The sequence below is a fragment of the Humulus lupulus genome, chromosome 4, assembly GCF_963169125.1.
Source record: "Humulus lupulus chromosome 4, drHumLupu1.1, whole genome shotgun sequence".
Classification (NCBI taxonomy): domain Eukaryota; kingdom Viridiplantae; phylum Streptophyta; class Magnoliopsida; order Rosales; family Cannabaceae; genus Humulus; species Humulus lupulus.
The window spans coordinates 23,778,590-23,850,678 of record NC_084796.1 but is presented as its reverse complement, the minus strand read 5'-3'; the positions used below and the strand labels follow the sequence as shown (position 1 = coordinate 23,850,678).

Genomic DNA, 72,089 nt, shown 5'->3' with positions numbered 1-72,089 from the left:
TATATTTTCTAAATAAAACTAAGCAAACCTGTTTTGCACGTTGATTTTACCTAGTATATATGTAACCAACAATTTAAATGAGGTAAAAGACTATAATTCGATCAAGATGCATGTAACGCCCTAGATTTCTCTTCCTTAGTAAAATAACTTACTTAAGAAAACTGATCTTGAAATTTTCTTTAAAATAGAAGTTCTAATATAAAGTTGGGCAGGATCACGATTTTCAAAACAAAATACAACTTTAGATAATAAAATAAACTAAAAGAAATAAATTACAAGTCTTTTATTAAATACAACTGAATACTGAAAACATTAAATCTATGGCGTTCCAGGATCTTTTATTTGATAGAATGACCCCTCATAGTAGTACACACTTTCATAATATAGTGGCCTCCACACATTGTGCTCCACATCAACAATCAAATGTTCTAATTATAAACCTGCAACGGGGAAAACAAGCGAGTGAGCTAAAAGCTCACAATGAAGGAAAAACATATTATAGAAGCATAATCGACCTATCTCATAGATTTGTAACATATTGTCCTTGTAGCAATCATTTATCAACATAAGTCATATGAAAAGCTAATCATAATAACATAAGTCATAATAATAAAAGTACGATTATAGGAAACATAAGCATAATCATACAACATAAGATCATGACACCCCTATTGTCTAAGTCACATATGATTCTTCTTTGATCACTTACATGACGCCCCTATTGTCCATGTTTTATCTGTCATCTCTATTGTCCACGCTTTAGGCACGTTTGCCTTTAATAATGTTCCAACACTAGGTTAGGCAAACAAAGACAAATCCATACATATTTTATAACTAGAGTCCATTAAGAAACAAAACAAAAGTCTAGCTAACTTCTTTACTTCAGATCCACGCAAATTCAAAAATCAATCTGCTTCACTAAGAGCCTATAATTGAAGAACAACAATGTGTCTCAATTTCACATAAATTCATACAAGCTCACATAGATTCGTGAAGTACTTTTGCATGAGCCATGCAAACATAGCAGCTATCCTATCACAAACTACAGACCAACTACAGACCAACGCTTAGCATGCTTCTACGATAAATAAATATTCACATTCTCATTAGAGTAACTAAAACATCATCATTTTCACATAGTGGCACCAAGGCCGAAACACATGGACTCACCAATAAACCTTCTAAGCATGCAGGAAGTATTTAGAACTTTGTGTAATTAAGTACTAAGCATGCGAGGCATGTGATTCATAACGTAAACATTTGTATTCTTGAAACCAATACCATGGCCAAACCCTAATGAACCACTTAGAAAATTTATTTCTCAACATGTAACACTATTTCTAGATCTCATAGTCACATATCAATAGGTGTAAGCAAACCATAAAAGAATAGAATTAGAAACCCTTTTCAACCCACATGGCCGAAACCATCTAGGAACCCAAAAGAATGTTATAACATTTTCCCATGCATCAAATCCAAAGTGAGAACTGAATCTAACATGATTCCTACTCAAATCATCCAAAAGAAAATAAAGAAAACATCCAAAACTTAAAAATTGGCCAAGGCCGACCCTAACATGCATACTATTAAATCATAATCCAAATTCACCACACAAGGCTAATAAACAGCTTATATCATAGATGCGAAATTCTCAGACCTTAATATACAAGTAGGTCAAACTATATTATCACATGTCAGCATTTATTTCTCAACCATTGAATTTACTAATCACGTGCTTATGATATCCTCAACCTTTCATACATACATCATCATCACATAAACAATTGTAGCATAATGATTTCTTTTCTTCTCATGATAGGTCTTAGTGGCCAAAAACTTAGTGTAGAAAAGAAAAGAAACACAAAAATCGTTTATATATAAATTCATAAAGAAAACATAACACATATCATGCTTCCTATTCGAGTCAACAAAAGAAGAAACAAACAAAATAATCCACATTCATTTACATCCTTGACCGAACCTAACGAAGCAAAATAAAAAAAAAACAATCATAGTATTTCATACAATAATAATTCCAACATGCTACTTATTCTCACATTATTTATAATCATGCTTCCAATAACTAAACAATTTAAATAGGCAAAACAAAACCCTACATGCTTTCTATTCGAGTCATAGTACCAAACACTACAAGAAACCAGTTCTTTGCCGGCGTAATTCGTAATTGCGCCGGCAAAAATCACTTTCACCGGCGCAATTCATGAATTGCGCCGGCAAAAATCAAACCCTATGCCGGCGCAATTTAACGCCGGAAAAGATGACTTTTGCCGGCGCAAGTCGCGGTTGCGCCGGCAAAAGTAATGCCATATTTTTCAAAATAAGCGTACAAACTTTTGCCGGCGCCTTTCACCTAACGCGCCGGCAAAAGTCAACGTGTTTTTAAATTTTTACACGTTTGAAATAAAAAGTAGGTGGGCTTACTTTTGCCGGCGCGTTTCGTTGCGCCGGCAAAAGTGAAAAAACGCGCCGGCAAAAGTCGAGATAATTAAAACGACATCGTTTTACTTTAGGGTTTACTTAAACACTTTTGCCGGCGCATTTTTAGACTTTTGCCGGCGCAACGAAACGCGCCGGCAAAAGTCTTAACGATATATCTCAGCCGCAGCTCCTTCTTCCCCATTTCTGTTCTGAGTTTGTAAGCAAAGCTCTCTCTCTCTCCTCTGTGATAGTCTCCGACCACCGGTGTCCCATAATCCCACGCCGTGGCTCAAGTTATATATTGAAGCATCTCTCAAGGTTAGTAAAATGAGAAATTTTTTAACATTTTTGGATTTTTTTCTCAATATTATGTTTTGTAATTGTATTTTTTTTTTGTTATTCTCTCCCTATGAACAGGTGTGTTGTAACTCTCTCGGTGAAACAAATGCAAAGGTTAGTTTATATATATATTTATATATGTTTATATATATTTCGGTTTATATATATATATTTATATATGATTATATATATGTATATATTTATATATATTAGTTATATCCGAATATATATATGTATATATTTATATATATGTATATATTTATATATATTAGTTATATCCGAATATATATATGTATATATTTATATATATTAGTTTATATATATGTATATATTTATATATATTAGTTATATCCGAATATATATATATATTAGTTATATCTGAATATATATATACTTAAATTTGGTTTTTTTTTTTTATATATCTGTATATATGTTTGTATATGGATATATGTTTATGTATTTCTGTAAATGGGTGTGTATATATGTTTATTTAATGTTAAATTTTTGTAGAAATTGATTAATATAAATGTATGTGTGTGATATTTGTTATTATAATTATATTTTTCTGTTTATAAAATAAATAAATGTGTAGTTTTAAAAAAATGATATTAATAATGAAAAAGAAAATATAATTTTAGTATTTATTAAAAAAAATTTGATTTGAGAATGTATATTTTTTTAATTTTAATGCTTAATATGTATATTAAAAAATAGATTAGATTATGTATATTAAAAAAAATATATATTATATTTTTTATATTAAATATTATTTGTTTATAAATATTTACTAAATAAATTGTTTTGATGTTACTGATATAGAAAGATTTGATATATGTTATTAATCTTGGTTTATGTTGTGCATGTTATGAGAATGTTCTGTATATTGCTCTGGGACTATTCTGGTTATATATGTGTTTAATTTGTAGGTTTTTAAATTTTTGGGATAGTTTGAAATATAGTCGTTATGCTGCCCAATTTTTGTTGGAGTTAGTAAAATTAATAAAAGTTTAATAATTAATTAAATAAATATTTAAGTATAATTAAAAATTCATCAAAAAAATAATTTTTAACTATAATTTAAATAAAATAAAATTACCAATCATAATAATTAATAATTAATAATTAATTTTAACATTAATATTAGATGTTTTGTAATTGAAAAAGTTAAAAATATAAATGATTTAATAAAATATAAATATAATAAAATTATTATTGATTAAGTAAATAATCCAATACAAATTAAAGAATTTAATAAAAAATTACAAAATGGAGATTAATGTATAATTAAATTAATTTTAAATTAAAAGTAATAAATAAGTAAATGTTAAAGTAGACTAGTCAACGGACACGTGGCAGTACATGATTGATAAAATTTGTTATTATTCTTAAAATATTTTTTAATTTAACAAAAAAATAAAATTTACATTTTTTAAAAAAAAATTCAAAATTTTTTTCAACTTAAGATTAAGTATGAAAAATACATTTTTTTTAAAATTTAATTTTATATTGTTAATATCCTCAAAATTTTTAATTTATTATTATTAAAATCTTCCTATTTATCATTTTGTCTACTTGTTTTCAATTAAAGATTAAGTAATTTTGTTTAAAATCTAAGCAATAATTTAAGATTAAATATTTTTTTTACTTAATCCTAAATAATTGATTAAAAGCAGCAAATTTGATTTTTTTTTTGTAAAAAATGAAAAAAAAAATTATTTTTTGTTACCTTTAAATTGGAAAACAATAAATTGGATTTTTTAAAAAAAATAAAAAATATAAAATGTTTTTTTTTATGAAAAATTATTTAAAATAATAATAATAATAATGTGTACCAATCATGTGGTGTCACGTGTCATTTAAGTGTTAGTAAGTTGTAAGTTTGAGTAATTTAGCCGGAAATATCTCTATAAATAATTATTTTTGCCAGAGATAGGATATTATTATCAGTTAGTGATAATTAGGGAGACAAACAGTCATGAAATACTTTGACTATCATTTCCCTTATTTTAAGACAATTATTAATATTTTCTTAATTATTTCGCTTAAAGATGGCAAGCGACAGAAGCTGGATGAGTGCGAGGAATCGTTGGTCTCTGGAGTATAGAAATGGTGTTAAGGAGTTCTTCGATATCGCCAAAAATCAGTTGAACGATCGGGGTTTGGTTCGCTGTCCGTGCAAGAAATGTGGGAATGTTAAGTTCCAGCCTATAAATGCAATTTCGATGCATTTATTCAACAATGGCATCGTACAGTCCTACAAAGTGTGGCATTACCATGGAGAGGCGCTGCCGTCGCCACCAGCTGTGGTACGAGATCATGATAGAGATGAGATAGCGGATATCCTGGAGGATGTTTACGCTGAAGATGACGTTCCCCATGGAAACTATAATGATCCTCCCCAAGATGATCCTCAACATCGCGACAAGTATGACAATTTATTTAAGGAGATGTCAAGTGAACTGTACCCGGGTTGCCGAAAGTATTCCGCGTTGAACTTCTTGGTGAAGCTGATGCATCTCAAAGTAATTAACAAGTGCAGCAATCATTACTTTGATGGTTTGCTGGAATTGTTAGTCGACGCTATGCCTGACGGAACAATTTTACCTAAGTCTAACTATGAGGCGAAGGCAAAGTTGCGGAGTATTGGATTGGGATATGAGTCCATCGATGCTTGCAAGCATGACTGTGCACTGTTTTGGAAGGAGAATGCGAATTTGGAATTCTGTCCGGTTTGTGGTGAGTGTCGCTGGCAAGATAATCGTGGGAACGGGAAGAAAGTGGCCCATAAGGTCATGCGGTACTTTCCGTTGACGCCGAGATTGAAAAGGCTGTACAGTTCCAGATATACTGCAGAGGATATGAGATGGCACTATTCTAAAAGGCCAAGGGAAGATGGTGTGATGAGGCACCCCGCTGACAGTAAGGCGTGGAAGCACCTTGATGAGTTGTACCCATCTTTCGCAGCCGAACCTCGAAATGTTAGGCTTGGGTTGGCTACAGATGGTTTCAATCCTTTTGGGAACATGAGCAACTCTTACAGCATGTGGCCTGTAATACTTGTCCCATACAACTTGCCGCCGTGGAAGTGCATGAAACCACAGTCATTAATGTTGTCTATTCTTATTCCAGGTCCTTCTTCACCTGGAAAAGATATCGATGTCTATATGAGACCTTTGGTTGACGAGTTGAAGGAGTTATGGATGAATGGTGTCGAGACAAGAGATGCATACAATAGTACATTGTTCAATATGCGTGCAGCAGTCTTGTGGACCATTAACGACTACCCAGCTTATGCTATGATGTCTGGGTGGAGCACAAAAGGGTACAAGGCGTGTCCCACATGCAATGAAGAAACTCCCTCTGTAGGGATTAGAAGTAAAATTGCATACATTGGCCATAGGAGATTTCTTGATATGGATCATGAATGGAGGAGCAAACGAGCACTATTCGACGGTAACAGGGAACTCAGGCCACCACCGAAACATTACTCCGGTGATGATGTTTTGAAGCAATTAGAGAATTTGCTGATTAGACATCCTGGGAAACACAAAGAATTTGGTGGTGTGAAACGCAAAAGGGCTCCGATTGAACTTAATTGGTCGAAGAAGAGCATATTTTTCGAGCTTGATTATTGGAAGGAGTTATTGTTGAGGCATAATTTGGACGTAATGCACATTGAGAAGAATGTTTGCGACAGTGTCTTGGGAACTTTGTTGAACTTAGAGGGAAAATCTAAAGACACTGACAAGGCAAGACTTGATCTAGCAGACATGAAAATTAGGGAAAAACTCCACCTCCGCAAAGAGGGAAACAAGTGGAAGAAACCGCACGCCAGTTACACCCTCAGTGTCCCGGAGCGTCGAGTTTTCTGTGAATTTGTGAAGTCAGTTGAATTCCCGGACGGTTTTGCTGCAAACCTTTCGAAGAATGTCAATGTCAATGATGGCAAGATAACTGGGTTGAAATCACATGATTGCCACGTGTTGTTTCAGCAGTTGTTGCCCGCCGCACTTAGGTCGTTTTTGGTTCCGGAAGTTCGGAAGCCAATTATTGAGTTGTGCGGTTTTTTCAAAAAACTTTGTGCACGGACTTTGAATGTGAAAGACCTTGAGAAGATGGAGACAGACATTATCACCATTTTATGCAAGTTGGAAATGATATTTCCTCCAGCATTTTTCGATATTATGGTGCATTTGGTTTTGCACCTTCCGAAAGAGGCAATTCTTGGCGGTCCCGTGCACTTTAGGTGGATGTATCCCATTGAACGTTCGATGGGAGTTTATAAACAATATGTAAGAAATCGTGCACGTCCTGAAGGTTCAATCGCAGAAGCTTACGTGGTGAACGAGGCTTTAACCTTTTGCTCAATGTACCTGCGGGGGGTTGAGACTCGATTCAATCGACCTGAGAGGAATGACGATCGCGTTGAATCCCAACCAAATCGGGAATATTCTATTTATAAGGCTGTTGGTCGTCCATTTGGTAAGAAATCAAATATGCTCCTCAATCCGCAGTTAAAGCAAAAGGCTGAGTGGTATATCTTGAACAATTGTGCCGAAATTAAGGAGTACCTTAGGTGTGTTTTCTAGTATTTTTTCAATAATGATGTTTGGTTTATATACCGAGTAAATGCCAAAATCATAGTTTTTTTGTTCATTTGTAGTGAGCATATGGATGAATTAAGAAGACGGGGGGGCTTGAATCTTGAAGTTCAACAAAAAACTGATTTTCCTCAGTGGTTCAAAGAAAGAGTATGTATATTAGTCAATTCTTTTCTGAAACCCCAATTGGTCAATCCAAAACTAACTTTCAATGTTAATGTTGATAGGTGAACGGTTTGCATGAGTCAACACCTACTGAAGTGAATAATGAATTGTATGCTCTCGCAAACAAATCAAGCGGCACCGTGTATTCATATCCAGGGATGATAGTGAATGGTGTGAAATTTGTGACTCGTGGTCGTGATATGAAGCTTAAAACACAAAATTGCGGTGTAATGGTGCCAAGTGAGGAAGGAGTGAACTACTATGGAGTTTTGGAAGAAGTAATTGAATTGTCCTACTTGATGGGTTACAGTGTTGTCCTATTCAAGTGTAGATGGTTCAATACAAGTAGAATTAAAGTGGAATCCAATTTTACGAGCGTATATGTGAAAGAAGAATGTTATAAAGATGATCCTTTCGTTCTCGCATCTCAAGCGAAGTTGGTGTATTATCTTCGAGATGTGAAAAATGGGGATGATTGGAGGCTCGTTAATGAATACATTCCAAGGAATGTATGGGATTTCACAAATTCCGATGTTGATGATACTGAGACCACAAATGATATACCAATATTGCAAGAAGTTAATTCTTCTTCATTTCAGTTGTGGGTAGAACTTCCAATTTTTGATAATCTTCAGTATGATCGGGTTGATGTCAATGCCACTGAAGTGCACAACGTTGATGATTTGGTTGGCGAAGGTTCAGATGAATTTGTTGTCGATGATGAAGTTGAATTTGAAGACGACACGTTGGTCGAGTATGAAGACGATGAGGATGACGATAATGTTCTAGTCGATAGTGATAGTGATAGTGATGTTCGTAATGATGTTGTAGTTAGTGATGACGAGGACAGTGATATGTAATTTAAACAAGTGTATGTAACTTTTTATTTAATTCAATGAAAAGTTTATTTATTATCATTAATTAATGATAGTATTAGATATAGGTACACATGCACCTATTGGATGCTTTGGGGATAGTCAATGTATTCATGTACTGGTACTCATTTTTTCAATATATTTGATGAAATATGTTGAAAAAATGGGTAGTCGCACATGTCTGCTTACTATCTCTAAGGGATCTATTAGGTCGGAATAGGGTAGGTTGGGAAAGACAATAAGTAATAAAATGTTAATTCAATAACAAAAAATAATAGCGATGCACCTAGTGGATGCCTTGGGGATAGTCAATGTATTCATGTACTGGTACTCATTTTTTCAATATATTTGATGAAATATGTTGAAAAAATGGGTAGTCGCACATGTCTGCTTACTATCTCCAAGGAATCTATTAGGTCGGAATAGGGTAGGTTGGGAAAGACAATAAGTAATAAAATGTTAATTCAATAACAAAAAATAATAGTGATGCACTTAGTGGATGCCTTGGGGATAGACAATGTATTCATGTACTGCTACTCATTTTTTCAAAATGTTTGATGAAATATTTTGAAAAAGTGTGTAGTCGCACATGTCTGCTTACTATCTCCAAGGGATCTACTAGGTCGGAATAGGGTAGGTTAGGAAAGACAATAAGTAATAAAATGTTAATTCAATAACAAAAAATAATAGTGATGCACCTAGTGGATGTCTTGGGGATAGACAATGTATTCATGTACTGCTCCTCATTTTTTTTAAATGTTTGATAAACATTTTAAAAAACTGAGGAGAAGTACATGACTTCTTACTATCTCCAAGGGATCCACTAGGTCGGAATAGGGTAGGTTTGGAAATACCATAATGAATAAATGTTAATTTTATAACAAAAAACAATAGACATACATAATTTGAATTAGTTAATTAATGAATATTTTAATGTAGAATGGCCGAAACAAGTAATGACACAGGTGGTGGCTCCAAGAGAGGCAGGGGAGCTTATTACGGTGCCAATATCGAGAAGGAGCTGGCCATCAAAAAAGTTACTCATTTGAAAGTAGAGTTTGATAAAGAAACTGGAAAAGCTATTCAAAAGTACGGCAAGTGGTTCAACAATTCTATGGCTCGTTATTTGCGTAGCACCGTACCCCCAACTACACTAGCTTGGGAACAAGTAAAACCAGCTGATATCGAAGTTATTCGAAAGAGACTATCTGTAAGCATTCTTTAAACCTTTAATAACTCATTATTAAATATTTTGTCTATCTTCAAAATATTTTAACAAATTCCAATTTTAATTGTGATTTTAGGAAAAATTCATTTATCCAGAAGACAATCCAGTAATCAACGATGCCATGGTAAGACAAATGCAAAAACATCTGACTGATTGGCGCCACACGATGAAGAAACACTGGGTAGATGTTGGAGGAGAGGTGGACAATGAGAGAGCGAAGTCAAAACCTTTTGTGTCGATCACTTCTTCTGATTGGGCAGTTCTGTGTGATTTTTGGGTTTCTGATTCTCACCAGGTATGCCGTACATTTTACATTAATTTTTAATTATAAAATTACAATTTAGATTAATGAGTACTGTTTTCTTTTTGAAGCGTATATCGAAGAAAAATAAAGAAGCTCGAGCTAAAATGACCATACCAGGAGGACACGGTTCCAAATCCATCGTTGCCCATGTTTATGATCACGTAAATTATAATAACTTATATCCTTACATTTACGAAAATATTATAAATGTCACAATGTTTAAATAATTTGCTTTTTTAGATGGACCCATCTACTGGCCAGCTCCCGAGCATGATCGACACATTCGAGCACCTGCACAAGAAGAAGGATAAGTGGATTAGTGATGCAGCGGCGACAAAACATGTAAGTTGCATAACCTTAACTAATTTATGATCATTTAACTTTAAAAAAGTTTAGTAAATAATTAATAAATATTAATTATTAATTGTTGTTGTCAATTAGTAATTATTTATTAATTATTAATTAAATTTTTAACAATGAAATCTTTATAATCTATGTGCCAATATTTTTATGATTAATGATTGTGGACTAAGATAAAAAAAGAATGTAATTAATGTTGTCCCCGTATCAGGGAGCTTGTGGACTAAAGTAAATTTGGTCATGAAAATCCATATCTGAATCAAAAACATGTAAATATAGTTGATGTATATGTTTGGAGACGTAAATTCCTCATTAATGGAATTAACTGCACTTACCGTATATATCAACAACATCTTCATGATTTTGATTCAGATATGGATTTTCATGACCAAATTTACTTTAGCCCACTTGCTCCCTGATACGGGAACAAAATTAATTACATTCTTTTTCAGTCACTGGTCTGCAGTCATTAATGATAGGATGTTGGCAGATAGATAATAAAGTTATATTTTATATGTTGTTATATTAAAAATTTATAAGTTAGGTTTTCAAATAATGTTATATTGGAATTCGAAATACGTGCTTTTTATTGTGCAGAATGAGATGACCGAACGTCGAGCATCGCAGAGTACGGCCCCTGCATCATCTGCTGCTTCTTGTGTCGGCGATAATGTCGACGGTCATTTCCCGCCTGATATGGATATTGTCACGGATGTCCTTGGACCCCGCTCGCGTTATAAGAAAGGGTTTGGGGGGTTGCCTAGGTTGAAGGCAATTGGCGCAAAGAGGGCAGCATCTTCGTCAACTTCTCAAATGTCCGGGCAATTGCCACCTGAAGTGGACACCATTTTGCAGCAAAATCAGGACATTATGCTAGAAAATCAGAACCTAAAGAAGCATACGACTAAACTTGAGAGTCGTCAACGGCGTCAAGATCTCCTGCTCAGTGCTTTGTTGAAGCAGGTTGGTCAATTGGCTCCTGGTTTTACTGTTGACTTACCAGACCAGGATTCGGACGAGGACGATGATGCTGATGGGGGCGGGAATGATGAGGCGGCCAGTACTCATTTGTAGAACTTTTTTTCTATTTATTTAAAATTTAATTTATGAGACATTTATTTTACTAAATTACTTTTATATTTTAATGTTTGGTGGAGACAATAAATATTAATAGTTGTAATTTTTTGTTTATTTATTTATAAAATTTTAATTTTATTTTTATTTCTAATTAAATAATATTACTAAAAAATTAAATAATTATTAATATATTAAAATTGAAAATTATTAATTAATATTAATATATTGAAAATAATATTAATAATTTAATACAAACTTAACTATATAACAAAAATTAAATCAAACTTAAAACTAAACGAAATTATTAAAAAACTAAATTGATAAATAAAATAAAGTTAAAACTAATTAATAAGAATTACTAAGTAAATAATAACAAATCCTAAAAATAAAAACTAAAATCCCAAACCTAAATGAGTTTTTCTTCTTCTTCATCTTCTTCTTCCTCTATATTTGTTGAAGAAGAGCAACAATGCATGCAACATATGGGAAGATGAAGTCAGAGTTGGGTGCAGAGGCTCGACGCACTACTACAAAAATATGCTTTTAGGACATTTTTTATGGCACTTACCTAGATGCGAGCTTTAAAAACAGCTCATGGACTTTTTAGGACTCTCATTCAGAGTTATTAAAGAATTTCTTTTAGGACATGCAGTACGAGCCCTAAAAACTGATGGGTGTCCTAAAAGTTTCAATTTTTTTAAGTAAAAGTTCCTCGACTTTTTAGGACACTCATTGAGAGTCCTTAAATAAATTTTTTTAGGGTATACAGTGCGAGCCCTAAAAACTTATGTGTATCCGAAAAGTTTGAATATTTTTTTAACAAAAGTTTTATTATTATTTATTAAAAAAAATCACTCAGTCCATTTTTTTCTCTCTCTCCTCGAATCCCTCTCTGTCTCCCGAAGTTCCCCCTCTCTCTCTCTCTCCTTGCGTTGTCTCTGCCAGGGCCGAACGGTCGCCCTTCCCTCGTCGGCAACCGCCATGCGCCAGACTAGTTGACGCGTCGTCCCCCGAAACCCCAAAGATCGACACCTCATGCGCGGCCTAAGGCCCTAAACGAGGTACTTGAAGTTCTGTCGTTCATGGGTTTCTCCCAAACTTTCCGAGCACTTTCCGGCCACCTGGAGCCACCACGATCTGAACCACCTCCACCACCATACTCCTTGCTTCTTGGGCTTCAAAACCCACTAAAAACTCAGACTCAATGGTCACTGAAGTTGGAAGTCAATGCTCGTCAGAATATATGGTGATTTTTGAACCTTCAAGCGTAGATCCGAGCTTTTTTGAGTCATTTCAAACTAAACCACCGCCACAATGAAATTTCCCTTGGATTGGGCTTTAAAACCCAGTAGTTTGTTTTTTAAAACACCACCTTTGAATGGTGGAGCCGCCATCGTCGCCGACCACCACTGTGCTTTGGGCTTCAAAACCCACCAATTAATTTTTTAAAAATAAATCAAATAGAGGACTCGCGCCCTGCGAGTCCTAGAAAGCCTTTTTTGTAGTAGTGACGCCACAAAACTGCTCGAAGGGATAGTGGAAGCTCTGCTTGACATTATCATTGTAGATTCAAGCACATAGGGGGCGATGGTAGATCTGAAAATTTTAGGGGCATGGAGCTTTGAATCTGAAACTTTCAGGGCATGGAGCTTTGCATCTAAAACTTTCAAGAGCGTGGGGCACCAGATCTAGATGTTAAAGCACATAGGGTGGAGCTAGGTTAGGTGACAGTTGGTGTTGGGGTTAGATCTAGGTTGGACAAAGCTGGGTTAGGCAACAACTGATATTGGGGAAAGACTAAGTTGGGCAACGCCAAGCTTCCCTTGCGATCAGTAAGATTCTTGGTTCTCTATGCGGTGCCAGGTGTGACAACATTGGGAGGCCAGATTGACTTAATTCCCTTCCGATCGGCTTAACTCTTTAGGTCAACATGCACTACAACAAAATAGGGGTTTTATGACTTTATTTGGGAGACATTGAAAGTCTACAATGTCTCCCCATTGGGAAGACGTTGTAGGCGAGGTCATTGTAGGTATAGGTCTCACGTCTCCCATTGGGAGAGGTGGGAGACTTCCCACGTCTCCCAGTGAGAGAGGTTGAAAGTCAACGTTTGACTTTCAACCTCTCCCAATGGGAGACATTGAAAGTCTCCCAGATTTAAAAAAAATTAAATAAATTTATCATTAATATTATTTAAATTTGATTTAATAAATAATTAAATTGAAATCAATTTAAATTAAAATTGACATAATTAATAAAATAAAAATATGCAAGAAAGACAAAATTTGTTAGACATACACTACTACAAAATCACCTTTTTATGACACATTTTTAGGACACTCACATAAATGCGAGTCCTTAAAGAATTTGTTTTATAACTCGCGGAGCGAGTCCTAAAAACTATGTGTGTCCTAAATATTTGAGATTTTTGTTTAAAAGAAATACCCCCTGGACTTTTTAGGACTCGCGTTACGAATCCTAAAAACTTATGTGTATCCTAAAAGTTTAAATTTAAAAAAAATTCAAATTCCCTCCAATTTTCCTTAAAAACTGTTTTTAGGACTCGCAATGAGTGGTGACTTTTAAGGACTCACTTTGGGTGTCCTAATAACTTTTAAGTAAAAAAATAATGAATAAATTAATGCTTTATTTTAATAACTAAATTAAACAAACAGATTTTTTTTTATTTTTTAAAAAAAGAAATGAAAATTGAATTTTATTTATTTGGGGTTATACCCAAATATTGTATTTAAAAAAAAAATCTGACCTAAACTAAATCCTAACCCTAAAAGCTTCAGCCCCTGCCGACCCTCTCTTCCCTCTCTTCTCCCCTGCCCTGCCGACCCTCTCTTCTCCCCTGCCCTGCCGACCCTCTCTTCTCCCCTGCCCTGCCGACCCTCTATTCTCCCTCAGCCTTTCCATGCGTCTCCCTCAGTTTCAGACTCGCACCTGGCCGCACATGGACGCCGTCGACGAGATTTGTGGCTCGCTCAAGCAGATGCGGAGAGGCTCGCTGCAACGGTGGCTCGCGGCTCGCGAAGGGGCTCGCTGCAACAGTGGCTCACAGAGGCGGTGGCTCGCGGAGGGGCTCGCTGCAACGGTGGCTCGCTGCAACAGTGGTTCGCGGAGGGGCTCGCGGCAACGGTGGCTCACAAAAGCGGGTCTTCATTTTCAGGTGGTGGCTGGTTGTGTTTTGTTGGATTTTCAGTGTTGTATTTGGTTGGATTTTTATGTCAATGGAAAATTTTAGTTTGGATCTATATGTCCATGGAAAAGTTTCGGATATGCTATTGATGTTGATTGTATATAATCATATAATATTAATGGTGTAGATTAATGTTTGCTAGTTATCTCAAGAATGTTTGCATTGATTTTGTTTTTGAGTATCTTTAATATATTCATTCAGCTAACCATAGGAATATTTCTAATATTTTCTATAATTAAGATCGGCTTAATATATGGTCAACGTTGTGACATTGATTAGATTTGATAACAACGATACTTATTTATCAATCAATAATCAATATCGGTCCTAGTCCGATGTAACTAAATACATCCGATCTTATCTACTTGGTCGATGCCTTGGACAAGACATCACACCCTGAATGTGTAAGTAGATCATATCGTAGATTGCCTAATCAGTGAAAATCCAATGCACTGATCTAATCTTAGGACTCGTTCTTTTGAACATATAATTACAACTATAATCCACTGTGACCTAGTCACTATAATTGTAACTATCCATATGTTCGGGATTTTATAAATGTTTGTATTATTTCAATAATCATGTAATAAAACAAGCAAGCAACACGGTTGTCAAACTAAATGATTTCTACTACTTTTATTAATAATATGAAAACATGCTACATGTCCGACATGGTTTTATAAGGGCATAAAACCCAACAGAATCAGCATGTTCCTGTCTTCCAGGAAAAAGGAGACACATCAAAAGGTTTAAAACCTTTAGGACCTTTAAATCCTCAGAGGGAAAAGGCCGTCGCTCCTTCAAGTTCCTAAGGAGGAAACGCTCTTTCAGAAAAAAGTCTGACAGATGTTTCATCTGTGGTGAAAAGGGACATTATGCCAAACAATGCCCCAAAGGGAAAACCGCCAAACTGATCTCCCACATTCAACAAACAACGGGCATATCTCTCGAAGAGAATGATCTAGAATCCATCTTCTCTACTGATGACGAGATCAATTCGGAATCCCTCTATGCATTCGAACAACAGAAGACCCCAGATGAATTCTACCACATGGCAGCAATCAATACAATACAACCATCGCCAATCATCTCCATGCAGATCCTCCCTACAAAATATGCTCGGCCAGTCAAAGTAGCAGCCTTCTTCGACACAGGAGCATCATACACCATGGTGAACCCTGATGTTCTCCCTCCAGAGTATTGGAAGAAAGAAAAGCAATTCTTCCACGCTACAAACAGAAGCATCTTCTGTACAGAGCTCATCAGCAAACCAATCAAATTACAGTTCTTCCCAGGATGCTCTATCATTCACAGAGTAATTGGTTCAAAATTACCAGAGAAAGATTTAATTATTGGTTTTGATGTCTACACTAAGAAAAAAGGTTTGAGAATCCTTCCTGGTGGCCTTGGTTACAAACAATATTTTGCTCTATGGGAATCTATACCAAACTATTTTCTCATGCCTCCTGATCCATTCTCCAAAGTCAAACAAAGGCTCATAGAAAATTCTTGTGCCACAAGTCATGCTGAATTCCTCCAGAAATGTGAACACCCTCTTTGGAAAAATCATCAGTTCTTCATCAGTTTACCATTTAAGCTCAATGAAGATGTTAACCCTACCAAGGCAAGCCACCCAGGCATGAACCCATAGCATCAGAAGATGGCAACTGAGGAGTGCAAAGAACTACAACAACAAGGATTAATCGAACCAACCACCTCTTCATGGGCATGCCATGCCTTCTACGTCAACAAGAGATCAGAACAGGCCCGAGGAAAACAGAGGCTGGTCATCAATTATAAGCCTCTGAATGAATTTTTGGCAGATGATAAATTCCCCCTACCAAATAAAAATTCCCTATTTGCAAGCCTTTCAAAGGCCCAAATATTTTCAAAATTTGACCTCAAGGCAGGGTTTTGGCAGTTGGGTATTGAAGAAGAAGATAGGCCCAGAACGGCATTCTGCATTCCAAACCACCATTATCAATGGACTGTCCTTCCCTTTGGCCTCAAAACAGCTCCATCACTGTTCCAAAAGGCCATGACTAAGATCTATGGCCCTATTCTAGATAAGGCCCTAATCTACATTGATGACATATTGCTCTTCTCACAGGATGAACAAGCCCATCAAAATCTTCTGGCCCAGTTCATTTCTCTCACAGAAGCCCATGGGGTCATGCTATCCGAAAAAAAGATGATCATTGGACAAGCCCAAATTGAATTTATGGGGATGAAGCTCATTAAAGGCCAATATGAAGCCCAACCGCACATAGCCCAAGAGTTATTAAAGTTTCCCGAAAAGGACTTCACAAAGGTCCAAATTCAACAGTTCTTAGGAATTGTAAACTGTTTACGGGATTTTGTCCCGCGACTCTCGGAACTGACAAGACCACTCAGCGACATGCTTAAAAAGAAAATTCCACCATGGTCACAAGAGCAAACTGTAGCAGTCAAAAAGCTAAAAGAGATAATGCAGACATTGCCACCTCTGCAGATTCCTTCTGATGGGAAAAGAATCCTACAAACAGACGCTAGTGATCGGTATTGGGGAGCGGTCCTACTTGAACAAGACAAGACAGGGAAAATAAAAATATGTGGATACAAAAGTGGCCACTTCAAAGACTCACAGCTCCATTATCACTCTACCCTTAAAGAATTATTGGCGATAAAGATGGGTATCACAAAATTTGAATTCCATCTGATAGGACACCATTTCTTGGTAGAAACAGATTTTGCCGCGTCAAAAGGAATGCTTAGTCTAAAAAAGAGCAAAACGACAAATGCCCAACTGTTGAGATTGGCAGTTTGGTTTGACAATTATTATTTTGACATTAAACACATTCAAGGCAAAAACAATATTGTGGCTGATTTCTTATCCATATCACCCCCTGCTATAAATCTAGCCTCAGGATACTCACCAAGAACCATCCCCATTGTCATCCAAAAATCACCACATACCATCCCAATCATATTCATAATGGCCTCTTCCTCTTCTGTCACACACACCCAATCCTTTCCCCGGGATGCAAAGAAGATCCTTTCAAAAATATCCAACAAATCAGCCAGAGAAAGAGCAACCCACAGAGCAATCTTCATCCAGAATCTTATGATCTCCAAGCTTTGCCCTTCTATACAAAATGACTTTGGAATCCATCCAAAGTATCCATTTGCCCAAATCCTACCTCTCTGAGATGCTATCTTCACTCCAAAACCGATAGCCCACCTTTTCTGGTACCTGGCCAGTGTCTTCACCATAGCTGTCGAAGTACAAACTATGGCCTTGCACACATCCATACAATCATTCTTGGACCAAGATAGGTTCAAGCCAGCCTACCAAGTCCAAATGGATATTTTGTCCTGGTTTGCCCCGTTGGAAGAATGGAAAAGGGTCTTATCAGCTGAATGGAAAAAGGTCCAAAATAATAGGCCCACTTTTATTTACCCACCAGGCCCAAATGTTGCCAACCTAATGAACTGTTATACTGTTCTCTTCCTTAGCCTCAGTGCCAAGCTCGATGCAGAACAGAATATAGTTACTAATCCAACATTCGAAGTCTACGGGTCAAAAGAAGAACCATTATGCGGTATTGGGGGCCAAGAGTACATGGACATCCAAAAGAGTCTGTTTGAGAAAAACCAGATTATACCTCCTGAATTGTGGCCCAAGCCAGAAGAAGATGCTCCTTGGGAGACATTCCCTTCTGACTATACTCAAAAAATAACAAGGGCCCTTGAAGCTTCCCATATATCAAAAAATGAAACAGATCAGGCCACCAAACTCGAAGAAACACTAGAACAAAAATATTCGTCTCTGTACAAATTGACCAATACTGAAGGGGTTGTTTTGCGGAAAAATGACTACTTTGAGGATTCACAGAACCCATATGCTGACCCTACAGATATGCAAGACCCATATCTCTTCCATTACACAGGAGACGAATGGAACATGATGTACACAGAATACGACGCCTGTCCTCCAGCTGGCAGTGACGAGGATGAAGAGCTGACAAGATGGAACCCACTTCATGAAGACCCAACATATGACTCTAACTATGAAACTAGTCATGAGCCAATATTTAAATAAATATTTCAGCCATAAGTTTTTGTTGTTTAGTCTTTTGTCTTTGTCGGGGAATCTTATCCCTTACCTATGCTTTTGTCATTGTCTGGGAATCCTATCCCTTATCTTGTCTAGAGAATCTTATCTCTTATTTTATCCCAACCATGGTTGGTTTTGACTAGGATGAGTTAAGTTTGGTTAAGTTTGTATGCTGAAGGATGTGACTATATAAGGCCATCATCCCTCCTTGTGTAAATCAGAGAATTTCGAAGCAATAAAATACTAGAGTATTTATTATAAAAAATGTTCTTCTAAATCCTTCCTTCAGAGATTTCTGAAGTAGAGATAACATGCAATATGGATCATATCTGAAGGCAACTACTGTTATAAGTTTTAGATTAATCTTTGAGTTAATAAATCTAGAAATCTATCCTCTATGATCGTAAGTCACGCAATTCTGAGTATGTAAGTCGTGCAGATTGGTGTGAGAAATTGCTGGGTTTATTTATTCGTTAGTTTGTCTAATTAACTTATAGCAGGAACACCTTAATAAACAATATCAAATAATTTACTTCAAAACTAGAATGCATCATATTTTTATATGTAAAAAGTATGTATCCAATAGATTCTTGGTTTAATGGTTTTTTTAAATAAAAAATAAAATTATCATATTAAGTATATTTTTTTAAAACTATAGACAATGTTTTGGCTTAATTTTTTTAATATGTTTGTGTATTTTTTTTATAGTATATGACATTATTTATTTATTTATTTAAAATTTAAATGATAATTAAAAATATAATAAAAATAAGTTAATATATTTTCTAAATAAAACTAAGCAAACCTGTTTTGCACGTTGATTTTACCTAGTATATATATAACCAACAATTTAAATGAGGTAAAAGACTATAATTCGATCAAGATGCATGTAACGCCCTAGATTTCTCTTCCTTAGTAAAATAACTTACTTAAGAAAACTGATCTTGAAATTTTCTTTAAAATAGAAGTTCTAATATAAAGTTGGGCAGGATCACGATTTTCAAAACAAAATACAACTTTAGATAATAAAATAAACTAAAAGAAATAAATTACAACTCTTTTATTAAATACAACTGAATACTGAAAACATTAAATCTATGGCGTTCCAGGATCTTTTATTTGATAGAATGACCCCTCATAGTAGTACACACTTTCATAATATAGTGGCCTCCACACATTGTGCTCCACATCAACAATCAAATGTTCTAATTATAAACCTGCAACGGGGAAAACAAGCGAGTGAGCTAAAAGCTCACAATGAAGGAAAAACATATTATAGAAGCATAATCGACCTATCTCATAGATTTGTAACATATTGTCCTTGTAGCAATCATTTATCAACATAAGTCATATGAAAAGCTAATCATAATAACATAAGTCATAATAATAAAAGTACGATTATAGGAAACATAAGCATAATCATACAACATAAGATCATGACACCCCTATTGTCTAAGTCACATATGATTCTTCTTTGATCACTTACATGACGCCCCTATTGTCCATGTTTTATCTGTCATCTCTATTGTCCACGCTTTAGGCACGTTTGCCTTTAATAATGTTCCAACACTAGGTTAGGCAAACAAAGACAAATCCATACATATTTTATAACTAGAGTCCATTAAGAAACAAAACAAAAGTCTAGCTAACTTCTTTACTTCAGATCCACGCAAATTCAAAAATCAATCTGCTTCACTAAGAGCCTATAATTGAAGAACAACAATGTGTCTCAATTTCACATAAATTCATACAAGCTCACATAGATTCGTGAAGTACTTTTGCATGAGCCATGCAAACATAGCAGCTATCCTATCACAAACTACAGACCAACTACAGACCAACGCTTAGCATGCTTCTACGATAAATAAATATTCACATTCTCATTAGAGTAACTAAAACATCATCATTTTCACATAGTGGCACCAAGGCCGAAACACATGGACTCACCAATAAACCTTCTAAGCATGCAGGAAGTATTTAGAACTTTGTGTAATTAAGTACTAAGCATGCGAGGCATGTGATTCATAACGTAAACATTTGTATTCTTGAAACCAATACCATGGCCAAACCCTAATGAACCACTTAGAAAATTTATTTCTCAACATGTAACACTATTTCTAGATCTCATAGTCACATATCAATAGGTGTAAGCAAACCATAAAAGAATAGAATTAGAAACCCTTTTCAACCCACATGGCCGAAACCATCTAGGAACCCAAAAGAATGTTATAACATTTTCCCATGCATCAAATCCAAAGTGAGAACTGAATCTAACATGATTCCTACTCAAATCATCCAAAAGAAAATAAAGAAAACATCCAAAACTTAAAAATTGGCCAAGGCCGACCCTAACATGCATACTATTAAATCATAATCCAAATTCACCACACAAGGCTAATAAACAGCTTATATCATAGATGCGAAATTCTCAGACCTTAATATACAAGTAGGTCAAACTATATTATCACATGTCAGCATTTATTTCTCAACCATTGAATTTACTAATCACGTGCTTATGATATCCTCAACCTTTCATACATACATCATCATCACATAAACAATTGTAGCATAATGATTTCTTTTCTTCTCATGATAGGTCTTAGTGGCCAAAAACTTAGTGTAGAAAAGAAAAGAAACACAAAAATCGTTTATATATAAATTCATAAAGAAAACATAACACATATCATGCTTCCTATTCGAGTCAACAAAAGAAGAAACAAACAAAATAATCCACATTCATTTACATCCTTGACCGAACCTAACGAAGCAAAATAAAAAAAAAACAATCATAGTATTTCATACAATAATAATTCCAACATGCTACTTATTCTCACATTATTTATAATCATGCTTCCAATAACTAAACAATTTAAATAGGCAAAACAAAACCCTACATGCTTTCTATTCGAGTCATAGTACCAAAACAAATATCATGCTAATAACAATCCAATATGAATCTTAAACTACAATACATGTTTCAATTAGATTCATACTATCAAAACCACCACTTAAAATCACAACTTCTATGAAATACTAAGATAGCCAAAACACATAGTACAAGATAACAACTTAGAGTCACCAATCATACAACATGATTTTATCAATATTTCAACAATATAAACTAGATTCACTACTACAAAAGGAAGGTTTTATGACTCCATGTGGGAGACATTAAAAGTCTACCGTGACTCCTATAAGGGGAGACATGATATGTGGTGTCATTGTAAGTGTAGATATAACGTTTACCATATGAAGACACGGTAGACATCCCACATCTCCTAGAGGGAGACATCATAAAATGTATGGAATTGGGAAAGACTTGCTATGTCTTCTATAGGGAGACATTAAAATTATCATAAAAAAAAAATCCAAGTATTATAAAATTCATTATAATATATAATATAACCTAGTTTCCATTCAAATTAAAAAAAAATCATTAATTACATATTAATCAACAAAATTTTTTACACAACATAATACACAAATAAGACCAACACCCACAACCACCCCAAACCCAGATCTACCACCATCCACAGCCAATTAGAGTTCCTTCGTTGCGAGCAACAGATCCACGATCCCCAACCGATGCGAGCTATAGCTCCATACACAATCTACAGTTAAATCATTCAAACAAAAAGGAAGAAACTGAATTTGTAAGAAAAAAAATCTAGATTTAATAGCATAAACACAAGGATAAAATATAGAAATGGGTTATTTATCTGACCAAAACCCAGAAAAGAAAATAATAAACCATCAAAATCCAGAAGCACGCTGAAGATACCCAACAAAGTTGCCGATTTGAGTTCCTTAAAATTCACTTTGTTGACCCTCGTTTTGGCCAACGACACGGAATCAAATATACGACAGGAAACAAAATGACAATTAAGAGTTTAATCTAATGGTAAAGAAGAAACACAAGCGATTTATAGTGGTTCGGCCCCAATGAATGGTAATGACCTACGTCCACTTAGTGCTATTATTAATATTGAATCCCAATGCCGTGATCAAAGAACTAGGGTTCTTGAGTTTCACAAACCTTGGGAGAATTACAATAAGACGACAGATAATTGCATTCTATGCTCTCTCTTTCAATATTCAGAAAAAGCTTCAAAGATCAAAAAGTCTCCTCCTTGAGCTATTTCATGTATATTTATAGGCTCAAGGGGGGTTACATGGGCCAATGGGCCTTAATTATCCTTAATATCCGTGTATCAAGGCAATAAGGAGGAAATAATCAACACAGTTATTACAGGATTACAATCTGATAAGGAAATAAATCAAATCATACGACCAGCCTGGTCGTCTCCAATAGTCAGGCTTGACGAAGCAATGTATAGTTGGTCGATAATCGAACATCACCGCCTTATTTTGACTCTGCCACGCGTCAACCACGTGTGAGAAATCCTTGCCACGTCATCAACAGCCGTTTTTGGGTAAACATTTGCCCCCAAGTTTACTTTACTGCGACCAGCATAAAGTAAACTTAGGAAACTGACTCTTTGCTTACCCCCACCAAATCTGTCAGAGCCGCCCATGCTTTCTTGAAAAAAGTGATCAATCATGTCCAATCAAGTCTTTTCGGTTTCCCAAAAACTTTTCTGACGGCTTCCCCATACTTTGAAAAAAGTAATTCATGATTACTTCTTTTATCGTGTTGCAGTCACTATAAATAATACCCCAAATCCACATTTTCACTTTTTACTTTTCACTCGCCATCTCCTTTTCAAGAACTCCAAAGAACTTCCACCATCAGAGCCCAGAAATCCCAGGAACTTTCATCGCTGATCTAAGGAACTTCCATCCGGACATTCAAAGCTTTCGTGTTCAGACTCCACCTTTCATCTAAGTAAGTTTCACGAACCTTTTAAACGTTTGAGTTGCCATGCAAAATTATTTTTTATTTGGTTCATATCTGAGTTCTTGACCGAAACTGTCTTGGGGTAAATGGGCATAAGGATTGATGCTTGATAGGGTAGTGAAATAACATTTCATAGGAGTTAGGAGTTAGTTTGATAGTCGAGATTGTAGATTTAGGGGCGTAAAATCGAAGTAAAAGTTTGATTTTTAAGCTAGTTGAAAAACAGGGTTTTTCCCGCCATTTCGGAGTCGAAAAAGCTTTTTTTGAAAAACTTTTTACTTCCGCTTTTTAATCTGTTTCTCAAACTGCTCGTATAAAACTTAGTGTTTTTGCTAGAATGCTGCTGGCCATATAAAAGCTTAACTTTTATACGCGAGCAACGTTATTCCAACTCTCAACACATATTTTTAGGCTTTACGTTCTCATCTCCCCCTTTCTCTGTTCGCAGCTTTTCATGCAAGACCCGTGAGGAGGTGAGAGGCCTATCGACGACGACTTGCTAGCCCAATTGCTTGAGGACGAGGAGCAACCGTCGCTGTTGATACCCAAAATTCCTTTTTCTTGAGCTACCCCAAACATTTCATCATCCCCGCGTCAAAATATGGGTCGAGTTAAGTCTAAAGCCTAGAAAAAGAAACCTTTCAACCCTTCAAATCAGCCTGCTCCTCAGGCTGAAATTCCCTCGACCAGCGGTCGAGAAAGAAATATCCCCGACCCTAGCATCCAAACTCACGCTCAACTTCGAAGTTCATACACTAAACGTAGTCCCAGTAGAATTTCTACCAACCCAGAGTATAAATGAGCCTGATGTGGAAGATACAAACCCGATTGACTCGCAACCCACCTCGATGACCCCAATAGTTGACTACCTCGAAACCGGAAGTCTCCCAACAGCTCGGAAGGAGGCTAGAAAGCTTGTGTACCAAATACCAAGATATACCATTTTGGAAGGAAAATTGTACAGAAGGGGGTGCTCTATGCCATTACTTAGGTGTGTAACTCCTCTCGAGGCAAAAAAGATTTTGGAAGAAATCCATGAGGGATTTTGTGGAGATCACACCGGGGGGCATAGTTTGTCAATAAAGGTGGTTAGGCAAGGGTACTTCTGGCCAACAATCAAGGCAGACTCGTTCGAGTACGTAAAACGCTGCGATAAATGTCAACGGTTCACCTCAATACTGCGAGCTCCACCTACCGAGCTTACCAGGATGAGCTCCCCATGGCCATTTGCAATATGGGGAATCGACCTCATAAGCTCCTTGCCAACTGGAAAGGGTGGAGTAAGATATGATGTAGTCGTTGTAGACTATTTCACAAAATGGACCGAAGCTGAACCCTTGGCCATCATTACCTCGAAGAAAGTCCTAGATTTCGTAGTAAAAAACATCATCAGTAGATATGGGATGCCCAGGAAGATTGTATCAGATAATGAGACCCAATTCGACAGTGATTTGTTTACCCATTTTTGTAAAAAGAATGGGATAGCAAAAAGTTTTTCCTCCATGGCCCATCCCCAGGAAAATGGCCAGGTCGAAGTAGTCAATAAAACCTTGAAGAGTTCTGTGAAGAAAAGGTTAGAAGAAGCAAAGGGGAGATGGCCAGAGGAGCTGCCTCGAGTCTTGTGGGCCTATAGAACTATGGAAAGAACTTCAACATGGCATACCCCTTTCTCCCTGGCCTATGGGTGCGAAGCCATGTTGCCCATCGAGGTCAAAATCTTAACCATAAGGCATGACGCGTATGACCAAGCCTTGAACCAATCTCAGCTCAAAGAGAGTCTGGACCTCATCGAAGAAAAAAGAGACGAAGCCCAGTTGAAAAATGTTGCATACCAGCAACGAGCTACTGGATATTTTAACAAGAAGGTCTGAGATGGGAAATTTGGATTGGGAGACTTGGTGTTAAGACGCGTGTTTTTGGCCACGCGAGACCCATTTGCTGGGGTACTTGGTCCTAATTGGGAGGGACACTATCAGATCAAGTCCATTATTCAACCTAGAGTATATACGCTAGCGAGGCTAAATGGAGGATTGGTTCCGCGAACTTGGAATGGTGAACATCTACGACCTTATTATCAGTAATGGATGAAAGATTTCTACTCATTTTAACCAAGCATGTATTTGATATTTTGCTTTTCATCAATAAAGTACTGAATTTCATTCAAGAGTTTTATGTTTTATTGTTATACTTTTTTGCAAACCCTCAAAATTCAATAACCTAATATCACAATCATAGGATGTTAAGGGGGCATAAGTGGTACACAATCATACCATAGGCTCAATAAAATATAACATAAATGAAAATTAACTCCAATAGCAATGTCTGGATTATTGACCCGACATAAAGAAAGTAATACGTGTATAGATCATTAACCAAACACGTAAACTAAACAAGTCTGGAACTAACCGGCAACACCTAATCGACATTCAAAAGTTGGAATTCTAGATAAACCAACTATAAACTATAAGTCAAAACTAGGGCACTGGAAAATTTTGCAAATAAGTTTCAACCTCGCAACCTTGAGGCCATACTCGAGGATGAGGAAGAGTAACTAGAAAAGAAAAATATAACTAGACTAACAGGATTACATACCAGTTAAGTATTTTTTTTCAAATACATGGTTAAAGTAAAGTTCGACCTTGACAATAACGGAGTTGGACATGGGCACTTCGAATAAACTATGCATGAATGTATTGAAATTCGAACTTAAACCCAACGTATATTTGTACAAACAAACAAGCATAAAAGGAGGTCCTTAATAATAGCATGCTCGAAATATTTTGATCAAGAAATATGGTGAGTTATATTAAGGCAAAAAGCTAAAGGTAAACAATCTGCAAAAAGATTTTCGAGCCAGAAAATTGAAAGCAAAAGAAAATTACTATTGTGATACGATAATTAAAATAGCTCAAAATTGAGTTGTAAATTGTCATTGCCCCGAGGGCACAAAAAATATAATGGGTCGCAGCCCATGATCTCGGTTTCAAGGGTTAGATGCCTCTCCAGCCGCAGTCCCAGAAGCCTCCGTTGCCTCCTCAACCTTGATCCTGGTGTCTTCCTCCTCAAGTTGAACCTACCATTTGGCAATAAATTTGGTCTCCAGGTTGGCTAGGAAGCTGGTGTCGAGGTCGGGGTTAACCCAAATTCAATACATCGCCATGTCTACGACGTGATCCTTTTTGGTCTTGAACTCAACGAGAAGACGAGCCTTCTCACCTTTAATAATTTCAAAGGTCATCTTCTTCTCCTATTCAAGCATGGCATTCAGCTCCCAAATCTTCTTGATCTCGGAGTCTTGAACCTCGATCTCCTTAGAGGTCGCTTCCAGCTTTGATTCAATTTCAGGAATTCTTTGGACCTCTTTCAAAGTTGCCTCCAGCCTTAACTCAAACTCGAGAATCTTCTGGATCGCCGCATCCCTTGCTGTAATTTCCAGCTGGGCTACTTTGAGAACATCCTCGAGCTTTAATTAGGCATCTCGAGCGTCATGCGCAAGCGCTTTGCTTGTTACAACCTTGTTATTCAGTAAGAAATTGTGCTGAACGAAGGATATGAATGCCTACACACAAAAATAAAAACAAAGGTCAACAAAGCACAAGCCAAAGTTATTATAGAATAAGAAGACTAAAGAAAAAATGACTAACCGAGGAAAAAAGCTTGCCACCCTTGTCAAAGAGAGTGTTAGCATCTCGGCAGGAGGTCAGAAATTCCCACTGAGGGGCTCTGAGGTGGCTGAAACTTTGACCCACGTGGGTCAAAGCATCAAAGCCAAGGTTGACTCCATGGGTCCCAGCTGAACTATCAATCACAAACTCAGGTACATGGGCCGAGATCAACAGGAAGCGTTCTCGTACAGGAGCCTGGACTCGTCTCATTTGGACTGCAGGAGGAGGCACAATGACGGAAGGCACCGCAAACTTAGCGGCTTGATTCAGTCTGACCTCAGAAGGTGCTGCAGGCACGGCAACGTGGCTGGGATCTAGAGGCACCGTGGCCGGGGGGGACTACCTCAGTCTTTTTGGATAGTTTGGAGGGGCAACCTCCCTTCTGAGACACTCTTTGGCGTTTGTTCTCCTTCGAGGCCATAGGTCTGTTGAGCACATTGTCTAGATCTGAGTCCATGTCACCTGAGAAAATAAAGATTGTATATGAATAATCGAACAGAGGTTATTATAAGAAACAAGCACTACAACAATTATGCCCATATATTACATTAAAATATCACATATTTTAACAAGTGTTATTGTCCCGTGCTAATAGAAAAGGACACAGCTAAATGAAATATTAGGCGGAAAATATAGTAGACTTAGGCGCCAAATGAAAGACAAAAGCCCTTACCCTAATCTCTAAGGTTGAATCCTAATAACCCTTTACGCCTCCTCTCTCACACTCAGTAACTCTCTCTTGTTCTATCTTTCTCTCTTAGCTACTCTCTCGTTCAATCCTTCTTTCATTCTCTCTGTTTGTTGTAGGTGTGTAACAAGGTGATGGGGGCCGCGGCTTGGATCGTATGACAGGGAGGCTCGACTCGTGGGTCTATGGTGTGGCTCGCTTGTGGGTGCGACGGTGCTTGCGGCGGTGGGTCTACGACATGGCTTGACTGGTCTATCTTCCATCAGGTCTCAATCTTCCATCTCTGTATTTCCTTTTGTTTCTCAAGAAAATTCTTGGGGAAATTGGTTGTTTTGCAAGTTTGTACATTATTTTTTATGTATTTACAGGGTGTTACAATACTTTAGTAGTCTAATCCAAATTCTACATCCCAAAATCAGATACGATTTGGGGTTTGTAGATTCAAGTTGTTTCCGTGTCTATGTGAAAGTTAGATATGATTTGGGGTTTGGGATTTGAATATTGAGGTTGCTCATGGGTATTTCATTATACTTACACTCCCTTGAATTCGTTCTCAATGTAAAGTGGCTAGAAAATCTGTATAAGAAGATATATTGTCATCTGATTATGTTTATTTTTGTATGCACACCCATGTTAACATTATTAATTTATTCGTTAAAAAAAACTGGTGACATTACAAAGAGGCTGGTTTTGCCATTTGGGCATCTCTGGTTTCTCTAAACTTTCGTGTATCAAATGGAAACTCTCTATAGAAAGTATGTTTTTGACCTCATTACTGACTAGTTCAGAAGAGAATTTGGGTTTAGTTTTACACTAATGAACATGACTATTTCATATATGTTTCATATCTTGCAAAGCTGCTTTGTTATGGTTTATACTGTACATATTTTTGTTTAATCTAACATTACTTACTTAAGTAGTGTTGGGTTTCATTGCTTTTTTCTTTTCATATATGTTTCATTGCAGAGTTAAATTGTTTGACAATAAGGACCCCCTTACTTGCCTTGTATTGTATACCATTTTGATCTTAATTTTTCTGTGTTTAAGGATCTTCTTATAGTTTTATTTTACTAAGTGATTTACATATTTTTGTTCACTTTAATTTCTAGGTCTTTGTGCATTAGAAGTTTTGATGTTTATGAGTATCTTTCTGTAATGCGTTAAAGCTTTTTATTTTAATAATGTCTTATGTTATAGCTTAACTAATTTTTATAAGGCTTTCTGCATAGTTTTGAACACCTAATGTTCGAGTTTTCTTTATCCCTTTTTCATGTGTGATTTTTGAGGAGGCAAAACCTTTTTCATGCTCCTTATATTATAGTCTGAACAGTTGAACCTGCTTGTTTACATCTAAAATGTCACAAAGCTTCATTTCTGTTGAGCCAAATTTGATAGCACAAAGCAGCCAATGTGACAGTAAAAACTCCTTTTTTAAATCTGCTATGCTTGCTGTGTCTAATGTTACTCAGTAGTCCATGTAATGAGATAGCTGGTGTCTTCCACTATAACCAAGTCTTTAATTCTTGTATATTTTCTAAACCAGTTCCACAAACAACACAATCTGTTTCTTGACAGATGTGAAATTGCTGAAGCCTCTCTCGGACTGGCAACCTTCCCACCATGATCTACCAAACCAGAAATCTATGTCTCGTTATAGTCAGTTTGTCCCAAACCAGATGATGCCAATTAACTGAGTTCTGTACTGGACATAAATGCTAATATCCTTGTTTAATTTGGTATTTCTCAGATACAAATTTCTGAGTGTCTAAAGTCTGAATCTGTTTTCCAGTACCAGCATGTTTTGCTTATTATTTATTGAAAAGAAGATGCTATCTTATATGAATTTATTTTTTGGCTTTCTTTTTAATAAAATGTTTTACTTGTTAATACTTAATTGCCCTTTCTTCTGATTCTGTTAATGTTCATGTCATATCAGAGAACTATGTGTTTAAGTTGGAGATATAAGCACCATTATTACCAGAGAAAATTCTTATTGGGCAAGTTTGATCTTAAAGTTGGATTTTACTTTTATTTATTATTATTATTTTTATAATATGTTTAGTTAGAGATTAAAGCATCATGGACTAGGTGATATCACAAAAGGGCATTTGGTATAGTTTTTCCATTATGTAAATCAAAAGAAAGCTTTTGCTCAAGTTCACTCAATCTTCAAATGTGAGCAAGACTTGGTCTCTGATGTGAACAAATTATCATGCAAGTAATTGTAAAATCTCTTCAAATGTATAAAAATTCCACTCTTTAACCTTTGAAGGAGTGGGTTGTTATAAATCTATGGATTTAAATATATATATATATCTCATTTTTATATAGCAAGACATTTCCATATTCATTATCTTCTCTCATTGTTGGGTTTTATTTATGTTTGTTCAAAAAACACTTCTACAGAGCACACTTAACTAAATACAAACTGAGTTTTATTTTGGTATTTTCTCGTTTTTTTTATTTGAGTGGAGTGAGATTTTGAACTTGAACTGGGGTTTTATGTTTAGATGTTTGTAAAGTCTGATGAGGCCGAAACGATTTGCATTTTATGGGGGTTTGGGTTGATCTAGTTTTTGTGAAATTGTGATTTTAGGGGTTTTATTTGGAGTAAGAAAGAAAGGAAATGTAGTGTTTTTTTTAAATGTACTTTTGCTGGAAATTGAAATTCATTGGGTTTGATTTGATCTTGGAATTGGCTCTTTTTTGCATAATCTTACTGAACTTTGATACTCAATTAAGCCCAACAGGTGTATGAATTTATGTTTAGTTTTTGGGGATAGAGGAAATAGAGAGAGATTTAGCTATATCCCTTACCCCATGAGGCATGAGCCTTGAAATTTGGATTATTTTAGATTGTGTAGTTTTATAAGAAATGGAGATTGAACTAGTTAGAGTCTATGTTAAATAAGAACTGGGAGTTGGCAATGCTCATGTGTTGGAATCATTTTATGTTGATGAAAAGAAGATTATCTTCTCTTATTGGTTGTTTTTGTGTAGAACGGTGAGGAAGATTGTGAATTTGGATGATCACATTGCATTGGCCTGTGCTGGGCTCAAAGCTGATGCTCGTGCCTTGATAAACAAGGTGAGAATTGAATGTCAAAGCCACCAACTTACAGTTGAGGATCCAGTAACTGTTGAGTATATTACTCGCTACATTGCTGGTCTTCAATAGAAGTATACACAAAGTGGTGGTGTTAGACCGTTTGGGCTTTCAACTTTGATTATTGGCTTTGACCCATACACAGGTGCACCGGCACTATATCAGACAGATCCTTTTGGGACATTTTCAGCCTGGAAAGCAAATGCCACTGGAAGAAACTCTAACTCATTACGTGAGTTTCTTGAGAAAAACTACAAGGAGACAGCTGGGCAAGAAACCGTCAAGCTCGCCATTCGTGCTTTGCTTGAGGTAAGTAATAGCAGACGATGCATATTTAATCTAGTTTCTTAAAATAAATGAATCATTAGAAATGATGATTATGTAACTCACCCTTAAGTTTTAAAAATTACAAGAACTTCATCTTAAAACTAAATCCACCTCTAAGTTAAAATATGTTCAAAAATTAGAGTAAGCTAATCTCAACAGTACGGCTGTCTTCACCTTTCTGTGTCCTCACTGTAAGGTTGTCCCAAAGCTTCACTGCAGTTATTTGCTGTTTTGGGGGAGCTTTGACCTTTGATATGTATGTAGTGTTTTTTTGTAATTATTTATGTGTGATATTTAATCACTAGCTTTTGTCATAGTTTTGATTCTGGTCTTTACTTACATTTAGATTTGTTAAAGCTCTTCTTCCATGGTGGGTTGTATATGTTTGTGGGAAAATTTATTGGTTTATCTTCATAGGTGTCAGTTTTTTGGTGTTCTACCTCTGTAATTGACTTGGTTAATCATTATAGATCATCTTTGTGTAAGATTTGTATCTACTCTTTAGGCATTTCTAACCTCATTTGAACAATTTTTCGTTAAAGCAATTGATGAAGTTTTCATTTTCATCAACAAAAATAATAATTAATTAAGAAAGATGATAACATTTGTTCCTGTTTTGATTAAATTATGCAATTCACCTTGAAGTTTAAAAAATTACAAAAGCTTCTTAAATTTATTCTTTAGTGGGCAGGATATGTTTTTATCAAGGTAAATAATTTATTTTTATCACATGGCATCTAATGTGAACATATTGTTTTCAGGGGAATCAGCAACGAAGAGAAAGTACATCTGAGGCAAAAACTGGTATCCCATTTAAGAGAAGAAAACTATTAGGTGTTTGTTGCCCTGACTTCTTTTTTTTCTTACAAATGGAACATGGTCTCTTTCTCTCTCTCTAAATATATGTATATAAATATATCTATCTCATCATATATCATTCAAGATTCATCATCCTATTTTTTATTTTTTATTTGAGAAAGCTGATGACGTTGGTCTTATTTTTTTTTTTTTTTTTTGTAAAACTTTTAAGGGTAGGATTTGAGTCTGTTTCTCTTAATCTCTATGCTGCTTTTGTTCGAATTGAGTAGTTTCTTTTCTAATCCCATATATTCTTTTCTTGTTTCCTGTAGTCTCTTCTGTGTAGTGAGTCCAGGGTTAAAGAATGTCTGGTCCTTTGCCTCTGCATCGTGGTATATCTTCTGGGACACGAGGCTCTGGAGGGAGCAATGATTTCAGCGACTCTTAAATGAAAGATAAAACAGAAAAGGATGATTTGGATAGAAGAGGTTCATCTGATCAGAGTGCCTTTGGGATGAATGTGAGTGTAATTATCATTCTCCTTTCTTTCCTACATAAACCTATCCTCATAAATTTATATTAATGGTATTAGTAAATTAATCTTGATGCAGTTATTGGTTTAATGGTATTGGTTTGCCACTATTGTTTTGATAAAGCCTTTGACAAGTTCTATGACATGTACAATGCAACTTGGTATGATATGGATATGTTTAGAGCTGTTATTATCTTCATAATTGATCAACATTTTCACTTCATAATTGACATAAATCTAAACTGTATTACAGGAAAGGTTATGGGTTGTAGATATTGATACAATGTGGATTATATATATACATATATGTTATGTAATGCTGTTTATTTAGGTTGTAATTTTTACTTTGAATTAGATATATTAATATGATTTAAGCATTATTTTGATGAGATTTTAGTCGACATTGTTTATGCTATGTTTTGTTACTCCATTGTTTATCCTAATTCCTATAAATATTTACATTTTTGTACAAATATGACAATCTTTGTTTCTTCCATTATCTTTGGCAAAATAAAAATATCTCTTATATGATGAAATCTCTGATAATCTGAGCATGTAATCTTTAGCAAGAGCTTCTCTTTACCATGAAATCATCTGATCAAGAATATAATGCACTTTTAATGGCTTGAATTCAAACTTTCTTGACTATGTAGTCTAATTGTATCGTATATGATGTATGTGATAAGTGGCTGTATTTACTAGAAATCAAGTATATTCTAGTTCTATATGCATTAAGGATTGTAGTTTTGTTAAATTTGTTTTCTTTATTGTTGGAATGCAATTCTCTTTTTCTTTTCTTCCCCTCTTTATAACAATGTCGTTTAATTTAATCAGGCGTCCATCTTGCTACTCTTGTATACGCATCCATCAGGATTTCTATGGAAACATCTGATTGAAATATTTGTATAAGGAGTTTTACTTCTCAAGTTTCTGAATTTATATTACGACTGTTAGAACTACTAGCTGTTTTTTTCTTGAGAAATGAGTAGTTGAAATGTGATGTTAAAGATCATGGCTTTGGTGACACTGAATATGACATGGACCTCTTCAAACTTGATATGATTAGTTTGCCATTTACATCCATTCTTGAATGCAGTAATTTCAAAGTTACTACCTTTATTCTCTATCTCTCTCTCTCTTTTTAATTATAATAACATAATAACAATTATTATTACTATTACTACCACTTTGCAGTCATTTATATTAGCATGCTTAAGTAATGTAATGACAATCGAAACATCATCTCTTCTGCTTTATAAAAGGTAATTAATCTGTAGGGTCTACATTCCTGGAGTACTGGCTTGCAGTGCTCATGTTGGAGCATGTTGGTACGAGTCATGGTGCTCTGTCTTCCTCACACAAGTCACATCGGTATCTCCTCTGCTGGAAGGAAGAACCCAGGCAAGAACATCTCTGTGAGATATTTTTTTATGGAGATTTCAATTTAGTATCGCATAATCAATGTATCATTACTATATCAATATATATATATTTATAAAGTGTTTGCTAGATTTGGCCAAAATCAATGTATTTGATCTAAGTTTCTAATTAAGAATTTGGTATGTTTGGTTTAGTTGATGCGATTTAGTTCTTTTGGACTGTGTTGAGTATTTATGAGACAGGGAAGATTACTAATAGCTATTTAAACTTTATGGCAACTATATTATAGGGGGGAGTGTGAGTTTGTTTGTGTTTCAAGATTGTAAATATCTAGGTAGAGGAGTATTTTTCACATTGTATGGTTTCTACTGCTTAAATGGAGTATTTCCCTACTTTTGGATCCATGGAGTGCTTGTCTTGCTTCCATGTGTTTCATTTCGTTGTTAACTTTGTGTGTGGTTGAGCGTGTTATTACAAGTTCTATTGTTCGTTTGATCTTTAGCTTGGGAATTTTTCTCAGTTTCCATTAGGGGCTTATAGTGTCCTTATCATTTCTGATCAAACTTTTCAGCAGGTTCCTCAAATTTTAGTGATATCTTTAGCTTGGGGGAGTGATAGCTATTTATGCTCATAACAAAGACAAGTGCACAAAGGATGATGAATTGAAGAATGGAGCAAGTTTCATGCATGATTTACTTTTGTGTATCTTGTAATGTTTCTGTTTTTCATTTTGAAGTAAAAAATATTCAAGATTATAAAACTTTATTATGTTATGCTTTCAAACTTAAGTTAGAATTAAGATCTCATGAAGTAGACACATTCATTGTTTGAATTAGTTATTGTTCAATGTAATACTTATAGTTTATCAATCTATTGAGAATTACATTTTATGATTAATTTTGATTTTTTTTTTATCAAAATACAATAATGAAAATCTTTTAATTAAAAAAAAACCTTATAAGTATACTTATCAAAATAAAATTTAAAATATATTATCCACACTAAAGTAACAAAATTTTATTACTGTAAGCGTAAAAAATCGTTATGATTTATATAATATAACAAACTAAAAATGCTATCAAAATAATCAAATGTAACAGTTGAAAAGTGTTATGCAAAAAGCATAAGATTAAATGTCAAATTTATAACCAAATACTCTAACTAAATGTTATTATTTGAATATTATAGCAACTAAAAATGTGTTATTGAATAGTTTAAGATAAACATCGAACATAACATTCAAATACTGTTATAGAAAAGACAGAACTTTTAATAACATGGGCTATGTTAGCGTTTTCAGAAGTGTTATCAATACTTCCAATTAGCAGTTTTTAAGTGTTATGAATACTGTTTTTTCTTGTAGTGAAGACTCCAAGATAAAAGAACCCTAACTGGTACTCTCGGCTGAGCTTGAGCTTGGAGACAAAGAAATTCCCCTATCTTCTGACGACTTTGGAGGAGTCCCCTCTCTATAAGTGGGGGATAGTCTCAAAAGGTCCTTATACAAGTAGGTCCCATACTGTATAGCTACTCCATCCAAGACCTCATTTAAGCTATACATGGTCTGATATTGTCCTAACCAGCTATCGAACCTACGGACTCTAAGGTCCACTCTTGACCATGCTAAGAAGTTATCTCTAGGGTCCTCGACCATGATCATCACGTTAGGTTCGTGTTTAAGCAATGACGGAGACCACATGGAGTGGTCCAACACTACTTTACCTCCATCAACCGAGCTCGTTGAGGCCTTGTCGTGGGTTCATTACCCGAGACTGGTCGATCATGATGACGGGAGGCAGCAGCACGGAATTGTGAGCCTGAGGTCCTCCTCCTCGGGGGGAGTTTAGCAGTGGGAATTTCACATCTTCCCACCTCCAATATTTTCAAATCCCCGAATCATCTGTGGATTCACCTTCGCTTAAAAGGCCACAAGTTCGGAGCTTGTCTACATGGAGGAGGTAAGTAAGGGACCTTCGACCATAAAGGAGTTGGAGAATGGCTGCCCTGTGCTCCTTCACAGCCTTTGTTGGATTGGGGCAGCGGTAGTTTGCTACAGGAAAGAATAAAGTGAATATTCTGAGCCCAATTACTCAAAGAAAAATGGAAAAAACATGTTGAAATACTTACAGATGCATTGAAATGAATAAAATCGGGAAGGAGCGAGCCCATCCGTCCAGAAGAATGTTGTCTTGAAATTTAGAGGATGGTTTGGGATGTCCTTGAATAATCGTTTCTCCTTCGGGTAGCTCGATAGGTAATAGAACCCATCTCCTCTGCGAGCTCGAGAAGGGTTGTTCTTGAGGCAAAAGAGAAACAATATTTCTTGTGCTGAAGGCTCGTCCCATTTCATTTCATGGTACAGCGACCTAAGGACTGACAATACCCTGAAAGAATTGTTCTGGAGTTGGAAGGGGGTGAGACCGGCGTAATCCAATTTTTTTTTGAAGTAATTCTTCAAGGGTAGCAAGACCCCAGCCCTCATATGTTTGCGGCTCCAGGTGGCGAGCTTGGCTTTACAGTCGGGATTTCCATCTCCCGGGGCATAGCAACTCCTTTCGTTGGAGGTCACAGGACGACACATCAGCCTACCGGAAAGTTTTAGGCCATGATAGGCCAGCAGCTCAGAAATATGGCAGGTGGAAGTACCTGAGCTCCGGTAGTGCTCAGCCTAAAAAAATTCCTCCTTCGAGGTGGGGATAGAGAGAACTTGGGAGGTCGATAGCCATGTTGAAGAGTCTTCCATTAAGATAAATGAAAGTGCACCAAGTGGAAAAACGATGGTGACTTTAAGCTTGGGATCTAAAAGAATAGGCTTGATCTCGAGGTCTGCGTCAGGATATGCTGCCACTCAGAGTCTCTTCCTTTTTCTTTCTTCGACCTCTCGATCTGACGTCAAAAATGATATCGTATGTCTTCTTGCTCACATCTTTCTTTGTGCTCGCGGCTCAATCGCTTGTTTTGGGTGAAAGGCGATTCAGGACTGGGAATCGATGGGTGATAAGGAATAGTGAACTCGGGCCCCCACCGATGCTCAGAGTACTGTGACATCTAACAAGGAAAAAAATGTGAGGGCCCATCATATAGGAAATATTAAGGAGATTAAAATTTTGATAGCTCGAGCTCGAAAGCTCGAGATAAAAAGATTGCCTCAATCGAGATTGAAGGCTCGAAAGGGCAAGATTGACTTGGATGTCTATCCCAGACTATTGTAGAGTTCAGGCATTGAGAGTATACCCACGCGAGAGTGGGAGGAAAGGGTACTCTGTCTTTTGGTCTTAGAGAACATGCAAAGAAAACCTTGGTTTTTTTCTTTTTTCTTTCTCTCTGGTTCGTGCTTTCTGAGGAGTAAAAATGGGAGTGACGAAGATGAAAAAGGTATATATATACCCCAATGGGGATGTCAAGGGTCGAATTGATTGAGGCCCTTGATTTGGGATAAATGAATGTCCAAAGGATCACATTTTATTGTATAAACTGACGACAAAACTGTCCTAGGAAAGGACATGTGCGGAAATAGGGAGTACTTCAGTACTCTTGGTGTGCAATCTCCATGTGACGCGTGTCCATACTCGAGTGTGGTAGGTGGAACATTTTTTGAAAAGTGAAGTTCAAAAGTTTCCTTCTCATAGGATTCGAACCAACACTTTTGAGGGGGAAAAATGTTACACCCTAATTTCGACACCGCCATAAATTAGTCTCGAAATGTAGGTTCATAAAGCGAAAGCTCGAAGATAACAATTTAGGGCTCAACACTCGTATAAATTTGCATGATTCTAGACTTATTCTTATTGGCAATCGAGCATCAGTTCAGTAGGCTCGAGCTTAAGCATCAAGCTCGAAATGATGAACCTTCTCCGATGCACATGTGTGTAATTCGAGCCTTTGTTGCAAGCTTGAAGATGTTGATATCCGAAGGTTAAGCTCGGTGGAATCAATTGCTAAGGAGGAAGCTGACTAGAATAACGAGCTTGAAGTGGTGGTCGATCTCGGAATAGCGTAAACCTTGCCTTCAAGATCAACAATGCGTTTTACACACGACAACTGTTAGGAAATCCCTATTCCTTAGGAATTTGTTATTATCTTATATTAAATCGCAATTATCATGAGATATTATGTAATTAATGCATTTAATTATATTTATTTCAAATTTGAATTGTAACTTCCCGAAATAAGGGGAATATAGTTTTCTTAACCAATTTATAAATAGATTGGAGAATTTCATTTGTAGACACGCACAATTTGGTATTGAGAACACTCTGCTAAATTGTTTTGTAAAATTTTAGAGAGAATAACACAAATCAATAATAAGATTGACTCGTGGACTAGGCAGATTTCAACCACTGAACTACGTAAAAATCCCATTGTTCTTCCTTATTTTCTTAATTCATTGTTTAGTGCTCTTCAGATTTAAGTGGACGAAAAATGGCGTCAACACTAGCCATGCTAATCAATTTTTCTATCTCGATGATCTACTTAGAGGTCGAGCTTGGAAAGTTATCGAAGAAGTGAATCATAGGCAAGTTTGGGATATTGCGAACATTTCTGATAAGATTGATGTTATTGATGTTGTACATGACACAAACTCATCCTATTTCGTATTGACTGTTAAGCTCGGGGAGCTCGGGGACCGTCGTCTCAATCTCCGCCCTATCCTTATCCATACATGTATGGACCTGGAGGATCATCGTTACCTCCACAGTATCCATGGTCGATGCCTCCACACACACCACAGCCACCGCATGCACCACAAGAAGGGGACAATATGAAGGATGCCCATGGTTGAGATATTTTATATATTATTGTATTGAACAATAACTTTTAATTAATATATTATTGTATGCATATTTAATTTGGATAAAATTGTATTAGTGGTATAATTTGAACAAATTATTAATTTTATGCATACTTAATTTTGTTATTATGAATTAAAATATATTATTTAAATATTTTATTATAATAAATAATTTTTATTTTTTTAATTATATAAAAATATTAGGAGCGACTTTTGTGGCCGCTAATAATATAAAGGTCGCCGCTAATATTATATTATTAGGGGTGACTTTTTATTATTAGGGATGAAATTTGATCCAAGAGTCAAGATTATTAGGGGCGATGTTCAATTTATTATGGGCGAAACTGTCGCCGTTAATATTAATTATTAGGGACGACTTTTTTGTCACAGCTAATAATCAACATTAACGTCAAAATATTAGCAGCGACTTGTCGCCCATAATGAGAATCAACGATGATTTTGGGTATTATTAAGGGCGACATCTGTCGCCCCTAAAACCCCTATTTGTTGTAGTGCTACGTACGTACACTATAATCTTGAAAACTTGAACACAAAACTTGGTAACTCTGCTTCTCTCTCTATAAGCTGCGGCTAGGGGTCTAAAAAAATGGGAGAAAGAGGCTTAGGTATCTACTTATAGGTGAAAATTAGGTTAAGGAAAAAAGAAAAATAGAAATTAAAATTGAGTTTTTCATAACAAAAACAACCTGCAACTTGAGACTCATTTTTTACACAGTTACATTATTATTTTAGAAAAATAATATTTCTAGTAAGTTGTAGATAATCGAATTAGCTTTCCAACGATACCAAGATTTCTCAAATCGGACTTCCAAATAAGGCAACTTCTTTTTCCTTGCTCACCACTACTCTCTTTTTCTTATTCATCACCACACTCTCTCTCTCTCCATTTCCCTTTCTTGTACGAGCACCACACCACAAAAAAAGGGAAACAAAACTTTATTTTTCATTCAAAAGAAGACTAGCTGCATGCACATCCACTCTCCCATACACATACTCACACACACGAAAAGTAACATAAAATCCACGAAAAGAAAGTAACTCAATTATTGTCACACTCACATCTTAATTAAATAAAATCACATAATAAAGTCATTATTTAAATAATCACAAATAATACATATTTCTACAAAATAAATAATTACTTAAATATTATGATCGCATATATAAACAATAAAGATAAGACTTATATGGCCAAAAAGGTTTAATAAATTCAGTATCTAGACTGCCTTTAGAGTATATTTAGTTGGGGTAATGAAATGGAGTGAATATAGATTTGAATAAATTTTGATTTTATTCTTTTTTTTTTGTTACAAAATTTAAAACAATATTGGAATGTAATTTTAATGGAATGACTATTCCACCATTTTGGTATAATAATTTATTTGAAAAATCATTATAATTCACAATAAAATATAGAATAAATAGTATTTTTGGTCCGAGAACTATAATCACTAAATGATTGTTATGTTAAAAATTCCCCTCGAATTATACACGTTAGTGAAATATGAGATTTCTGTTAGATTTCGTCCTAGGTAGCTAACAGATTGATGATGTGGCATTTTGTCTGTTGATGTGACATTGTCATGTATAAAATAATTAGCAATTCCCCCCTCTCCAACTTTGACCACAACGAAATAATACCCTTTTTATAAAAAAAATTATTATTTTTTTCTAAAAATAATAATTAAATCCTCAATAAATTAAAAATTAAATTATTTCTAACAAAAAAGACACAATATGATAGTCAAAGTTTGTGGTGCGAAATTACTAATTATTCTACATATGACAGTGCCACATCAACAGACAAAATGTCACATCATCAATCTGTTAACCAACTAGGACAAAATCTAACAGAAGTTTCATATTTAAGTAACATGCATAATTCAGGAGGAATTTTCAACATCGCGAATCATTCAGGAGGCAGAATCATATAGTGTTCATAATTCGGGGATAATACTATTTATTCTAAAATATATTAATAGTATTATTTTTATCAATTTTTTTTGTATTTATATTAAATCTTATCAAATTTCATTACAATTCTACTATTTTTTTCATTACTCCCAATTAACCAAATCAACGTACACAGTGACTAAATATTTTCATCAATATATTACACGGCAGAGCCTAGAACATGCATTAGGAAATAATTCATCCATAATACACGCAAAAGGACAGTTCAAAATTTGTGAAGAAGCTAGAATGTACTGTTTATGATTATAAATCAATAAAATCACTTTTTTCCTACTCCAAATTATTTTTCATGTTATAAATGTGTTATGCATGATATACAAAAATTTAAAATACACATGGTGGGCCTGGAGTTGGCCATGACCCCAAGCTTTTATATTCTTTGAAATTTATATAAAATTTTACAAAAAATGAATAAATATACATACCTACTTTTTAATCATATATACAAGTGTCTTATTATCATATATGTCTGCAATATTTTTTATTTTTTAATGATGTGACATATGTTCATGTAGTAGACAATTTTTCATCAATATATAAGACCGCAGAACCCAGAAAAAATTGTATAAGATTATAAATTATTAACATTACTTTTTCATCTCCAAAGAATATACCATGTTGCCAATGTCAGAAACGTATTACAGTATCTCGTTCATAGACTTTATTAGTCATCACCCTTCACCCTTTACAATCTTATTAGCAGCCTTAATATTCTCTGTCCTCGTATATAAATTATGGTTCTCTATTACTACCCCAAAACGAAATTTGCCACCATCGCCTCCAACGCTACCGATCATTGGAAACCTCCACCAGCTTATTGGCTTGTACACTCATCGAACGCTGCAGTCCTTGAGCCTGCGCTATGGCCCTGTCATGCTGCTCCGGCTCGGCAGTGTGCCGGTCCTCGTAATCTCCTCCGCCGCCGCGGCTAGGGAGATTTTTAAGACTAACGACCATGCCTTTTCGAACCGTATCAAGTCCCTTACCTTAGAGAAGCTCCTCTACAACTACAAAGACGTTGGGACGGCACCCTATGGCGAGTACTGGAGGCAGACTAGGAGCCTTTGCGTGCTCCATATGCTAAGCAAAAAAAGGGTTCTGTCCTATAGAGCCATAAGGGAGGAGGAGTCCATTCTCATGGTTGAAAAGATTCGAAACTATTCACGTAATAATCATCATGGGGCTGTCAATTTGAGCGACCTGTTTTCACGGATGACGAACAACGTCGTTTGTAGGGTGGCGTTGGGGAGGAAGTACGATGAAGAAAGTGATGCGAAGAGGTCTAGGAGGCTTTTGGGGGAGCTTACGGAGTTGATGGGAACATTCAATATAGGAGATTATATTCCGAAGCTTGCTTGGTTGAACCGTTTGAATGGTTTGGATGGTAGAATAGAGAAGGTGGCTAAGGAGTTCGATGAGTTCTTGGAAGGTGTTCTTCATGAACGTATGAATATAAATGACAATGTTATTGGGAACATTGAAGACCAGAATGCTTTAGTGGACATTTTGCTTTGGATTCAAAGGGAAAACTTGCTTGGCTCCCCTTTTGATAAAACTTGCGTAAAGGCTATAATTTTGGTAATTATAAGTTAACTCTCTCTCATGTTTTTTTTTAATCTCATCTCTTCCATATTCATCTTACTCGTGATAACAAAAATATATAACTTATCACCATTGTCTTATACATGCATCATTAAACAATTAAAATAGCTTATATTTATTTGAAAAATGCTTAATAACATCCCAGGTTGTGCCCAACACTATATATACTATTAGTGGAAATACATATATATATCAGCTACTAAATTTGCACCGATAACAATATAGCATGTATTAGAATGTTGAGTAAAGTATCTTCTTATAACAATGTTTTTTTTTCTCCTGTTTTTATGTCTCTCTAGCTACTATATTAAAGAAATGATATGTATTATATTTGTACGAAGTAAATTATGTTCTTAATTAATAAATACATACATAAAGTGTATGTTGTTATAAAGTATTTTAAAGTTCAGTACAACATAAAATGGTAATATTCTCTGTTTAATTAAAATATCTAATTAATTAATTAGACTCAATTTTAAATTCAATGACACATAAAATATCATTTTTTATAATGTTGTTGAACACCCTAAATACCTTATAGTATTTGGGGGCACGTAATATCTTGGTTCGGCTGTTTGTAACAACAAAAAGAAAAGTTTTTTACTTTTCATATATAGATATGATTAAGTCGTGCCCGTTGAAATTAATTTTACGGAAATTCTTGTTTTTAATATTTTTTTAATTTTTTCGTTAATTTTAATTGAATATTTTATATTTAATAAAATAATTTTATATTTAACAAAATATTCTTATATTTAATGGTAGATTGTAAACATAACTTAAACTTAAATAAAATTATATAAATAAATAATTAAATAAATTAAAATAAAATAAAATATTTTACCATATATTTTATAACATAAATAAAATTTAATTAAACTTAAACTTAATATTATATTAAACATATAATATATAATCTTCAAAAACTAAAACAAATATAAACTTAAACAAAAATAAATTAATTAATTAAAATAAGATATTTTAAAGATATTTTATGATAATTTAATTAATTAAATCATATTTATTTAAAAATAATAAAGGCATACATATAATTTTTTATCTTATAAATTTGTATGATAATTTTTTTTTATTAAGTGATTAATTAAGCTTTTTTTTATCAAATTCTATAAAGGACATTGTGAGATATATTACAAACTAAAAGTAGTTGATGCGTCTACATTATGATTTTTTCTATTCTTATTTTATTTTTATTAATTTCTTTTAAAATATTATTATATTTTATATATATATGTCATATAGCTATGTAAATATATATATATATATATGTCAACGTTGTATTTAGATATCATATGTAGAGATTATTGATATAAATATTTATATATATTATAGAACTATAATTTATTTTATTATATATATATTTTTAAAAAATAATAAATTAATTTTTATTAAAATTATACACAATATTTAAAAATTTAAAATTAAGGAAATCAAATCAAATGTAAATTAAAAGTTGCTTCTAACTAACATATATAAATAACATATATATATTTATATAGATATATAATCGGTATTAACTATATTAATATATATATATCATGTTTGTAGGACATGTTTGGAGCGGGAATTGAAACTTCTTTCGCAGTCCTAGAATGGGCAATGACTGAGCTGCTAAGGCATCCAAATGCCATGGAAAAACTTCAAAACGAGGTCAGAACCGCAATCTGTAGTAAGAAGAGCAACACTAGTACTACAGAAGATAATGATTATGTTACAGAGGACGACCTAGAAAAAATGCCTTATCTGAAGGCAGTTTTAAAAGAAACCCTCCGTCTTCATCCCCCGATCCCTATCCTCCTTCCCCGACTTTCAACTCAAGATGTGAAGATAAGCGGATACGACGTCGTTTCAGGCACCCAGGTTTTCATCAATGCATGGGCAATCGGGAAAGATTCCGCCACTTGGGAAGACGAACCAGAAAAGTTTGAACCGGAGAGGTTCCTGTTCAAGAACGCGGAAGTGGATTACAAAGGTCACGACTTTGGGTTGATTCCGTTCGGGGCCGGGCGGCGGGGCTGTCCTGGGATTAACTTTGCCATGTCCATTAACGAGCTTGCTTTGGCCAGTGTCATCCATAAGTTTGACTGGGCATTCCTGACTGGAGAAGAGAGTTCAAATCATCATATGATTGAAACCACTGGCATTACCAAGCGTAGAAAGTTTTCTCTCATGGCCGTGCCAACTGAATATTGTGATCAACCCGGATCTATATATTAATATAAATATGGGAATTTTGTAGGGCATCACCTACGGTACAAGCATTTTTTATTTTCGTAACTTGGAGAAATTACAACTCAATTTTTGCATGAAGACGTATGTTATAGTTACAGCAATCATCTTACTAATTTTTGGGAAATTTCGAATAATTTAAAGTGCCGAAATCAGAGTTCAAATAGTCAGTTGCGTGTGTGCTTGATTTGTTTTATACGTGTAGAAAACAGACTATTTAAACTCCGATCGATTTCAGCACTGTAAATTCATCGAAGTTACTTGAAAATTAGTGGGATACCTGTTATAACTATAATGCATGTCATAATGCAAAAACAAATTGAGTTATAATTTCTCAAAATACCGAAAATAAAAAACGCTCCTACAGGTGGGCAAAAATGATGACCCTATCTAAGAAACTCCCAATATATGTATATTTATAATTATGTTACAGGTTCTCATTCCATATCAAAATAAATATAGTTCACCCTTAAAATTAATTAGAAATAAGTGGAATACTCTATAATCTTTATAATTGGTTAAGTATATTAATGTGTTTGTTTAATGTGATACACGTACCGTTAAAACTGTCTAAGGTAACTCATGTACTCGTTGTTGTTTACTAGCTAGCATGCATGTGCATGTAATATTATTAATAAACATGTAAACTCACTAGTATTTTTTTAATAATTAATACATAACTATTATTAATGTTGTCAAAAATTCCAGTTATGCAATTTTCTTAAGCGGATGTGACAGGATTATGAAATACGATGATTAGAATGTTAGATCATATTATGTATATATATATATACCAAAATATTACAAACAATTTATAATTATATATATGACAAGTTTTTTTAACTAATTAAGCACATTTATATGAGATGAGTTCCACTACCATATATATATTTATAAAGTTCTACTAGGTTAAAAAGATTTGACACATAGGTGTGTACGTGTCATTACTCAAATCAAATAAGAAGATTGTTTGAGTTTTAATTTTTTTAGTTTTTGCTTTACTGATTGGAAATAATTTTTCAAGTCTTGTTTTGTTTAATGATGTTGTTTATCACCTTTGTCCTTTTGTGTGGCTTTGGTCATTATATGGTTTAGTCGTTTCTCTTTTGTTAGGACCTTTAAAGTTTTTGTACCTTTTAGTCGGGGCGGTGATTCAGTTTAAATTATTGATTTACTATAATGCTATATTTAAGAAATGCGCTTTTATTGGTTATTATTATTGTTTGGAGGTTTAGATTTGTTTATCTAGCAAGATTTGTACATCTGGTTTGTTCCTTATTCTCTGTAGTCAACTTGGTTAGCTTTTTTTTTAAGCCACATTCTTGTAATTGTTCATTGACCATTTCAAACGTGCATTGAACTTGGTTTTATTTTAACTATGAAAAATACTCATTTCTCTTATAAAGACAATAAATGGTGGATCCTCTTACTGGTCCACACACGCTACTAGCCAGCGAGGCATGAGACATCAAAAATTGACGTGACACTTTTATTTTGCCCCCATAATGGATCCATTTTTCTGATCAATGTAAGCCATTCATTTACTAGCCAGCGAGGCATGAGACATCAAAAATGGACGTGACACTTTTATTTTGCCCCCATAATAGATCCATTTTTCTGATCAATGTAAGCCATTCATTTACTAGCCAGCGAGGCATGAGACATCAAAAATGGACGTGACACTTTTATTTTGCCCCCATAATGGATCCATTTTTCTGATCAATGTAAGCCATTCATTTAAATGATCATGTGTAATCCTTAATGAAATTATTATTTTATATAATGCGATAGCGGTACAGTTTTATATTTTGTTTTAAGGTTCTCCATGTATATTGAGCTAGAGTAAAATATAGGATTATAAAATATGGTATTTATTAGGTTAGATCATAATATAATTTTTTTTTCACATGTTAGATCATAATATGGTATAAAAAATATGGCATGTAATAAATTTGTTAACCAATTATATTTATTTAAAATAAGTCTCCCTAAGTGTGTAATATTTTATTATAAATAGATCTCCAATAATTTTATTTGTTTATTATTAGAAGGGTAATACTTTTTTGGACCTTGTATTTTGTAAAAATTATCGATCGGACTCTGTGTTTTGTTAAATAACAATTCGGACACTGTGTCTTGCAAAACAGAACAAAATAATACCCTAAACAAGATTTTAGTCAAAATATTTTTAAATATGACCAAAATACCCCTGAGTTTTTTAATTAATGAATTAATTATATTATCAAAAATACATTTTAAAATAGAAAATTAATTAAATTGATTTTAAAATATAAAATAATTAAAAAAATAAAATAAAAACTAATTAAATAAAATATACAAACTTAACTATATAACAAAAATTAAATCAAACTTAAAACTAAACGAAATTATTAAAAAACTAAATTGATAAATAAAATAAAGTTAAAACTAATTAATAAGAATTACTAAGTAAATAATAACAAATCCTAAAAATAAAAACTAAAATCCCAAACCTAAATGAGTTTTTCTTCTTCTTCATCTTCTTCTTCCTCTATATTTGTTGAAGAAGAGCAACAATGCATGCAACATATGGGAAGATGAAGTCAGAGTTGGGTGCAGAGGCTCGACGCACTACTACAAAAATATGCTTTTAGGACATTTTTTATGGCACTTACCTAGATGCGAGCTTTAAAAACAGCTCATGGACTTTTTAGGACTCTCATTCAGAGTTATTAAAGAATTTCTTTTAGGACATGCAGTACGAGCCCTAAAAACTGATGGGTGTCCTAAAAGTTTCAATTTTTTTAAGTAAAAGTTCCTCGACTTTTTAGGACACTCATTGAGAGTCCTTAAATAAATTTTTTTAGGGTATACAGTGCGAGCCCTAAAAACTTATGTGTATCCGAAAAGTTTGAATATTTTTTTAACAAAAGTTTTATTATTATTTATTAAAAAAAATCACTCAGTCCATTTTTTTCTCTCTCTCCTCGAATCCCTCTCTGTCTCCCGAAGTTCCCCCTCTCTCTCTCTCTCCTTGCGTTGTCTCTGCCAGGGCCGAACGGTCGCCCTTCCCTCGTCGGCAACCGCCATGCGCCAGACTAGTTGACGCGTCGTCCCCCGAAACCCCAAAGATCGACACCTCATGCGCGGCCTAAGGCCCTAAACGAGGTACTTGAAGTTCTGTCGTTCATGGGTTTCTCCCAAACTTTCCGAGCACTTTCCGGCCACCTGGAGCCACCACGATCTGAACCACCTCCACCACCATACTCCTTGCTTCTTGGGCTTCAAAACCCACTAAAAACTCAGACTCAATGGTCACTGAAGTTGGAAGTCAATGCTCGTCAGAATATATGGTGATTTTTGAACCTTCAAGCGTAGATCCGAGCTTTTTTGAGTCATTTCAAACTAAACCACCGCCACAATGAAATTTCCCTTGGATTGGGCTTTAAAACCCAGTAGTTTGTTTTTTAAAACACCACCTTTGAATGGTGGAGCCGCCATCGTCGCCGACCACCACTGTGCTTTGGGCTTCAAAACCCACCAATTAATTTTTTAAAAATAAATCAAATAGAGGACTCGCGCCCTGCGAGTCCTAGAAAGCCTTTTTTGTAGTAGTGACGCCACAAAACTGCTCGAAGGGATAGTGGAAGCTCTGCTTGACATTATCATTGTAGATTCAAGCACATAGGGGGCGATGGTAGATCTGAAAATTTTAGGGGCATGGAGCTTTGAATCTGAAACTTTCAGGGCATGGAGCTTTGCATCTAAAACTTTCAAGAGCGTGGGGCACCAGATCTAGATGTTAAAGCACATAGGGTGGAGCTAGGTTAGGTGACAGTTGGTGTTGGGGTTAGATCTAGGTTGGACAAAGCTGGGTTAGGCAACAACTGATATTGGGGAAAGACTAAGTTGGGCAACGCCAAGCTTCCCTTGCGATCAGTAAGATTCTTGGTTCTCTATGCGGTGCCAGGTGTGACAACATTGGGAGGCCAGATTGACTTAATTCCCTTCCGATCGGCTTAACTCTTTAGGTCAACATGCACTACAACAAAATAGGGGTTTTATGACTTTATTTGGGAGACATTGAAAGTCTACAATGTCTCCCCATTGGGAAGACGTTGTAGGCGAGGTCATTGTAGGTATAGGTCTCACGTCTCCCATTGGGAGAGGTGGGAGACTTCCCACGTCTCCCAGTGAGAGAGGTTGAAAGTCAACGTTTGACTTTCAACCTCTCCCAATGGGAGACATTGAAAGTCTCCCAGATTTAAAAAAAATTAAATAAATTTATCATTAATATTATTTAAATTTGATTTAATAAATAATTAAATTGAAATCAATTTAAATTAAAATTGACATAATTAATAAAATAAAAATATGCAAGAAAGACAAAATTTGTTAGACATACACTACTACAAAATCACCTTTTTATGACACATTTTTAGGACACTCACATAAATGCGAGTCCTTAAAGAATTTGTTTTATAACTCGCGGAGCGAGTCCTAAAAACTATGTGTGTCCTAAATATTTGAGATTTTTGTTTAAAAGAAATACCCCCTGGACTTTTTAGGACTCGCGTTACGAATCCTAAAAACTTATGTGTATCCTAAAAGTTTAAATTTAAAAAAAATTCAAATTCCCTCCAATTTTCCTTAAAAACTGTTTTTAGGACTCGCAATGAGTGGTGACTTTTAAGGACTCACTTTGGGTGTCCTAATAACTTTTAAGTAAAAAAATAATGAATAAATTAATGCTTTATTTTAATAACTAAATTAAACAAACAGATTTTTTTTTATTTTTTAAAAAAAGAAATGAAAATTGAATTTTATTTATTTGGGGTTATACCCAAATATTGTATTTAAAAAAAAAATCTGACCTAAACTAAATCCTAACCCTAAAAGCTTCAGCCCCTGCCGACCCTCTCTTCTCCCCTGCCCTGCCGACCCTCTCTTCTCCCCTGCCCTGCCGACCCTCTCTTCTCCCCTGCCCTGCCGACCCTCTATTCTCCCTCAGCCTTTCCATGCGTCTCCCTCAGTTTCAGACTCGCACCTGGCCGCACATGGACGCCGTCGACGAGATTTGTGGCTCGCTCAAGCAGATGCGGAGAGGCTCGCTGCAACGGTGGCTCGCGGCTCGCGAAGGGGCTCGCTGCAACAGTGGCTCACAGAGGCGGTGGCTCGCGGAGGGGCTCGCTGCAACGGTGGCTCGCTGCAACAGTGGTTCGCGGAGGGGCTCGCGGCAACGGTGGCTCACAAAAGCTGGTCTTCATTTTCAGGTGGTGGCTGGTTGTGTTTTGTTGGATTTTCAGTGTTGTATTTGGTTGGATTTTTATGTCAATGGAAAATTTTAGTTTGGATCTATATGTCCATGGAAAAGTTTCGGATATGCTATTGATGTTGATTGTATATAATCATATAATATTAATGGTGTAGATTAATGTTTGCTAGTTATCTCAAGAATGTTTGCATTGATTTTGTTTTTGAGTATCTTTAATATATTCATTCAGCTAACCATAGGAATATTTCTAATATTTTCTATAATTAAGATCGGCTTAATATATGGTCAACGTTGTGACATTGATTAGATTTGATAACAACGATACTTATTTATCAATCAATAATCAATATCGGTCCTAGTCCGATGTAACTAAATACATCCGATCTTATCTACTTGGTCGATGCCTTGGACAAGACATCACACCCTGAATGTGTAAGTAGATCATATCGTAGATTGCCTAATCAGTGAAAATCCAATGCACTGATCTAATCTTAGGACTCGTTCTTTTGAACATATAATTACAACTATAATCCACTGTGACCTAGTCACTATAATTGTAACTATCCATATGTTCGGGATTTTATAAATGTTTGTATTATTTCAATAATCATGTAATAAAACAAGCAAGCAACACGGTTGTCAAACTAAATGATTTCTACTACTTTTATTAATAATATGAAAACATGCTACATGTCCGACATGGTTTTATAAGGGCATAAAACCCAACAGAATCAGCATGTTCCTGTCTTCCAGGAAAAAGGAGACACATCAAAAGGTTTAAAACCTTTAGGACCTTTAAATCCTCAGAGGGAAAAGGCCGTCGCTCCTTCAAGTTCCTAAGGAGGAAACGCTCTTTCAGAAAAAAGTCTGACAGATGTTTCATCTGTGGTGAAAAGGGACATTATGCCAAACAATGCCCCAAAGGGAAAACCGCCAAACTGATCTCCCACATTCAACAAACAACGGGCATATCTCTCGAAGAGAATGATCTAGAATCCATCTTCTCTACTGATGACGAGATCAATTCGGAATCCCTCTATGCATTCGAACAACAGAAGACCCCAGATGAATTCTACCACATGGCAGCAATCAATACAATACAACCATCGCCAATCATCTCCATGCAGATCCTCCCTACAAAATATGCTCGGCCAGTCAAAGTAGCAGCCTTCTTCGACACAGGAGCATCATACACCATGGTGAACCCTGATGTTCTCCCTCCAGAGTATTGGAAGAAAGAAAAGCAATTCTTCCACGCTACAAACAGAAGCATCTTCTGTACAGACTCATCAGCAAACCAATCAAATTACAGTTCTTCCCAGGATGCTCTATCATTCACAGAGTAATTGGTTCAAAATTACCAGAGAAAGATTTAATTATTGGTTTTGATGTCTACACTAAGAAAAAAGGTTTGAGAATCCTTCCTGGTGGCCTTGGTTACAAACAATATTTTGCTCTATGGGAATCTATACCAAACTATTTTCTCATGCCTCCTGATCCATTCTCCAAAGTCAAACAAAGGCTCATAGAAAATTCTTGTGCCACAAGTCATGCTGAATTCCTCCAGAAATGTGAACACCCTCTTTGGAAAAATCATCAGTTCTTCATCAGTTTACCATTTAAGCTCAATGAAGATGTTAACCCTACCAAGGCAAGCCACCCAGGCATGAACCCAGAGCATCAGAAGATGGCAACTGAGGAGTGCAAAGAACTACAACAACAAGGATTAATCGAACCAACCACCTCTTCATGGGCATGCCATGCCTTCTACGTCAACAAGAGATCAGAACAGGCCCGAGGAAAACAGAGGCTGGTCATCAATTATAAGCCTCTGAATGAATTTTTGGCAGATGATAAATTCCCCCTACCAAATAAAAATTCCCTATTTGCAAGCCTTTCAAAGGCCCAAATATTTTCAAAATTTGACCTCAAGGCAGGGTTTTGGCAGTTGGGTATTGAAGAAGAAGATAGGCCCAGAACGGCATTCTGCATTCCAAACCACCATTATCAATGGACTGTCCTTCCCTTTGGCCTCAAAACAGCTCCATCACTGTTCCAAAAGGCCATGACTAAGATCTATGGCCCTATTCTAGATAAGGCCCTAATCTACATTGATGACATATTGCTCTTCTCACAGGATGAACAAGCCCATCAAAATCTTCTGGCCCAGTTCATTTCTCTCACAGAAGCCCATGGGGTCATGCTATCCGAAAAAAAGATGATCATTGGACAAGCCCAAATTGAATTTATGGGGATGAAGCTCATTAAAGGCCAATATGAAGCCCAACCGCACATAGCCCAAGAGTTATTAAAGTTTCCCGAAAAGGACTTCACAAAGGTCCAAATTCAACAGTTCTTAGGAATTGTAAACTATTTACGGGATTTTGTCCCGCGACTCTCGGAACTGACAAGACCACTCAGCGACATGCTTAAAAAGAAAATTCCACCATGGTCACAAGAGCAAACTGTAGCAGTCAAAAAGCTAAAAGAGATAATGCAGACATTGCCACCTCTGCAGATTCCTTCTGATGGGAAAAGAATCCTACAAACAGACGCTAGTGATCGGTATTGGGGAGCGGTCCTACTTGAACAAGACAAGACAGGGAAAATAAAAATATGTGGATACAAAAGTGGCCACTTCAAAGACTCACAGCTCCATTATCACTCTACCCTTAAAGAATTATTGGCGATAAAGATGGGTATCACAAAATTTGAATTCCATCTGATAGGACACCATTTCTTGGTAGAAACAGATTTTGCCGCGTCAAAAGGAATGCTTAGTCTAAAAAAGAGCAAAACGACAAATGCCCAACTGTTGAGATTGGCAGTTTGGTTTGACAATTATTATTTTGACATTAAACACATTCAAGGCAAAAACAATATTGTGGCTGATTTCTTATCCATATCACCCCCTGCTATAAATCTAGCCTCAGGATACTCACCAAGAACCATCCCCATTGTCATCCAAAAATCACCACATACCATCCCAATCATATTCATAATGGCCTCTTCCTCTTCTGTCACACACACCCAATCCTTTCCCCGGGATGCAAAGAAGATCCTTTCAAAAATATCCAACAAATCAGCCAGAGAAAGAGCAACCCACAGAGCAATCTTCATCCAGAATCTTATGATCTCCAAGCTTTGCCCTTCTATACAAAATGACTTTGGAATCCATCCAAAGTATCCATTTGCCCAAATCCTACCTCTCTGAGATGCTATCTTCACTCCAAAACCGATAGCCCACCTTTTCTGGTACCTGGCCAGTGTCTTCACCATAGCTGTCGAAGTACAAACTATGGCCTTGCACACATCCATACAATCATTCTTGGACCAAGATAGGTTCAAGCCAGCCTACCAAGTCCAAATGGATATTTTGTCCTGGTTTGCCCCGTTGGAAGAATGGAAAAGGGTCTTATCAGCTGAATGGAAAAAGGTCCAAAATAATAGGCCCACTTTTATTTACCCACCAGGCCCAAATGTTGCCAACCTAATGAACTGTTATACTGTTCTCTTCCTTAGCCTCAGTGCCAAGCTCGATGCAGAACAGAATATAGTTACTAATCCAACATTCGAAGTCTACGGGTCAAAAGAAGAACCATTATGCGGTATTGGGGGCCAAGAGTACATGGACATCCAAAAGAGTCTGTTTGAGAAAAACCAGATTATACCTCCTGAATTGTGGCCCAAGCCAGAAGAAGATGCTCCTTGGGAGACATTCCCTTCTGACTATACTCAAAAAATAACAAGGGCCCTTGAAGCTTCCCATATATCAAAAAATGAAACAGATCAGGCCACCAAACTCGAAGAAACACTAGAACAAAAATATTCGTCTCTGTACAAATTGACCAATACTGAAGGGGTTGTTTTGCGGAAAAATGACTACTTTGAGGATTCACAGAACCCATATGCTGACCCTACAGATATGCAAGACCCATATCTCTTCCATTACACAGGAGACGAATGGAACATGATGTACACAGAATACGACGCCTGTCCTCCAGCTGGCAGTGACGAGGATGAAGAGCTGACAAGATGGAACCCACTTCATGAAGACCCAACATATGACTCTAACTATGAAACTAGTCATGAGCCAATATTTAAATAAATATTTCAGCCATAAGTTTTTGTTGTTTAGTCTTTTGTCTTTGTCGGGGAATCTTATCCCTTACCTATGCTTTTGTCATTGTCTGGGAATCCTATCCCTTATCTTGTCTAGAGAATCTTATCTCTTATTTTATCCCAACCATGGTTGGTTTTGACTAGGATGAGTTAAGTTTGGTTAAGTTTGTATGCTGAAGGATGTGACTATATAAGGCCATCATCCCTCCTTGTGTAAATCAGAGAATTTCGAAGCAATAAAATACTAGAGTATTTATTATAAAAAATGTTCTTCTAAATCCTTCCTTCAGAGATTTCTGAAGTAGAGATAACATGCAATATGGATCATATCTGAAGGCAACTACTGTTATAAGTTTTAGATTAATCTTTGAGTTAATAAATCTAGAAATCTATCCTCTATGATCGTAAGTCACGCAATTCTGAGTATGTAAGTCGTGCAGATTGGTGTGAGAAATTGCTGGGTTTATTTATTCGTTAGTTTGTCTAATTAACTTATAGCAGGAACACCTTAATAAACAATATCAAATAATTTACTTCAAAACTAGAATGCATCATATTTTTATATGTAAAAAGTATGTATCCAATAGATTCTTGGTTTAATGGTTTTTTTAAATAAAAAATAAAATTATCATATTAAGTATATTTTTTTAAAACTATAGACAATGTTTTGGCTTAATTTTTTTAATATGTTTGTGTATTTTTTTTATAGTATATGACATTATTTATTTATTTATTTAAAATTTAAATGATAATTAAAAATATAATAAAAATAAGTTAATATATTTTCTAAATAAAACTAAGCAAACCTGTTTTGCACGTTGATTTTACCTAGTATATATATAACCAACAATTTAAATGAGGTAAAAGACTATAATTCGATCAAGATGCATGTAACGCCCTAGATTTCTCTTCCTTAGTAAAATAACTTACTTAAGAAAACTGATCTTGAAATTTTCTTTAAAATAGAAGTTCTAATATAAAGTTGGGCAGGATCACGATTTTCAAAACAAAATACAACTTTAGATAATAAAATAAACTAAAAGAAATAAATTACAACTCTTTTATTAAATACAACTGAATACTGAAAACATTAAATCTATGGCGTTCCAGGATCTTTTATTTGATAGAATGACCCCTCATAGTAGTACACACTTTCATAATATAGTGGCCTCCACACATTGTGCTCCACATCAACAATCAAATGTTCTAATTATAAACCTGCAACGGGGAAAACAAGCGAGTGAGCTAAAAGCTCACAATGAAGGAAAAACATATTATAGAAGCATAATCGACCTATCTCATAGATTTGTAACATATTGTCCTTGTAGCAATCATTTATCAACATAAGTCATATGAAAAGCTAATCATAATAACATAAGTCATAATAATAAAAGTACGATTATAGGAAACATAAGCATAATCATACAACATAAGATCATGACACCCCTATTGTCTAAGTCACATATGATTCTTCTTTGATCACTTACATGACGCCCCTATTGTCCATGTTTTATCTGTCATCTCTATTGTCCACGCTTTAGGCACGTTTGCCTTTAATAATGTTCCAACACTAGGTTAGGCAAACAAAGACAAATCCATACATATTTTATAACTAGAGTCCATTAAGAAACAAAACAAAAGTCTAGCTAACTTCTTTACTTCAGATCCACGCAAATTCAAAAATCAATCTGCTTCACTAAGAGCCTATAATTGAAGAACAACAATGTGTCTCAATTTCACATAAATTCATACAAGCTCACATAGATTCGTGAAGTACTTTTGCATGAGCCATGCAAACATAGCAGCTATCCTATCACAAACTACAGACCAACTACAGACCAACGCTTAGCATGCTTCTACGATAAATAAATATTCACATTCTCATTAGAGTAACTAAAACATCATCATTTTCACATAGTGGCACCAAGGCCGAAACACATGGACTCACCAATAAACCTTCTAAGCATGCAGGAAGTATTTAGAACTTTGTGTAATTAAGTACTAAGCATGCGAGGCATGTGATTCATAACGTAAACATTTGTATTCTTGAAACCAATACCATGGCCAAACCCTAATGAACCACTTAGAAAATTTATTTCTCAACATGTAACACTATTTCTAGATCTCATAGTCACATATCAATAGGTGTAAGCAAACCATAAAAGAATAGAATTAGAAACCCTTTTCAACCCACATGGCCGAAACCATCTAGGAACCCAAAAGAATGTTATAACATTTTCCCATGCATCAAATCCAAAGTGAGAACTGAATCTAACATGATTCCTACTCAAATCATCCAAAAGAAAATAAAGAAAACATCCAAAACTTAAAAATTGGCCAAGGCCGACCCTAACATGCATACTATTAAATCATAATCCAAATTCACCACACAAGGCTAATAAACAGCTTATATCATAGATGCGAAATTCTCAGACCTTAATATACAAGTAGGTCAAACTATATTATCACATGTCAGCATTTATTTCTCAACCATTGAATTTACTAATCACGTGCTTATGATATCCTCAACCTTTCATACATACATCATCATCACATAAACAATTGTAGCATAATGATTTCTTTTCTTCTCATGATAGGTCTTAGTGGCCAAAAACTTAGTGTAGAAAAGAAAAGAAACACAAAAATCGTTTATATATAAATTCATAAAGAAAACATAACACATATCATGCTTCCTATTCGAGTCAACAAAAGAAGAAACAAACAAAATAATCCACATTCATTTACATCCTTGACCGAACCTAACGAAGCAAAATAAAAAAAAAACAATCATAGTATTTCATACAATAATAATTCCAACATGCTACTTATTCTCACATTATTTATAATCATGCTTCCAATAACTAAACAATTTAAATAGGCAAAACAAAACCCTACATGCTTTCTATTCGAGTCATAGTACCAAAACAAATATCATGCTAATAACAATCCAATATGAATCTTAAACTACAATACATGTTTCAATTAGATTCATACTATCAAAACCACCACTTAAAATCACAACTTCTATGAAATACTAAGATAGCCAAAACACATAGTACAAGATAACAACTTAGAGTCACCAATCATACAACATGATTTTATCAATATTTCAACAATATAAACTAGATTCACTACTACAAAAGGAAGGTTTTATGACTCCATGTGGGAGACATTAAAAGTCTACCGTGACTCCTATAAGGGGAGACATGATATGTGGTGTCATTGTAAGTGTAGATATAACGTTTACCATATGAAGACACGGTAGACATCCCACATCTCCTAGAGGGAGACATCATAAAATGTATGGAATTGGGAAAGACTTGCTATGTCTTCTATAGGGAGACATTAAAATTATCATAAAAAAAAAATCCAAGTATTATAAAATTCATTATAATATATAATATAACCTAGTTTCCATTCAAATTAAAAAAAAATCATTAATTACATATTAATCAACAAAATTTTTTACACAACATAATACACAAATAAGACCAACACCCACAACCACCCCAAACCCAGATCTACCACCATCCACAGCCAATTAGAGTTCCTTCGTTGCGAGCAACAGATCCACGATCCCCAACCGATGCGAGCTATAGCTCCATACACAATCTACAGTTAAATCATTCAAACAAAAAGGAAGAAACTGAATTTGTAAGAAAAAAAATCTAGATTTAATAGCATAAACACAAGGATAAAATATAGAAATGGGTTATTTATCTGACCAAAACCCAGAAAAGAAAATAATAAACCATCAAAATCCAGAAGCACGCTGAAGATACCCAACAAAGTTGCCGATTTGAGTTCCTTAAAATTCACTTTGTTGACCCTCGTTTTGGCCAACGACACGGAATCAAATATACGACAGGAAACAAAATGACAATTAAGAGTTTAATCTAATGGTAAAGAAGAAACACAAGCGATTTATAGTGGTTCGGCCCCAATGAATGGTAATGACCTACGTCCACTTAGTGCTATTATTAATATTGAATCCCAATGCCGTGATCAAAGAACTAGGGTTCTTGAGTTTCACAAACCTTGGGAGAATTACAATAAGACGACAGATAATTGCATTCTATGCTCTCTCTTTCAATATTCAGAAAAAGCTTCAAAGATCAAAAAGTCTCCTCCTTGAGCTATTTCATGTATATTTATAGGCTCAAGGGGGGTTACATGGGCCAATGGGCCTTAATTATCCTTAATATCCGTGTATCAAGGCAATAAGGAGGAAATAATCAACACAGTTATTACAGGATTACAATCTGATAAGGAAATAAATCAAATCATACGACCAGCCTGGTCGTCTCCAATAGTCAGGCTTGACGAAGCAATGTATAGTTGGTCGATAATCGAACATCACCGCCTTATTTTGACTCTGCCACGCGTCAACCACGTGTGAGAAATCCTTGCCACGTCATCAACAGCCGTTTTTGGGTAAACATTTGCCCCCAAGTTTACTTTACTGCGACCAGCATAAAGTAAACTTAGGAAACTGACTCTTTGCTTACCCCCACCAAATCTGTCAGAGCCGCCCATGCTTTCTTGAAAAAAGTGATCAATCATGTCCAATCAAGTCTTTTCGGTTTCCCAAAAACTTTTCTGACGGCTTCCCCATACTTTGAAAAAAGTAATTCATGATTACTTCTTTTATCGTGTTGCAGTCACTATAAATAATACCCCAAATCCACATTTTCACTTTTTACTTTTCACTCGCCATCTCCTTTTCAAGAACTCCAAAGAACTTCCACCATCAGAGCCCAGAAATCCCAGGAACTTTCATCGCTGATCTAAGGAACTTCCATCCGGACATTCAAAGCTTTCGTGTTCAGACTCCACCTTTCATCTAAGTAAGTTTCACGAACCTTTTAAACGTTTGAGTTGCCATGCAAAATTATTTTTTATTTGGTTCATATCTGAGTTCTTGACCGAAACTGTCTTGGGGTAAATGGGCATAAGGATTGATGCTTGATAGGGTAGTGAAATAACATTTCATAGGAGTTAGGAGTTAGTTTGATAGTCGAGATTGTAGATTTAGGGGCGTAAAATCGAAGTAAAAGTTTGATTTTTAAGCTAGTTGAAAAACAGGGTTTTTCCCGCCATTTCGGAGTCGAAAAAGCTTTTTTTGAAAAACTTTTTACTTCCGCTTTTTAATCTGTTTCTCAAACTGCTCGTATAAAACTTAGTGTTTTTGCTAGAATGCTGCTGGCCATATAAAAGCTTAACTTTTATACGCGAGCAACGTTATTCCAACTCTCAACACATATTTTTAGGCTTTACGTTCTCATCTCCCCCTTTCTCTGTTCGCAGCTTTTCATGCAAGACCCGTGAGGAGGTGAGAGGCCTATCGACGACGACTTGCTAGCCCAATTGCTTGAGGACGAGGAGCAACCGTCGCTGTTGATACCCAAAATTCCTTTTTCTTGAGCTACCCCAAACATTTCATCATCCCCGCGTCAAAATATGGGTCGAGTTAAGTCTAAAGCCTAGAAAAAGAAACCTTTCAACCCTTCAAATCAGCCTGCTCCTCAGGCTGAAATTCCCTCGACCAGCGGTCGAGAAAGAAATATCCCCGACCCTAGCATCCAAACTCACGCTCAACTTCGAAGTTCATACACTAAACGTAGTCCCAGTAGAATTTCTACCAACCCAGAGTATAAATGAGCCTGATGTGGAAGATACAAACCCGATTGACTCGCAACCCACCTCGATGACCCCAATAGTTGACTACCTCGAAACCGGAAGTCTCCCAACAGCTCGGAAGGAGGCTAGAAAGCTTGTGTACCAAATACCAAGATATACCATTTTGGAAGGAAAATTGTACAGAAGGGGGTGCTCTATGCCATTACTTAGGTGTGTAACTCCTCTCGAGGCAAAAAAGATTTTGGAAGAAATCCATGAGGGATTTTGTGGAGATCACACCGGGGGGCATAGTTTGTCAATAAAGGTGGTTAGGCAAGGGTACTTCTGGCCAACAATCAAGGCAGACTCGTTCGAGTACGTAAAACGCTGCGATAAATGTCAACGGTTCACCTCAATACTGCGAGCTCCACCTACCGAGCTTACCAGGATGAGCTCCCCATGGCCATTTGCAATATGGGGAATCGACCTCATAAGCTCCTTGCCAACTGGAAAGGGTGGAGTAAGATATGATGTAGTCGTTGTAGACTATTTCACAAAATGGACCGAAGCTGAACCCTTGGCCATCATTACCTCGAAGAAAGTCCTAGATTTCGTAGTAAAAAACATCATCAGTAGATATGGGATGCCCAGGAAGATTGTATCAGATAATGAGACCCAATTCGACAGTGATTTGTTTACCCATTTTTGTAAAAAGAATGGGATAGCAAAAAGTTTTTCCTCCATGGCCCATCCCCAGGAAAATGGCCAGGTCGAAGTAGTCAATAAAACCTTGAAGAGTTCTGTGAAGAAAAGGTTAGAAGAAGCAAAGGGGAGATGGCCAGAGGAGCTGCCTCGAGTCTTGTGGGCCTATAGAACTATGGAAAGAACTTCAACATGGCATACCCCTTTCTCCCTGGCCTATGGGTGCGAAGCCATGTTGCCCATCGAGGTCAAAATCTTAACCATAAGGCATGACGCATATGACCAAGCCTTGAACCAATCTCAGCTCAAAGAGAGTCTGGACCTCATCGAAGAAAAAAGAGACGAAGCCCAGTTGAAAAATGTTGCATACCAGCAACGAGCTACTGGATATTTTAACAAGAAGGTCTGAGATGGGAAATTTGGATTGGGAGACTTGGTGTTAAGACGCGTGTTTTTGGCCACGCGAGACCCATTTGCTGGGGTACTTGGTCCTAATTGGGAGGGACACTATCAGATCAAGTCCATTATTCAACCTAGAGTATATACGCTAGCGAGGCTAAATGGAGGATTGGTTCCGCGAACTTGGAATGGTGAACATCTACGACCTTATTATCAGTAATGGATGAAAGATTTCTACTCATTTTAACCAAGCATGTATTTGATATTTTGCTTTTCATCAATAAAGTACTGAATTTCATTCAAGAGTTTTATGTTTTATTGTTATACTTTTTTGCAAACCCTCAAAATTCAATAACCTAATATCACAATCATAGGATGTTAAGGGGGCATAAGTGGTACACAATCATACCATAGGCTCAAAAAAATATAACATAAATGAAAATTAACTCCAATAGCAATGTCTGGATTATTGACCCGACATAAAGAAAGTAATACGTGTATAGATCATTAACCAAACACGTAAACTAAAAAAGTCTGGAACTAACCGGCAACACCTAATCGACATTCAAAAGTTGGAATTCTAGATAAACCAACTATAAACTATAAGTCAAAACTAGGGCACTGGAAAATTTTGCAAATAAGTTTCAACCTCGCAACCTTGAGGCCATACTCGAGGATGAGGAAGAGTAACTAGAAAAGAAAAATATAACTAGACTAACAGGATTACATACCAGTTAAGTATTTTTTTTCAAATACATGGTTAAAGTAAAGTTCGACCTTGACAATAACGGAGTTGGACATGGGCACTTCGAATAAACTATGCATGAATGTATTGAAATTCGAACTTAAACCCAACGTATATTTGTACAAACAAACAAGCATAAAAGGAGGTCCTTAATAATAGCATGCTCGAAATATTTTGATCAAGAAATATGGTGAGTTATATTAAGGCAAAAAGCTAAAGGTAAACAATCTGCAAAAAGATTTTCGAGCCAGAAAATTGAAAGCAAAAGAAAATTACTATTGTGATACGATAATTAAAATAGCTCAAAATTGAGTTGTAAATTGTCATTGCCCCGAGGGCACAAAAAATATAATGGGTCGCAGCCCATGATCTCGGTTTCAAGGGTTAGATGCCTCTCCAGCCGCAGTCCCAGAAGCCTCCGTTGCCTCCTCAACCTTGATCCTGGTGTCTTCCTCCTCAAGTTGAACCTACCATTTGGCAATAAATTTGGTCTCCAGGTTGGCTAGGAAGCTGGTGTCGAGGTCGGGGTTAACCCAAATTCAATACATCGCCATGTCTACGACGTGATCCTTTTTGGTCTTGAACTCAACGAGAAGACGAGCCTTCTCACCTTTAATAATTTCAAAGGTCATCTTCTTCTCCTATTCAAGCATGGCATTCAGCTCCCAAATCTTCTTGATCTCGGAGTCTTGAACCTCGATCTCCTTAGAGGTCGCTTCCAGCTTTGATTCAATTTCAGGAATTCTTTGGACCTCTTTCAAAGTTGCCTCCAGCCTTAACTCAAACTCGAGAATCTTCTGGATCGCCGCATCCCTTGCTGTAATTTCCAGCTGGGCTGCTTTGAGAACATCCTCGAGCTTTAATTAGGCATCTCGAGCGTCATGCGCAAGCGCTTTGCTTGTTACAACCTTGTTATTCAGTAAGAAATTGTGCTGAACGAAGGATATGAATGCCTACACACAAAAATAAAAACAAAGGTCAACAAAGCACAAGCCAAAGTTATTATAGAATAAGAAGACTAAAGAAAAAATGACTAACCGAGGAAAAAAGCTTGCCACCCTTGTCAAAGAGAGTGTTAGCATCTCGGCAGGAGGTCAGAAATTCCCACTGAGGGGCTCTGAGGTGGCTGAAACTTTGACCCACGTGGGTCAAAGCATCAAAGCCAAGGTTGACTCCATGGGTCCCAGCTGAACTATCAATCACAAACTCAGGTACATGGGCCGAGATCAACAGGAAGCGTTCTCGTACAGGAGCCTGGACTCATCTCATTTGGACTGCAGGAGGAGGCACAATGACGGAAGGCACCGCAAACTTAGCGGCTTGATTCAGTCTGACCTCAGAAGGTGCTGCAGGCACGGCAACGTGGCTGGGATCTAGAGGCACCGTGGCCGGGGGGGACTACCTCAGTCTTTTTGGATAGTTTGGAGGGGCAACCTCCCTTCTGAGACACTCTTTGGCGTTTGTTCTCCTTCGAGGCCATAGGTCTGTTGAGCACATTGTCTAGATCTGAGTCCATGTCACCTGAGAAAATAAAGATTGTATATGAATAATCGAACAGAGGTTATTATAAGAAACAAGCACTACAACAATTATGCCCATATATTACATTAAAATATCACATATTTTAACAAGTGTTATTGTCCCGTGCTAATAGAAAAGGACACAGCTAAATGAAATATTAGGCGGAAAATATAGTAGACTTAGGCGCCAAATGAAAGACAAAAGCCCTTACCCTAATCTCTAAGGTTGAATCCTAATAACCCTTTACGCCTCCTCTCTCACACTCAGTAACTCTCTCTTGTTCTATCTTTCTCTCTTAGCTACTCTCTCGTTCAATCCTTCTTTCATTCTCTCTGTTTGTTGTAGGTGTGTAACAAGGTGATGGGGGCCGCGGCTTGGATCGTATGACAGGGAGGCTCGACTCGTGGGTCTATGGTGTGGCTCGCTTGTGGGTGCGACGGTGCTTGCGGCGGTGGGTCTACGACATGGCTTGACTGGTCTATCTTCCATCAGGTCTCAATCTTCCATCTCTGTATTTCCTTTTGTTTCTCAAGAAAATTCTTGGGGAAATTGGTTGTTTTGCAAGTTTGTACATTATTTTTTATGTATTTACAGGGTGTTACAATACTTTAGTAGTCTAATCCAAATTCTACATCCCAAAATCAGATACGATTTGGGGTTTGTAGATTCAAGTTGTTTCCGTGTCTATGTGAAAGTTAGATATGATTTGGGGTTTGGGATTTGAATATTGAGGTTGCTCATGGGTATTTCATTATACTTACACTCCCTTGAATTCGTTCTCAATGTAAAGTGGCTAGAAAATCTGTATAAGAAGATATATTGTCATCTGATTATGTTTATTTTTGTATGCACACCCATGTTAACATTATTAATTTATTCGTTAAAAAAAACTGGTGACATTACAAAGAGGCTGGTTTTGCCATTTGGGCATCTCTGGTTTCTCTAAACTTTCGTGTATCAAATGGAAACTCTCTATAGAAAGTATGTTTTTGACCTCATTACTGACTAGTTCAGAAGAGAATTTGGGTTTAGTTTTACACTAATGAACATGACTATTTCATATATGTTTCATATCTTGCAAAGCTGCTTTGTTATGGTTTATACTGTACATATTTTTGTTTAATCTAACATTACTTACTTAAGTAGTGTTGGGTTTCATTGCTTTTTTCTTTTCATATATGTTTCATTGCAGAGTTAAATTGTTTGACAATAAGGACCCCCTTACTTGCCTTGTATTGTATACCATTTTGATCTTAATTTTTCTGTGTTTAAGGATCTTCTTATAGTTTTATTTTACTAAGTGATTTACATATTTTTGTTCACTTTAATTTCTAGGTCTTTGTGCATTAGAAGTTTTGATGTTTATGAGTATCTTTCTGTAATGCGTTAAAGCTTTTTATTTTAATAATGTCTTATGTTATAGCTTAACTAATTTTTATAAGGCTTTCTGCATAGTTTTGAACACCTAATGTTCGAGTTTTCTTTATCCCTTTTTCATGTGTGATTTTTGAGGAGGCAAAACCTTTTTCATGCTCCTTATATTATAGTCTGAACAGTTGAACCTGCTTGTTTACATCTAAAATGTCACAAAGCTTCATTTCTGTTGAGCCAAATTTGATAGCACAAAGCAGCCAATGTGACAGTAAAAACTCCTTTTTTAAATCTGCTATGCTTGCTGTGTCTAATGTTACTCAGTAGTCCATGTAATGAGATAGCTGGTGTCTTCCACTATAACCAAGTCTTTAATTCTTGTATATTTTCTAAACCAGTTCCACAAACAACACAATCTGTTTCTTGACAGATGTGAAATTGCTGAAGCCTCTCTCGGACTGGCAACCTTCCCACCATGATCTACCAAACCAGAAATCTATGTCTCGTTATAGTCAGTTTGTCCCAAACCAGATGATGCCAATTAACTGAGTTCTGTACTGGACATAAATGCTAATATCCTTGTTTAATTTGGTATTTCTCAGATACAAATTTCTGAGTGTCTAAAGTCTGAATCTGTTTTCCAGTACCAGCATGTTTTGCTTATTATTTATTGAAAAGAAGATGCTATCTTATATGAATTTATTTTTTGGCTTTCTTTTTAATAAAATGTTTTACTTGTTAATACTTAATTGCCCTTTCTTCTGATTCTGTTAATGTTCATGTCATATCAGAGAACTATGTGTTTAAGTTGGAGATATAAGCACCATTATTACCAGAGAAAATTCTTATTGGGCAAGTTTGATCTTAAAGTTGGATTTTACTTTTATTTATTATTATTATTTTTATAATATGTTTAGTTAGAGATTAAAGCATCATGGACTAGGTGATATCACAAAAGGGCATTTGGTATAGTTTTTCCATTATGTAAATCAAAAGAAAGCTTTTGCTCAAGTTCACTCAATCTTCAAATGTGAGCAAGACTTGGTCTCTGATGTGAACAAATTATCATGCAAGTAATTGTAAAATCTCTTCAAATGTATAAAAATTCCACTCTTTAACCTTTGAAGGAGTGGGTTGTTATAAATCTATGGATTTAAATATATATATATATCTCATTTTTATATAGCAAGACATTTCCATATTCATTATCTTCTCTCATTGTTGGGTTTTATTTATGTTTGTTCAAAAAACACTTCTACAGAGCACACTTAACTAAATACAAACTGAGTTTTATTTTGGTATTTTCTCGTTTTTTTTATTTGAGTGGAGTGAGATTTTGAACTTGAACTGGGGTTTTATGTTTAGATGTTTGTAAAGTCTGATGAGGCCGAAACGATTTGCATTTTATGGGGGTTTGGGTTGATCTAGTTTTTGTGAAATTGTGATTTTAGGGGTTTTATTTGGAGTAAGAAAGAAAGGAAATGTAGTGTTTTTTTTAAATGTACTTTTGCTGGAAATTGAAATTCATTGGGTTTGATTTGATCTTGGAATTGGCTCTTTTTTGCATAATCTTACTGAACTTTGATACTCAATTAAGCCCAACAGGTGTATGAATTTATGTTTAGTTTTTGGGGATAGAGGAAATAGAGAGAGATTTAGCTATATCCCTTACCCCATGAGGCATGAGCCTTGAAATTTGGATTATTTTAGATTGTGTAGTTTTATAAGAAATGGAGATTGAACTAGTTAGAGTCTATGTTAAATAAGAACTGGGAGTTGGCAATGCTCATGTGTTGGAATCATTTTATGTTGATGAAAAGAAGATTATCTTCTCTTATTGGTTGTTTTTGTGTAGAACGGTGAGGAAGATTGTGAATTTGGATGATCACATTGCATTGGCCTGTGCTGGGCTCAAAGCTGATGCTCGTGCCTTGATAAACAAGGTGAGAATTGAATGTCAAAGCCACCAACTTACAGTTGAGGATCCAGTAACTGTTGAGTATATTACTCGCTACATTGCTGGTCTTCAATAGAAGTATACACAAAGTGGTGGTGTTAGACCGTTTGGGCTTTCAACTTTGATTATTGGCTTTGACCCATACACAGGTGCACCGGCACTATATCAGACAGATCCTTTTGGGACATTTTCAGCCTGGAAAGCAAATGCCACTGGAAGAAACTCTAACTCATTACGTGAGTTTCTTGAGAAAAACTACAAGGAGACAGCTGGGCAAGAAACCGTCAAGCTCGCCATTCGTGCTTTGCTTGAGGTAAGTAATAGCAGACGATGCATATTTAATCTAGTTTCTTAAAATAAATGAATCATTAGAAATGATGATTATGTAACTCACCCTTAAGTTTTAAAAATTACAAGAACTTCATCTTAAAACTAAATCCACCTCTAAGTTAAAATATGTTCAAAAATTAGAGTAAGCTAATCTCAACAGTACGGCTGTCTTCACCTTTCTGTGTCCTCACTGTAAGGTTGTCCCAAAGCTTCACTGCAGTTATTTGCTGTTTTGGGGGAGCTTTGACCTTTGATATGTATGCAGTGTTTTTTTGTAATTATTTATGTGTGATATTTAATCACTAGCTTTTGTCATAGTTTTGATTATGGTCTTTACTTACATTTAGATTTGTTAAAGCTCTTCTTCCATGGTGGGTTGTATATGTTTGTGGGAAAATTTATTGGTTTATCTTCATAGGTGTCAGTTTTTTGGTGTTCTACCTCTGTAATTGACTTGGTTAATCATTATAGATCATCTTTGTGTAAGATTTGTATCTACTCTTTAGGCATTTCTAACCTCATTTGAACAATTTTTCGTTAAAGCAATTGATGAAGTTTTCATTTTCATCAACAAAAATAATAATTAATTAAGAAAGATGATAACATTTGTTCCTGTTTTGATTAAATTATGCAATTCACCTTGAAGTTTAAAAAATTACAAAAGCTTCTTAAATTTATTCTTTAGTGGGCAGGATATGTTTTTATCAAGGTAAATAATTTATTTTTATCACATGGCATCTAATGTGAACATATTGTTTTCAGGGGAATCAGCAACGAAGAGAAAGTACATCTGAGGCAAAAACTGGTATCCCATTTAAGAGAAGAAAACTATTAGGTGTTTGTTGCCCTGACTTCTTTTTTTTCTTACAAATGGAACATGGTCTCTTTCTCTCTCTCTAAATATATGTATATAAATATATCTATCTCATCATATATCATTCAAGATTCATCATCCTATTTTTTATTTTTTATTTGAGAAAGCTGATGACGTTGGTCTTATTTTTTATTTTTTTTTTTGTAAAACTTTTAAGGGTAGGATTTGAGTCTGTTTCTCTTAATCTCTATGCTGCTTTTGTTCGAATTGAGTAGTTTCTTTTCTAATCCCATATATTCTTTTCTTGTTTCCTGTAGTCTCTTCTGTGTAGTGAGTCCAGGGTTAAAGAATGTCTGGTCCTTTGCCTCTGCATCGTGTAATATCTTCTGGGACACGAGGCTCTGGAGGGAGCAATGATTTCAGCGACTCTTAAATGAAAGATAAAACAGAAAAGGATGATTTGGATAGAAGAGGTTCATCTGATCAGAGTGCCTTTGGGATGAATGTGAGTGTAATTATCATTCTCCTTTCTTTCCTACATAAACCTATCCTCATAAATTTATATTAATGGTATTAGTAAATTAATCTTGATGCAGTTATTGGTTTAATGGTATTGGTTTGCCACTATTGTTTTGATAAAGCCTTTGACAAGTTCTATGACATGTACAATGCAACTTGGTATGATATGGATATGTTTAGAGCTGTTATTATCTTCATAATTGATCAACATTTTCACTTCATAATTGACATAAATCTAAACTGTATTACAGGAAAGGTTATGGGTTGTAGATATTGATACAATGTGGATTATATATATACATATATGTTATGTAATGCTGTTTATTTAGGTTGTAATTTTTACTTTGAATTAGATATATTAATATGATTTAAGCATTATTTTGATGAGATTTTAGTCGACATTGTTTATGCTATGTTTTGTTACTCCATTGTTTATCCTAATTCCTATAAATATTTACATTTTTGTACAAATATGACAATCTTTGTTTCTTCCATTATCTTTGGCAAAATAAAAATATCTCTTATATGATGAAATCTCTGATAATCTGAGCATGTAATCTTTAGCAAGAGCTTCTCTTTACCATGAAATCATCTGATCAAGAATATAATGCACTTTTAATGGCTTGAATTCAAACTTTCTTGACTATGTAGTCTAATTGTATCGTATATGATGTATGTGATAAGTGGCTGTATTTACTAGAAATCAAGTATATTCTAGTTCTATATGCATTAAGGATTGTAGTTTTGTTAAATTTGTTTTCTTTATTGTTGGAATGCAATTCTCTTTTTCTTTTCTTCCCCTCTTTATAACAATGTCGTTTAATTTAATCAGGCGTCCATCTTGCTACTCTTGTATACGCGTCCATCAGGATTTCTATGGAAACATCTGATTGAAATATTTGTATAAGGAGTTTTACTTCTCAAGTTTCTGAATTTATATTACGACTGTTAGAACTACTAGCTGTTTTTTTCTTGAGAAATGAGTAGTTGAAATGTGATGTTAAAGATCATGGCTTTGGTGACACTGAATATGACATGGACCTCTTCAAACTTGATATGATTAGTTTGCCATTTACATCCATTCTTGAATGCAGTAATTTCAAAGTTACTACCTTTATTCTCTATCTCTCTCTCTCTTTTTAATTATAATAACATAATAACAATTATTATTACTATTACTACCACTTTGCAGTCATTTATATTAGCATGCTTAAGTAATGTAATGACAATCGAAACATCATCTCTTCTGCTTTATAAAAGGTAATTAATCTGTAGGGTCTACATTCCTGGAGTACTGGCTTGCAGTGCTCATGTTGGAGCATGTTGGTACGAGTCATGGTGCTCTGTCTTCCTCACACAAGTCACATCGGTATCTCCTCTGCTGGAAGGAAGAACCCAGGCAAGAACATCTCTGTGAGATATTTTTTTATGGAGATTTCAATTTAGTATCGCATAATCAATGTATCATTACTATATCAATATATATATATATTTATAAAGTGTTTGCTAGATTTGGCCAAAATCAATGTATTTGATCTAAGTTTCTAATTAAGAATTTGGTATGTTTGGTTTAGTTGATGCGATTTAGTTCTTTTGGACTGTGTTGAGTATTTATGAGACAGGGAAGATTACTAATAGCTATTTAAACTTTATGGCAACTATATTATAGGGGGGAGTGTGAGTTTGTTTGTGTTTCAAGATTGTAAATATCTAGGTAGAGGAGTATTTTTCACATTGTATGGTTTCTACTGCTTAAATGGAGTATTTCCCTACTTTTGGATCCATGGAGTGCTTGTCTTGCTTCCATGTGTTTCATTTCGTTGTTAACTTTGTGTGTGGTTGAGCGTGTTATTACAAGTTCTATTGTTCGTTTGATCTTTAGCTTGGGAATTTTTCTCAGTTTCCATTAGGGGCTTATAGTGTCCTTATCATTTCTGATCAAACTTTTCAGCAGGTTCCTCAAATTTTAGTGATATCTTTAGCTTGGGGGAGTGATAGCTATTTATGCTCATAACAAAGACAAGTGCACAAAGGATGATGAATTGAAGAATGGAGCAAGTTTCATGCATGATTTACTTTTGTGTATCTTGTAATGTTTCTGTTTTTCATTTTGAAGTAAAAAATATTCAAGATTATAAAACTTTATTATGTTATGCTTTCAAACTTAAGTTAGAATTAAGATCTCATGAAGTAGACACATTCATTGTTTGAATTAGTTATTGTTCAATGTAATACTTATAGTTTATCAATCTATTGAGAATTACATTTTATGATTAATTTTGATTTTTTTTTTATCAAAATACAATAATGAAAATCTTTTAATTAAAAAAAAACCTTATAAGTATACTTATCAAAATAAAATTTAAAATATATTATCCACACTAAAGTAACAAAATTTTATTACTGTAAGCGTAAAAAATCGTTATGATTTATATAATATAACAAACTAAAAATGCTATCAAAATAATCAAATGTAACAGTTGAAAAGTGTTATGCAAAAAGCATAAGATTAAATGTCAAATTTATAACCAAATACTCTAACTAAATGTTATTATTTGAATATTATAGCAACTAAAAATGTGTTATTGAATAGTTTAAGATAAACATCGAACATAACATTCAAATACTGTTATAGAAAAGACAGAACTTTTAATAACATGGGCTATGTTAGCGTTTTCAGAAGTGTTATCAATACTTCCAATTAGCAGTTTTTAAGTGTTATGAATACTGTTTTTTCTTGTAGTGAAGACTCCAAGATAAAAGAACCCTAACTGGTACTCTCGGCTGAGCTTGAGCTTGGAGACAAAGAAATTCCCCTATCTTCTGACGACTTTGGAGGAGTCCCCTCTCTATAAGTGGGGGATAGTCTCAAAAGGTCCTTATACAAGTAGGTCCCATACTGTATAGCTACTCCATCCAAGACCTCATTTAAGCTATACATGGTCTGATATTGTCCTAACCAGCTATCGAACCTACGGACTCTAAGGTCCACTCTTGACCATGCTAAGAAGTTATCTCTAGGGTCCTCGACCATGATCATCACGTTAGGTTCGTGTTTAAGCAATGACGGAGACCACATGGAGTGGTCCAACACTACTTTACCTCCATCAACCGAGCTCGTTGAGGCCTTGTCGTGGGTTCATTACCCGAGACTGGTCGATCATGATGACGGGAGGCAGCAGCACGGAATTGTGAGCCTGAGGTCCTCCTCCTCGGGGGGAGTTTAGCAGTGGGAATTTCACATCTTCCCACCTCCAATATTTTCAAATCCCCGAATCATCTGTGGATTCACCTTCGCTTAAAAGGCCACAAGTTCGGAGCTTGTCTACATGGAGGAGGTAAGTAAGGGACCTTCGACCATAAAGGAGTTGGAGAATGGCTGCCCTGTGCTCCTTCACAGCCTTTGTTGGATTGGGGCAGCGGTAGTTTGCTACAGGAAAGAATAAAGTGAATATTCTGAGCCCAATTACTCAAAGAAAAATGGAAAAAACATGTTGAAATACTTACAGATGCATTGAAATGAATAAAATCGGGAAGGAGCGAGCCCATCCGTCCAGAAGAATGTTGTCTTGAAATTTAGAGGATGGTTTGGGATGTCCTTGAATAATCGTTTCTCCTTCGGGTAGCTCGATAGGTAATAGAACCCATCTCCTCTGCGAGCTCGAGAAGGGTTGTTCTTGAGGCAAAAGAGAAACAATATTTCTTGTGCTGAAGGCTCGTCCCATTTCATTTCATGGTACAGCGACCTAAGGACTGACAATACCCTGAAAGAATTGTTCTGGAGTTGGAAGGGGGTGAGACCGGCGTAATCCAAATTTTTTTTGAAGTAATTCTTCAAGGGTAGCAAGACCCCAGCCCTCATATGTTTGCGGCTCCAGGTGGCGAGCTTGGCTTTACAGTCGGGATTTCCATCTCCCGGGGCATAGCAACTCCTTTCGTTGGAGGTCACAGGACGACACATCAGCCTACCGGAAAGTTTTAGGCCATGATAGGCCAGCAGCTCAGAAATATGGCAGGTGGAAGTACCTGAGCTCCGGTAGTGCTCAGCCTAAAAAAA

The 72,089-nt window shown here is 35.6% G+C and overlaps 3 protein-coding genes across 3 annotated transcripts; all 3 read left to right on the top strand.

Annotated features, from left to right (window-relative positions):
• Positions 1 to 27,368: 27,368 nt before the first annotated feature.
• On the top strand, positions 27,369 to 32,935 carry LOC133831996 (proteasome subunit alpha type-7-like). The gene is made up of 6 exons (XM_062262394.1): positions 27,369 to 27,496; positions 30,901 to 30,988; positions 31,079 to 31,315; positions 32,095 to 32,137; positions 32,743 to 32,824; positions 32,917 to 32,935. The coding sequence occupies exons 1-6, from the start codon at positions 27,369 to 27,371 to the stop codon at positions 32,933 to 32,935; spliced, it is 597 nt and encodes a 198-aa protein (XP_062118378.1).
• An 8,456-nt stretch (positions 32,936 to 41,391) lies between these two features.
• LOC133830201 (cytochrome P450 736A117-like) lies at positions 41,392 to 45,262 on the top strand. Its single transcript, XM_062260124.1, has 2 exons — positions 41,392 to 42,408; positions 43,999 to 45,262. Exons 1-2 carry the CDS (start codon positions 41,446 to 41,448, stop codon positions 44,665 to 44,667), a joined length of 1,632 nt encoding a protein of 543 aa, XP_062116108.1. The 5' UTR covers positions 41,392 to 41,445; the 3' UTR covers positions 44,668 to 45,262.
• Positions 45,263 to 62,735: 17,473 nt separating this feature from the next.
• On the top strand, positions 62,736 to 67,117 carry LOC133831995 (proteasome subunit alpha type-7-like). Its single transcript, XM_062262393.1, has 5 exons — positions 62,736 to 62,863; positions 66,268 to 66,355; positions 66,446 to 66,682; positions 66,841 to 66,928; positions 67,047 to 67,117. Exons 1-5 carry the CDS (start codon positions 62,736 to 62,738, stop codon positions 67,115 to 67,117), a joined length of 612 nt encoding a protein of 203 aa, XP_062118377.1.
• The last annotated feature ends 4,972 nt before the right edge of the window (positions 67,118 to 72,089 follow it).

Coding starts and splice junctions, on each gene's coding strand:
- LOC133831996 (XM_062262394.1), top strand. CDS start 27,369: ATGGGCCGAGATCAACAGGAAGCGTTCTCGTACAGGAGCCTGGACTCG. Junction 27,497..30,900: donor ATTCAGTCTGACCTCAGAAG/GTGCTGCAGGCA, acceptor GTTTTTGTGTAG/AACGGTGAGGAAGATTGTGA. Junction 31,316..32,094: donor CCATTCGTGCTTTGCTTGAG/GTAAGTAATAGC, acceptor TATTGTTTTCAG/GGGAATCAGCAACGAAGAGA.
- LOC133830201 (XM_062260124.1), top strand. CDS start 41,446: ATGTTGCCAATGTCAGAAACGTATTACAGTATCTCGTTCATAGACTTT. Junction 42,409..43,998: donor GCGTAAAGGCTATAATTTTG/GTAATTATAAGT, acceptor TCATGTTTGTAG/GACATGTTTGGAGCGGGAAT.
- LOC133831995 (XM_062262393.1), top strand. CDS start 62,736: ATGGGCCGAGATCAACAGGAAGCGTTCTCGTACAGGAGCCTGGACTCA. Junction 66,356..66,445: donor CTCGTGCCTTGATAAACAAG/GTGAGAATTGAA, acceptor GGTCTTCAATAG/AAGTATACACAAAGTGGTGG. Junction 66,683..66,840: donor CCATTCGTGCTTTGCTTGAG/GTAAGTAATAGC, acceptor TTCAAAAATTAG/AGTAAGCTAATCTCAACAGT.